Genomic DNA, 72,089 nt, shown 5'->3' on the forward strand with positions numbered 1-72,089 from the left:
ACGGTTAAAGTTCTTACACTGTATCTATAGCATCTTGATGCCATCTCTGTATATCTGTCTGTATAATATGTCTATATACTATGTTTGTATACTCTGAATGTTATGGTAATAGGAAATATGACATACTGTAAATGCTGTATATACTGTTCTGAATAAAGTTGTAATATACTGATCTGAGTAAAACTGTAATGTACTATTCTGGATGAATATTTGTAATATACTGATCTATATAAAACTATAACATACTGATCTGTATAAAACTGTAATATACTGTTCTGAATAAATATCTATGATATATTATCTATATATGTGTATTCTGTATAGTATGATATACTATAGAAACCGTATAAGTTCTTCATCAAATAAATATCTACTCAGGCCACACAAGCATTTAAAACTCATTCTATAAAAATTGAGTAATAAGCTGGTATATACATACATGTAAATTCTCTGATAACATTATAAAACTCATAGCATAGCATATTTCCCTTACCTTAAATCTGAAAAAACTCTGACTAAACTCTAGCCCTACACCAACAGGGTTCTCCACTTAACACCCTGAAAACAACATCCCCCAGAACAACACATCAGTATTTTCTTGCCTACAACATTTCTTATAACTACAACGAAGATATAATTTGAATAGAATACCTTACCCTGAATTTGGGATGAATTTCAAACTAACTTCTCCCATGATTAGCTCCGGTAGACTTGCAGAGAACTTCGCCAGGAGCGTCGTAGTGGCATGAGATCTTCAATCCGGTAAGAAACAGAGCAAAAATCGAAAAGAGAAGTGGAGAGGAGTGTAGAGAGACAAAAAGAAAGGATTTTGCATTAAATAATGCTGAAAAATATGAGTTTTCACTATTTATAGGGTTGGATTCGTTGACGAGGCATGTCACCTCGTTGATGAGTCCTATAGAAATTTCATCAATGAACCTGCACCCTCATTGACGAGTTTCAATCAACCTTAACCCTCTCTCGATATCTTCTTGTCGATGAGATGTGGCTTCGTCAACGAGGCCTCTTTATGCCCTTATCAACGAACTCCCTGTGTTTGTTGACGAGGCCCTGTGTAAAATTTTTCGAGTTATTACAATTGTGATTTAAAACTTTCTTTGAACTCTTTTATTAATTTTTTCTCAACTCTTCACATATGTATGGTTTGAATTTCTTGGATTTAATGACTCAATAAAATGTGCAAAGAATCATGAGCTTTTCTCAGCAAAATCATAGCAAGTTGATCAGCAAGAGTATTAACACAATAGCTTTGAGAAGTAGAGAGTATATAACTTGATTACTGCTTGTTGGTGAGTTAATTCTTGGGTTAATCATGTATCTATAGAATTAAAAAGTAATTTTTCGTGTTTCCCAACTTGTTTGGATTCTTTCTCAAGTTTTTACAAAGATTGGGTTCCAAAAATCTAATCTGGAAACTTTTCTTCGCTGTTTAAAAATAGTCATTGTGAAGTTCAGTCGACTGGACTTATCGGGGTCAGTCGCATGGACTTAAATTTCAACGAAATATCAAAGATAGAATGAGGTCAGTCTCCTGAACTCATAGGGGGTCAGTCGATTGGGCCTATTCTGTCTGCATGTCAGTCAACTGATCAGATGTGGTTAGTCGCATGGACTTGCTGTCAATATTGACCACCTTTCAGAACTTTGGGTATTACTTTTTCTATACAACTCCAAATTGGACGTTCTTGGTATCTATAGAAAATTAAGAGAAAATTCCACAACTTTCATGTTGAACACTCTTTAAGATAAGGAACCATTGATAGAGAAAAGTACACATAAATGCAAATTTAGAAAAAAGAAGTGAATTTGGAGTATCCTGTTTTGGTGCTTTTCATTCCAAAAATAATTTGAACCATTTTGAAATAACTTTTGACCTTATGAAAATATTTTTCAAGTATTTTAAAAGGTATCTAGGTCTAAGTATTTAACTCAAGAGTTTCATACCTTCATATTGAAATCGTTTGAAGTACTTACATGAGACTTCTTAAAATACTATATGTAACGAACCTAAATTTCTTAATGTAAAATGTAGCATAATAAATAGAGAAAGTCTACCCGAACCCATGGGTAACGGGGACACCTGTCAATCACAACGGAAACTTAAGCAGCAGGAAACATAAAATCTCGAACATCCAACCATAAAACATAATACCAGAGTTTACTATATCATCAAAATACTGTTGCTATATACAACCTCCAAAAAGTCAAAATAATGCTAGGGTCATATAACAAAAATCTTCTGATCCTAGTTCAACGCTTATCCTTCTAGTAGGGCAGCTCCAATCACTCAACGACGGCCCTGATCCGCCGGTCTCTCTGAGTTTCCTGAAAATCATTTAATGTTCGGGGGTGAGACACTTCTCCGTAAGGGAAAATAAACTAAATACAACTGTATGGCAATATGAATATTTAATGTAATTATACATATATAGTACATTTCATATATCTGAAAACATTCATCATATCATACTGAATAATCATACATTTTCATATTTGCTAATAACTCGTATCATACATAAAACATCTATTATAACTGTAATACTGAAAACATGCCCAGGATGAATAACTAACTAATGTCATGTATTACCCCCCATGAAGGGTTGTGCAGCCCGATGGCGAGACCCGACAATGGCTGGTCGACCATTGCCGAGTCAAAGATGTCTATAAGTACGATGGGCCCGCCACACCCTGGTCCGGACCACCAGGTGGACGTCCACACTCTATCGAAAGCCACATCGACTATCCATCTCTCACCCCCTCGAGGGGTGGTCAGCACTAATCTAATCATAAACATCTGATCTATAAGCTATGGTACCGAGCCCCTGAATTGAACTAAACTAACATCCAGATTCTGATAACATATAATACATGATCATATATAACATCATTACGGCCTTGTGCCGAACATATCGTAAATACGGCCTCGTGTCGAACATAACATAATTACGGCCTCGTGCCGAACATATCATAATTACGGCCTCGTGCCGAACATATCGTAATTACGGCCTCGTGCCGAACATAATATAACTACGGCCTCGTGCCGAAATCATTTCAGGTATATACATTCTGAAAATAAATCAATTATCATGTATTCGTCAAAATCATCATAGCATAACATATCTTTTCATAATACCTGAAAACATACTTTGCTTATAAAATTTTTCATATCATAATACGTTTCACGTAAAATAATATTCATGCCACACATGCACTGTATAAAATCATACTTCTTATTCTAAAATCGTAATTTTTTGGCATCTCATACATACATATACATTTCAACATAATAGCAATATTTCCCAAACGTACATTTCAACCATAATATAAAAATATAACATATGCTTTTCTGAAACTAAATTTACTCATAATTAATAATAATTTGCATGGAAAATAACTATTTTAATTTATTCCCTTACCTAACTATTGAGAAAACCCCTAAAATTTCCTGGTCTAATCCCCGTAGGATTTCCTGATTGATACCTTGAAACTGAAAAATCCCAGTATTAAACTTCAGTATTTTCGTGTGTATATCATTTCCTATAACTATCACAAGACCAAATTTGGCTTAAAAAGTCTTACCTCAACTCAGGGATGATTTCCAACTTACTTTCACCAATGATCCACTTCAGCAGATTTGGAGAGAACTTCTGCAGGAGCGTCGTGGTGACTTCAGAACGTCGAACCAGTGTAAATTCGGCCCAAAATTGAAGAGAGAGAGAGAGAGAGAACCAAAGGGAGGAGAGAGAGGATGACGTTAGCTTAATAAGGAAGTTAAAACTCGGATTTTGATATTTATAAAACATGGGAATTCGTCGACGAGCCATGTCATTTTTCGACGAATCCTTTAATATTTTCGTCGACGAAATTCAGTCCTCGTCGACAAAATTCAGTCGGCTCATACCTCTCTCGGTATTTCTTCGTTGACGAAATTCAGTCTTCGTCAACGAATTCTTTTCTACCCTCGTCGACGAATCCCTTGTGTTCGTCGACAAGTCCTCTGGGTATTTCCTTTCCTCTTTATTATTTAAATTTCATATTTATTCGGGTTGTCACACTATAACTTTCTAAGTGTTAAGTCTTCATGTATTTGCTTTGCTCTTAGTATCTTCATGTATTTGCTTTACTTTCAATATCTTCATGTATTTTCTTTGACTTCCTTCATAGCTTATTGACTTAAGTACATACTTCATTAAGTTCTTTTAACTTTAAGTACAAGCTTTCAATAGACTTTTCAAGCACTTGGCCTTGGTCTTTTATCAACACTCTTGAGTTTTGAAATTTCACTTAACCAAATATGTTAAGTTCATTTGGTTTGTTATCATCAAAATAAGATTTTAAGTATTGTAAGACCAACAGCTCAAAAGCATCTTAAGTAGCTAAAAAGATAAAGAAATTTCAGTAACAACAACAACAAAATCAAGTCTTAAGTCCCAACAGGTGGGTCAGTAATATAAATCTTTTTCTGCCAATTTATGTGATCATGAACTTAAAAAAAAAAAAATAGTACTATTAAATTCTTATTATCTCATTTTAAGTTATTTTAGATTTATCCCTACCCCTTCTACTGTCTTTCACAGTAATTAACTCACTTTTTCTTATTAGTGCATTATATGTTCTACGTTGCAAGTATTCAAACCATTTGAATCGTGTCTTCCTTAGTTTATCTTTTATAGGAGTTGTACCTAACTTATTACGAATATATTTATTTTTTTATTTATCTTTTAGTATTATACTGATCATCCGTCTAAACATTCACATATTGACAAAAAATAAAGAAATTTCAAGATCCATAAAAATTTAATTTAAGAATATCATCAAAATTTAGAAAAAATTTAAAAGTTAGAAACTTCAAATATTCCATAAAATGTTAGAAAATTGAAATTCAACTCTAAAATTTTCAAAGAGACTAAACCAATTTCATTGATATCATAAAAATCTCATTAGAGTTTAGAAAATTTCAAAATTCATAAAATTTGAAAAGTATTGTAAAACTCATAAACCTCTAAAGAAGTATAATAAGAACTCAAAAAATCTAAAAAATCCCAAAGATTCATGAATTTCTATAAAAATTAATTATCGTACAATATGATGTATAGATTGAGGATATTTTAAGCATATTATGAGCCTAGAATATTAATAAAAGGATCCAAGCAAATATGCATTAACACTAAATATTTTAATATGATTTATCAAATATAAGACATTTTTGAAAATATCTCTATTAATTAAACTTTCCTGCTTTATCTAAATAAAGTCCATCTCTAATTGAAATTATAAATTATTTATTATTTAAGAGAAATTAAAGAGAGAGAATAATCACTTTTGAAAGTAAAAGAGAAATAAAATAATTACAAATGAACATCCGTGTCATTGGTAAATAAGCTCGCGTATTAAATATAAATTTGTTTAATTTTGGTTCTTTCTTTGACCCTAGAAGATTTAGTTCTTATACCAATTTTTTTTTTTTTTTTTGGCTTTAGAAGAGATTTTAAAATAATAATAATAATAATTTCATATATGGAGAGTTATTTGTTAAAAAAATTAGTCATATCTAGCTTGACTATTTTTAGTTAGTTTCTGCCAATTATGAAAAAATTTATTTATTTATGTTAAAATCACAAAAAGATATGTTGGCATAAATTATAATATTTATAGTGGTCTGACCTTTCTTTGAACCCTGCATAAGCAAGAGCTTTGTGTGTCAAGCTAATTTTTTTTTTTTTTAAGACGGATGCGTACTCTGGGCTAATAAATAAAATAAAATAGAGGTGGCTGTAATTAAGAATTGTGTAAGATGATTCCTCCAATATGATTTTTAAATAGTAAATCCTATCAAATTATAGGTAAGCCCTGTAATACTCAATATTAGCTATATTTTGATTACTGAAAAAAACTTAACGGAGAGGCCACGTTGTTCTTCCAGAATGATCTAATTTTTTTCTTCCCAAATTGGTGCTGCGGCCGACACAAAAGGAGAAGAAGAAGCGTGATTCTGCTTGCCAGCCTAGAAATTATCTGTCATGATGAGGCTTGCCATGCTGCCTGTCTGTCTATCTATGGCCATGAAAATCGTCATAATGCAAATTCTCCATTGCTTCACGCCCGCCTTGATTCATGGTGAAAAATTTAAACAAGCATTCGGTACATTTGGGATTTTGGGTTTTGTCTTGTGCCAAATGGCAAATGGGAATTAGTGCACGCCAGAATCACACCTATATATGACTATGCCAGAATACATATTTGACCTCACACACCTTCAACTTCACTTTTTAAAATTTATTTGATAGATGCAACAAATATTACTTAACTATTATAATATTTATGTGGAACGATGAAGGAGGAATATATAAAAATATCTTCTCATAATTAATCAAGTCACATGTTATTCAGCTTATATGTTGCTAAAATTTAAAAATATAATTGAAGGAGAATTGATTTATTATAATTAATTAAATCTCATGTTATTAATAGACTTAATGTACAGCTTATGTGTTTGGGTTCACTAAAATTTAACAAAATTAATGAATGATGGCGAATCAATTTTAAAACTCAATAGATAAACTAAAATAATAATTTTACCCTTGCAATACTCTTGTAAAGGTAAGATTACGTATTATAGACTTTTTATGATTCGTCCCTTCTCTTTATATATATATATATATATATATATATATATATATATATTTTTTAAAAGTTTTGAAGATTATGACTTTTTCATTAAAAATTAATGTTATAACCGAGAATAAAGCAAGGTGTAATCATTATCTTAACAGATTATTCTAGTGTCTAAAGGTATTCATCACCATGATATAAATAAAAAAATCTTGTAATAATAAATAAAATGCTCAATGTTAATCGAAGAAAGTTGCTTTTGCACCGGAGGAGACAAGTTTATAAAATGTCCAAATTAATGTTGACAATATATATATATATTTTTTTAAATCTTTACCTTTCATTCAAAATTGTGTTGAGTGCATTACTACTCTGAATACTATGACCCACAGAAACTGGCAAGAGTCTTGGTTTCTCATTTCTCATATGCTTGAAGTGCATAACAAAACTTAAAGTTGTAGTTCAAAGGCAATCATGTTGTATTTTGGCCTGTCCCTTCATTGGAGTGGAATGAATTTGATGTAGGTGACCACACCGAAATTGACTCTCTTATTTTTATTGTGTTTGTATTGTAATCACTACGGATTTGAAAGTCTTAGACTATGTTTGTTTGATTTGAATAACGTCTGAACAAAGGTTCTATTTGAATTGATTTATTGAATAAGTGAATCGATTAGACATTAAATCGTTTGGCGATAATTATTAATTTTCTTAAAATTCATATAATAGAATCATACATGTAGACATGCTCAAATCAAATTCAAATGTTTCTTCTCTAATTGTATCCCTTATAAAAATAAAAATAAAAACACAAACTCAGTACCCAGGTGATTAAAATTAACGTAATAAATTTTATTTTTGAACCATAATAATTTATATTATTTATATTTACAATTATAAATTAAATATATGACAATAAAATATTATTTATGTTAACTTAAAAACTTTAACTTACATAATTACTCATTAATTTTATCAAATGCTTATGTTCTTTTGCTTTGAGAAGGTTAAAATTTAAAAAACAACATATATTTAGATTTTAGAAACCGAACAGTTAAAATAATTTAAACTTTAAATTCAATGGGCATATCAAGTTCAATTTTGAGCTGATTCACAAAAATCAAATTTGAATTAAGTATGACTTAACGACCCATCAGTGCCAACTAACTCCATTTTATTTCTACGTAGGTTTCTCCACCCACATAGGGCTCGCTGCTTAGCATCTCCATCAGGAAGCTTTCAGCCTTTCACACATTACTATTTTCTACCCACCCCTCGCCACGCAACCACGCACCATTTAATACACGCACCCACCAAACATCGGACCCAAAAAAAAAAAGAAAAAAAAAATGTAATGATTCGAAATTGCTAGACCATAAGTTCCATCTCTCATGAACACCATTAAAATACTTCTACAAGATATTCAGAGTAGGTGCTTGCTTACATCATGCGAGTCCATATTATATAACTCCCCCCACACATGAATGGGAATATTGCAATAATAATCTACTGCTATTATATTTTTATAACACAATCATGGAAAAATTTCTTACAGGGATCATGGAAGTCGACAACAAAAAAAATGGAATGTGTGTCTAGAACTACTACACTGTCCAAATCCCTAAAACACAAAATCCAATCCAAAGCAAGAAATCGAGTAACATGGTTGATAGCAAGAAACAATCCACATAAATGTAGGAGTGATTTCTATTGCTAAGTGATGGTTGAGGTCACCTCAACTTATTAAGCTGAGCCGTAGGTTCCCATGCCCAAACCAGTGTCTCTGCCATATGGTTGGGAGCTTCCCTTGGCCTTGGAATAGCAAATGTAGTATAGTTCGGAAACTATAGCGGTGAAGAAAATGAAAGCTGCCCCTGCCCCGAAAACCCCCTTCCTCACGGTCTCGCAAGATGGGGGGTTCTCGTTGAAAATTGTTCTGTACTTGGTGTGGTATGCGTTCCTCACCGAACCCGCCAACAAGCACACCTCCGCAATGAAGAAGAATATCCTGATATGCACAATTTTGATAATAAATAAATATGCAAACAACCAAATTTGTGATGTACAGATTGAAATGAGAATTTTGTGCTTGTCAACAACCATGACTGCTAAATCGAGTGTGAACAGGCATAACATATGTACCAGCAGGTAATGAAAAGGATAACAGCCCAAGCCCTTGAACCACTTGGATTCAAAGCCTTCCCACAGCAGAAGCACCGGCTTGCCACCACGATGATAGCTTGACTGGCCATGAGGAACAAGAAGGCACCCACGCCCAAACCAGTTGAAATGTCGGAGTCATAGACACAATGGTTATATTCCTTTTCGCTGTCTTGGACAATCTGGGCCTGTAAAAAGAACAGGCATTTGGATAATTTGGCTTTTAGGGAGAAGGGACTGGCCTTGGGCCAGAGAGTAAAATGTAGAATCAGGCATAAAGAGATTGCATACTGCTGAATTCTATGCCAAGTATATACTTCAGAAACTCAGCTGTTGAAAACAATAAATTAATAGAAGAACTTAAAAAATGTTAGTCAAACAATAGTTAAATTAACACAAGAACTAAGTCTCGAGGCAATAGCCGCATTATCATATAATTGGATAATCACACTTGACTTGCTTACAAACAATACCTGATAATTATCTGGCTTATTTATATATTTATTTGGGGGAAGTTGGGAAAGTAAGAACATCCGCTCAAGTTAGATTGATAGAACAAAATCAAAACATCATAAAAAACTAAGATTCAAGTTTTAAATTCTCTCTCCATCTGTTTTCCAAAGTGTAATGAAGGGTAAAATTTACAATTGATCTTTTTTCTTTTCAAAGAACGAAGGAAAATGAAAAAGTAACACAGATTCTGCTTCATTTCCGGCAAAAACTGAAAATTTATTAGTATGAGATGCAACTAAGAGGGTAATCCCATGAAGATTTTTGAAGGAAAGTTATGGAACAATGGCTTATCAGCTGATCAGAGAAAAAAACTCTTTCTTTTTTTATTTACAATCGTTGGCATCACCAAGGAGTCTAAATTTCTGAGATCTGGGTGATTTGGGCACCAAAAACCATTAATTCAAATGTTCTTCTAATCATTTTGGTTTTCCAAATTGGAGATTAAAACTCCTATCTTGTTTTTTGTCTCTGTAATCCAAATTGTCCGCGTGCTTGTGTCTCTATGTGTTTTCAATTTAACTGGAAAAGAAACAGTAGCAGATCTGCAACTTTCACAACAAATTTGCATACCAAGAGATCCGAAAAAAGACGAGAAATACAGACACAACATGCAAAAGCCCACGACCCATTTCGCCAAATTAGTAATAGTACCAGCTCAGTTGAATAGAGAAGGTATTTGTTATTTCCTCCAATGCAATACCAAGTTAATTAGAAATGTTAGATTAAATCTTACTTTCTATCTCCTCCTTTTCTCAGCCATCAAACAGAGCATTCAGGTTTTATCAAAACAATCAAAAGCCCATCCTTAATTTTCCACTCAGACGAGAGAGAGAGAGAGAGAGAGAGAGAGAGAGAGCTCACAGTGCTACGCCTCTGCTCAGCTGTGACGGCGAGGGAGAAAGCAATGACATCAAAGACGAAAACTAAGACCAGAAGCACCGTCGAAGCCATTGTTGGAATAATTGAAGCTCCAGAACCAACCAGATCAACTCCTGTTCTTCTTCCCTTGCTCTCTCTACTCCCCCACCACCTCCTTCTCTTCACTACATATACAAAAAATCAAAGAAGTATCCATTAAGCATGAGGGGTCGAGAGAGAATGGCCCCATACCAAAGAAAAGGACTCCGCACCAGTACCTGAAGAGGGTATTCCACCTGCACCGCTTCTCGCATGAATTCCTTAAAAACAGCGTACACCTGTTTTATATATATTCCAAAAAAACAAAAGTACAGCTAGGCAAGGTACAAGGCACAATCCCTATACAGCCCGAAACTCTGGGGCTGTTTTCGGTTATTCCAGAAATCGAGAAATTTGCACCGCACCAGAAAGTAACCGCGTGGCTTGTTCTGTGAAATGTGAAGAAGACTCCTTGTCGGTGAAGAAGTTGGATGGTATGTCTTGCGTTACAGAAAAGCAAAAAGGCCCCGATGCTTCTTAAAACCTGTTAATAATTTATTAGTTGGGATCCGATGCACTGAAGGGGAAAAAGCTTAAAACAGAAGAAAGATTATGGTTTGGGTTTTGGATTCGGTGTTGCACTGCTGCTTTCTTTCTTTTTTTTTTTGGGGGCGTGGGCATCTTCTTGGGCCATGTTAGATGTGCGTGGTACAGGTTGCGCTGCTCTTTAAAATATGTCTGTTGTTCATTTTTTTTTTACCATAAAATAATGGCTGGGCAAACTAATGACGTGTATACTGAAATAGGTGGGTGTGGACCCACTTGTTTGTTATTATTAATTTAGATTGGCCATTGCCCATTGGGGCTTTATTTTCTTTTCTTTAATAGGTTAGATACACAGATTGTGAATGGGTTGGTAATTTAGTTTGGTAAGGTATATTTGAGTGTTTTAGAAATTTTAACGAGTGATTTTGGGATTATTTTTGAGGTTTTGTAAATCGTTTGTGAGTATCATTTTAATATAGGTTATATAAAGGTAATGTTCTACGATCTACTAGAGCTACAACCATCATCTTATTTAAACTTAAAGCAAGTGATAGATCACTATCTTATTTTTACTTGATTTGTTAAGTGTATAAAAGATAATGAGTGGTTTGACAGTGTTAGAACTAATCGATAATTAAGAGAATCAATAAATAATAAAAATAAATATAAAAATAGATACAAAATTTATGTGGTTGGCATAAAGCTTATATGAATTGACAAATATGTTAAGAGAAATTCAATAAGAGATTGACTGCAACAGCATATAAAATGTCACTCTCTGTCACCATCTAAAAAGACCCCAAAAAATCCACTAGTGTATTCTCTTGAATTAGCACCCTTCTCAAATTAAGGGAAGAAAATGAATGCTCTCTCAAATTTGGGTAGACAAATTAACTCTCCCTTGAAGTTAATATTCTCTTCATTATTTTTTTCTCTTCTCCTTAAATGACCTTCTATCTGTTACAAATAATTTTACTCTATGTTTGGAGAGACCTTAGATTTGAATAAGATGTAATACAAAATTGTTTTTAAATTTGTTTAAATCCACTGAAATCCAAATTCAAGGTCCAAGGTCATTACTCCCAAATGCAAAGTTATTCTTTGAACCTTGGATTTAGTTTGAAGCATGAGTGTATTGACAAGCATGGGAGAAAAAAAAAAAATTTTAAGCCTTTATTTGTGGCTTGACCATCATGCTTGAGACAAGAGAGCACATGTATTGCATTGTGATCTTATTGCTATCAACATTCATTAATCAATTGCAATCCTTCCTCAACATTAACCTACGTATTACATAGAGATTCATACTTTCTTGAATCTTTCTCTTGTCAATGCCTCCACCCTTCTCTGTACTACTCCAGTCTCCTTTGACCTATGCAGTATCATCCACTTATATGATGAAGGATTCGCAAGGCTGTCCAACCTAAGGTTCCTAGTTCTAGTTGCACTAAGATTGTAATTTATATGAGTTCAAAGTAGAGCTAATGTCACAAGGGCATGCTTTGCATTTGAATAGGATACTAGACTTAGAACTATATATGTATAATGCCAACTTCCCATTTATTTAGGAAACTTTGAGCATTGGGGTAAGCATGATTGGATTAAGAATACAATGCACACATATAAAAACTGCATCTAAGCTTGAGCTCAAATGAAAGGAAAAGAAAAAGAAAAAAAGAAAAAAGGAGTGAAGAAATGGAATCCATGAGCAATTCAAAATTCCAAGTAATTAAGACACTCAAAGGGTCGAAGATATTACTACTAAAATCATAACCAAGAAACAAATGCCAAAAAGCTAAAGCTAATGCAACACTTTTCTCCATTTTCGTGGGAATACATTCACAATCAGTAAGTTTCCTATAAAAATCATTACTCTGATTGTTATGAAATAGCCCTCAAACAATGCACAACGGTATAACAATTTGTGTAAAGGAATAACAAGTAAATAAAACAATAACAAGAACAATAACAACAGAAATTATGTGGTTTGACAAAGCCTACATTCACAGGAGCAAAAGACAAGAATTCACTATCTCTTTGTCCAAATTACATGACATGAATTCTCTCAATTCTCTCTTTAACCACACTTGACTTACTATATACAATATATTCTATGTATATACAAGCCCCCTCAAAGATTTCCTCCTAAAACCCAACCAAAATAACATCCAAATATTCAAAATTCAAAAAATTGTGCAGTCTGTTCCGAGCCAAACCGTCGACGATTTTCCTAAAACCAATGATGGTTTCCTCTACTCCGCTGCACCTTGATTTCCTTTATGTTTTCCCTTAGTATGTGAGACATAATTCACAACAAACTCCACCTTGGTGAACATATGTGTGAAGCCCCGATTTTCAAACCATTTTTTTAATATATATAATCAATAATACTCAAACATCAGCCACGTCAGAGTCTCTGATACTATATCAGCATACCTCGACCCGAAATGGGTACCGCGTAATCAGTCAAACTTACTTAAACAACCCTAACAGTGGAAGTCAATATTTACAAACCATCGAGCATACAAATACCCAGAGTAATATACATCCATATATATATATATATATATATATATATATATATATATATATATATGTATGTAGAATAACAACACCAAGATTTGTTTTGAAGAAACGATTGAAGAGATAACAAAAAATTTTATTGCAACAATTGGATTACAACAATTTGTCCAACCATGCACTCACTAAATGAGGTTCAAGGGCGAAAAGACAACAAATAGAAAAACAAAAGAGGACACAATCTTGCAGTCAGGATGTGTGTAGTGCTCCGGTTTTGGGGGGGGGGGTTTATTTATAGCCTTTGGTCCGTGGAAGGTGGTGGTAGCTCCCCTACCATGGCCGACTTTGACATTAGTGGCTGACTTTGATATTAGTGGTCGTCTTTGACATACCTTGCCCACTGTTCACACTGGATAGGCCATATCGTCTTGGAGGGTGTTGCCCCCTCATATCCCCCACCAGGGGCGCTGCCCCCAAACCTCTATATCTTGGAGGAGAATGTCTTCTCTCTTCATAGTACCATTGTGGTCTACCGCCTTGACCTCATCTGAATCATACGCTAGGTAAGTGTGTCAATTAACTCGTGGGAGGTAGGCATTACACACATATACACCAACACCCCCCTCAGTGTCCACCTACGCTCTTGAACCAACACCAAGAACATCCCGATGCTTATTATGGAAGTCAGAACTACCCAATACTTTGGTGAAGATATCTGCATTATTATCTTCTGTTGGGTTATACTCCATCTCAACAACCTCATCCTCAATGAGTTCTCGTATGTAGCGATACTGAATCTTAATGTGCTTGATTTTTGGATGGAACATCGGGTTCTTACTGATAGCTATGCAACTTTGATTGTCACAGTAAATTAGAGTTGTAACATTTATCGTTATCCCAATATCAGTAAGAAGTCTTCTTATCTAGATAACTTCAAATGATGTGAGATAAGCTGACTTGTACTCGGCTTCTGTGGATGATAGCAACACTGTTAGCTGCTTCTTACTTGTCCACGAGATAATTCTGTTAATTTAGGTGTAATCCCAAGAGGGGGTTGAATTGAGTATTTTAAAAATCTTTAATATTATTTACCACTTAATCTCTATTTCTATATTTAACAAATTAATTGCAGGGGTTTGAAACTGATTCAAATTATTATCTCAATGAATTCTATTTTACCCAATTAATTATTAAGTATGTGTGGGGTTATTCAACATACACATATGCAAGATAAGTAATGTAATGCGTTGCGAAAATTAAAGGAGTAAAGGAAGAGAGAAGAAAAACACAGTTTTTACGAGGTTCAGCCAATCCGGCCTACGTCCTTACCTTGAGCAACCCACTCAAGGATTCCACTAAATCCCTACCCCTTTAATCAGGATGGAGCTTCCTTTACATCCGTTGCTTACAAGAGGCACAGTTTCCTCCTCACCCGGTTCACAACCCGAACTGTGATTATAACATAGAATTTCAAATCTGCAATACAACTCAATACTGCTTCTAACAAAACTAGTGAGTACAATTGAAAACCTCACCCATTCCAATCGTGCGTCAAGTCAAAAGGTCTTGAACAAAACAATTTTCAGATAAGAAAATGAGACAACACTTCAAGGTGTGAGCCAATTTTCGGGCAGAGATGAGATTAAAGGAAAAATATGGAACACACAGAACATTGTGAAGAATAAGATCTTTTGTTACTCTCACTGTGCCAATATGGGTTACAAAAATAGCTTTTGCATTAGGCAAGTTTACAGAGTAAGAGACTTCAGCTGTTATGGAAGTGAAGAAGCAAGTTGCACAGACCATATGATATGTTGCACTTGTGTCAATTATCCAGGGAATAGATGAAATATCTTTGGGCTTGGTGGTGTAAGCTAAGAGCCATAGAGGTATACCAGAGAACTAAGGAATGTGTGCATCATGAGGAGTAGCAATAGCAGTTTGAACAGAGTGAACCAAGGCTTGACTGGTCTGCTGGAGCATGGCCATCAGTTGCTGGTATTGCTCTTGGGTTATAGTGCTTTGACCTTCATGAGTTCCTTATTCTGGAACAGGTAGAGGAGATGCTGAAAATTGATGAGCATACGAGCCAATAGGTGGAATCCTACCATGAAGTCTGTGCCCTGGAGGACAGCCATGAAGTTTATAACATTTCTCTGCAGTATGTCCACGAATATGGTAGTGATTGCACACTAGTTTTCTGGGGTTGGCCTTGAAACACCTCTCCAGAGAGTGACCATGAATTTTGCAATGAGAATAGTAGAATTTGTCATGTCTCTGAGAGTTGTTTTGAGGTGTGAGCTGTCTGGTGCTATCCTTGGCTAGGAGAGCAAGGGGTTCAATAGGAGAAGGGTCAGAAGATATCTCTCTACGCATCTCTTCCTGTTGGAAAATTGAGTAAACTTCATTAATTGGGAAAAGGTTTAATAAGCAATATCCGTGCCTTCAAACCTTTGTAGGAGTCATTGAGTCCCATTAGGAATTTCATTACCCAGTCCCTTTGTTGATTTTCGATCACTGCTTTCAAACCACCATAGCTACAGCTAGGGATGGATTCATAGTTCATCAATTCATCGAGAAGTGTTTTTAGCTTGGAGAAGTAACAACTCACTGAATCTTGTTGTTGCATCAAGGCAGCTATCCCTTGTTTGATTTCATAAATCCTTGGGGCATTTTGCTACGCTAGACGATGCTCAAGCTCAACCCACAACTGATGTGCCATTTCTGTATATAGGGTGCTACATTTGATGTCAACCGACATGGAGTTTTGCAGCCAAGTAATAACAATGTCATTGCATCGAAGCCAATGATCCATCAAGGGACTGTCAAGATGAGTTGGCTCACAAATGCTGCCATCGATGAAATCTAGCTTGTTCTTAATACGCATGGCACACTTCATTGACCTTGCCCAAGGATGATAATTGCTGGAATCCAACACTTACGTGACGAGTAAAGCTCCAAAGTGGTTGTTAGTGCTGATGAGGTATGGGTTACTGGGCTGTGATGGATCAAGATTGTTTGATTGATGGTTTGAGGCTGTTGAATTGGTGTTTTGGTTTTGGTTTTGATTGGTGTCTTGATCGGAATTGGTAGAGTCAATTCGAGCCATTAAGACCAACTTGGCTTTGATACCATAAAACAAATTGAAACAAAATGAAGAGAGCACTGGAAGAAGAAAGAGTAGTATAGAAGAAGAAAGAGTAGTATAGAAAATAGAGGAAGGTAATGAGGCAGTAAAAGGACTTCAAGAATTCATCCTGTTTTCTTACACCTAGAACTGTACACCATGAGCAAGATAAATAGGGAGAACGAATAACAGAATAAGAAAATCTCGAGTAAAAATAACTGACCAAGTAAAAAAAAAAAAGATAACAACAAAAAAAGAATAATATGAACAAAAAATAGATTTGTTGAAGTCATTCACTTGGGGTCCCCTTCCTTCAAATTTTTGGTGTGAGCTAGGGAGCTGAGCTGGAGTCTGAGTTGGAGCTAAAGACTGGGCATCTTCAATACGTAATAGCCGCCCACAAGATGGAGAGTAGATGTTTTCTACTCCCATCTTAGACAGGTGAGAATAAAATAGGGAAAAGGCTATAAGTTTGGTGAACATATCTGTCATTTGCGAGTTGCTACTGACATGGTGAGTAATCAGACTAATATCTTGAATTTTTTCGTGAATAAGATGACAATGTAGCTCAATGTGCTTTGTGCGTTCATGGAATAATGGGTTCGCAGTAATGTGTAAGGCAGCCTAGTCATATAAGAGAGTGGCAGGTTGAGGATGAGGCACATGGAGATCATTCAAGTAACGGATCCAAGTCAATTCGCAGCAATGCCTGTGGTGGTACCGATTGTGGTAGTACCATTTGTTGTAATGGCTCTGCCCAAATCAATCAAATTGAACTTCAAATGAGGAGCTTGGAAGTGTCATCCCCATTGAACACGCTGGATAGTAGCTTATCCAGTGATGAATTCAGGAGATCGTATTCGAAGTCAAATGGCATGGAAACCAAAGTAGAAGCAGGAAATTGCCAGAAGTGAATGTTGTGATTTTTTCAGAAGCTCGAGCAATATATGTAATTTATCAACTGGTGCACAGAAAATCGAGTTATGCACAAAAATTAGAGAGATCAGTAGGGGAGAGATTTGAGATATGAGTAAGTTATATTTAAGATTAACATTTTGGTGCAGGAAAACAAAATGGCTATATGTTCGACAATCGTAGTTAGATTTTCTTGGATTTGTAAATTTAGTTTAAAACTTATGTTTGTAAGAAAAATGAAAGATTTTTTTGTTATTAGTGACATTCTTCTTCTTTTCTCCCTGCTTTCTTCTTCTTCCTACTTCCTTTCTTCAGCAAGCATTGCATCGGTAACGCCAGAATCGCCAAACTCGGATTCAGCATAACAATGCGTCGGAGAACTATGGATTTGATTTGGGGGCTTGAGTTGCGAACAGAGGTGGCAAGCGGTGGCTTTCCACCGGAGGTACCGGTGGGTGTGGCACTACAGTGACGATGGAAGTGTCGCGGCTACGGCGGCAGCGGCAGCGGCGGCTCAAGGCTCTGACATCAATCGTTTACGTAGGAGAAACGTCCAGCGCAAAAGGGTAAAACCAAATTTCCAATCCATTAACCTTCTTGATTCGATAACGATTTGGACAAAAGCTAATGATCGCATTCCCAAACGAAAAAAGAAAAAAAAGATGTCAATTTTCAGAAATTCCCTAAAAGAACTTGGGGGTCTCCCAAAAAATCAGCTACATATATGTAGTCTGCGTGAAAGAATGGAGAAATGCACTCTGTTGCATTTTGAAACAGCCGACTTAGAGCCCAAATCTCACAAAGCGAAAACTTTACATATATATGATATCACCTTACCATGTGTTGAAGATCCATATATCTTTGCCATTGCTTCTTTATATATATATATAGCTCTTTAGATTTATGTGTTCTTGGTTTCTTCATTTCTGCATAGTCCTTTCTCTTTGAATTGTAGCTAGAATGACAGTCTCACCATCACAGAAAGGAAAAAACATTGAGAAGACACCAGGGTGTTTTTGCTTTATGTTTGGGTTTTTGTTTGGATGCAGTAGAGGCTCCAGATGGAGAGAAGCCAACAAGTGGTACTCAGCTCATCAATCCTCTCATGCGATCCTCTTTTGTTTTGTTTTGTCCCTTTTTTTTTTTTTTTTTTTTCCTTTAATTCTCACTTAAATCATTTTTATTTTGAATCCTGTGTGTATACATATACACACACACACACATATACTCATATGGGATCTTCTATATGATACACAGCCGAAGGTGGGTGTTGTACCACTCCCCTTTAGCCTCCAACAACAAAACAACCATCACCGTTCACCAAGTCTCAAATCCACGGGTGAGTTCGCGTTTGGTAAAACTTTTAACAATCAGCTTTAAACTTTTTTGGTACAGATTTGAAACTTTTAATTTAATTTTTTTCTCAATAAATTATTCAATTTCATCGTTGCTCTTACTTTTTTATTTTTTAAATATTACAAAAACTATCACCGTTATTTTAAATATTTTTAAGCACCTTTGAACTTAGTATCAAAATCACGGTATTCCTCCGCCATAAATGAGGAGTTTTCTAATAAAGAAATGAGATGTCGCCCTATTTTATGAAAAAAATAAAAAATAAAAAGCACCTTTGAACTTTTTGCCAAATACTCAAAAGCCCATTTTTTCTTTCTAGTAGTGTTTTTTTCATGAGAAGGTTAAATATTTTTAAAATAATATTGAAAAACTCATTTTCATCAACTCCATTTTAAAACTCCTTTTAAAAAACCAAGGGGGAGGGAGCAAACTAAGCATAGATAAGGTTGCATGAATCTTTTTCCACTAATTTGATGAACTATTATTAAATATTTTTATTTTTTAAAAAAATGATGGTCTTCAAGACCTTTTGAGCTCTTGACTATAGACCCGCCTCTCTATCCTTCTCCACTTAACCACTAAGATTGTTTTAAATAATTGTCTCTGAGACCCTTTGCACACTCTATAGCCCCCAAAACTTGAAACTTGACATCCCAAACAGGAGAGATGTTATCATAGTAAGTCTAATTAGCAGATTTTCAATCTAATGCCTTGAAATAGGAGGCGTGCGCGTGCGCACACACAGACATATGTCTAGGGATGGATGTTTTATCAGGTTCATACACCAATGGCACAATGGATTATTTATATATGTATGCATGGATGTTGCAGCAAGAGGCTGATAAAGCTACTACAAGGTCATCTAGCAATTCAGAAGACGAGAATAAATTCTATCATAAGGCATTCGTGTGCTGATATTGCTCAATTACTCCAAAATGGCCACCATAAACTAGCTGTACGTAGGGTACGAATGCTCAATCTCGACAACTATATACCCAGTGATATATCTATTTTTCTTGATCTGTACTAAATGCTTGTTTATGCTTATTCCGCGTATAGGTTGGGCTGCTCTACAGGGACCAGTGCAGGTTATCTGCTTATGATCAACTGGAAGAGTACTGTGAATGCATCCTCGCGAGCATTCAAAATATTAGCAAAGACAGGTTCCTGTGCATCAGCGCGTGAACTTTAATTAATTGTTCCATTCTTTTTGTGGACAATAAAAATTGTGCTGTGTTCATTTTTACGATCCTCTTAAATAAGTACCTATGTTGTAGCAAATGAACTTCAATTAAATTATATGCATGATATGTTGTATATGGATGTTCTTGAATCTTGATCATATATAAATACAAATATGCCTGCTGTAGCTTGGCTGCTGATGCTAGTGAAGCAGTATCCAGTCTGATATTTGCTGCATCAAGATGTGGGGAGCTGCCGATGCTAAATTCCATACGAAATCTGTTCAGAAAGCATTTTGGCTGCGCGTTTGTCACAGCCAACGTTGAACTACTACCTGGAAATCTCGTGAATCGTCAAATAAAGCAGAGACTCTGTGTAAAATCAGCACCAAATTCTGTGAAGCTGAAGCTTATCAGAGAAATAACCAGATACTACACTCAAGATGATCATGAGAAAGATGGGGTTGGGCAGGAAGATGAGTTCTTGAATTTGGACATTTACAGTATTTGCAACAATGACAATTTTGAAGGTATGACCAAAGCTTCGAACTTTGAAGATGTGCTTTAGAAGGTTGAGTTCCAATATAAGTCGGCAACTTCTTAGGCATCGTTATGTGAAAATGTTGGCCATATGCAATGTTGGTCTGTAGATTGGTGGTGCATATTTCATTTTAAAAAATTTATTATGATAGTTCATCTTTATTGTTTATGCACAACATTTGCCAATATTATAAATATTTCACTCCATACTTCTAATGTGGATATGATTGCCTATTGAAGAAAATGAAATGGCATCAAGTCTGATATTTGCTGCCTCAAGACGTGAAGAGTTACAGAAACTGCCTTTGCTGCAAAATCTATTTGAAGAACTTTTCGGTTTTGAATTTCTAAGGCACGACATTGAGTTACTGCCTGGAAATCATGTGGAGAGTCAGGTTATTAATTAGTCTTTTTATTTATTTATTTATTTTTTGCTCGTCAGGTTAATTTTATTTCCTTATTAATTTGTTACTCTATTGTTTGTATGAATTCGTATATGTCATGATATGCAGATAAAGAATGATTTATGCATCAATTTGGTACCTATTGAAGCGAAGCTGAAACTGGATCATGAAATGGCTGGAAATCATAAGGTACCTCAGTATGCTGTTACTAAATACCAGTAAGTCTGCACTATCCTCAAAAATATCCGTTTCGGTGTTTATGACTGATAATTTTCTACTGCCCAACTTCAGGATTTTCTTCACCGTAAAAGGGAGTTCGAGTATGAGGAGGAGAAATTTCATGACTTCAGAATTGAAGATGAATGCAAAGGCGATGCTGGAGATAATGTACAAGTTAAAGGATCCAATGAGATGCCAAGAAAACATTATTCACAGTACCGTTCTTCATCAGATTCTGAGAAATTGGTGGTACCATCTGAGTCTTATATAGCTGCAGCTGGAATGGAAAATCAGGAAGAACTTTCTGTTGGGACTAGAGCATGTTATGTCCATGAAACTAGTTTGGATTATCATTGTCTCCAAATGAATGCATCTGCAGTTGGGATGGAACATAACAGACAATCTTCTGTTGGGGGGTCTACCGCACATGATGTCCCTGAGATTCGTGAGATAGGTTGTGTTCTCCAAAATGGGCGCATAAGGTTTGCGAGTAGTGAATCAAAGAAGCATAAGGGGAAGAGAAGACTGAAAAGAGTAAAGAGTCCCACAATGCAACTTTGTGGGCAAGGCACACCTCCTTCCCAAAGCGAGATGGCCCTGGCGTATGATATGTTTAATAGCAGATCTCCTTCTCCAAGCCAGATGGCCCTGGAGTATGCAATGTATTACGGAAAGCAATCCCTATAGAAAGGAGAAAGACTTAAGCTGAAAATCAGTTTCCAGGGGCAGAACAAATGAATTCTGATATCCGGAAGAACTGCTCGAGCTCACTGACTCTTTCCGGAGACTACTGTTTAGTTCCCCCATTCCCCATATTATAGCATAATGTAGTAGTTATATTAGTTCTATTAGTTGTTTTTCATTCTGTTTTTCTGTTTCTTCTGTTTTCTTTCTTTTCCAGCTTCTTCCTCTGGTCATATATACAGAGGCTTCGGTTTGTAATATGGTAAGAGAGGAATATAACCGAAAGTTGCTTTCTCCTTGTTCGAATTCTATCTGCAACTACACACTCTATTTCATGGTATCAGAACAAGAAAGAAAAGAAAGCAGCGTAGCATCACTGTCATGTCCACTTCCTCCAGTTCTCAATGAATAATACAAGTGAAGAAAACAATCCATACCACTTACAAAGTGGTGATTCACTAGGTACAATGCTAGCTTCAAATGTTCTCACTGGGGAAAATTATCATACATGGAGTAGATCCATGATGATGGTCTTGAAGGCAAAGAACAAGATTGGTTTTGTGAATGGAACAATTGTTCATCCAGCATCAACAAATGCTTCAAATGCTTTGTGGGAAAGATGCAATAACATGGTGTCTTCTTGGATCATCAACTCAGTATCGAGAGAAATTGGAGCTAGCATCATTTGCTCCCACACTGCTACAAATATGTGGCAGGATCTCAAGAACAGGTTCACACAAGGAAATGGGCCAAGAATTTTTCAACTTCAAAAGGATTTATCAATGTTAGTTCAAGAAAGCATGTCGATAAGAGATTACTATACAAAATTTAAGTCTTTATGGGATGAATTATCTGACTATAATCAGATTCCCACTTGTTCTTGTGGTGTACTAAGAACATGTACTTGTGATGCCATTTGGGAATTCTTGAAATATCAGGATAAATAGCATGCGATTCAATTCTTGATGGGATTGAATGTACGTTTTTCTCACATTAGAGGGCAGATTCTAATGATGGAACCCCTGCCTGAAATAAATAAAGTTTTTTCTTTAATGGTCCAAGAAGAAAAACAAAGAGAAGTCTGCAAACCTGGGGTAAATGACACAGCTGCACTTATGAGTAAAATGACAGAATCGAATTTTTCAGGCCACAAATTTGCTTCTGAAAATCAGCAACCAAGGAGAGCAAAATTGTTTTGCACTCATTGTAGTTTGAATAATCACATAGTTGACAAATGTTATTAAATACATGGCTATCCTCCAGGTTTTAAATTCAGTAATTCTCGATAGAAAGGAAAGTCTTCATCAGCTAATCAAGTTACAAGCCATCCTCTTGATACAACCTTTGAATCTTATAATAACTTGCCCTTCTCTCAAGAGGACTGTCATAAATTATTAGCTCTAATCCACTCACAACTTGATAAACCCATCGACCATCAAACAACCAATGTTATTTCTACTAATCCTCCACAGAATACCCAAGGTATGATACTTTCTAGTTTTTCTTCGAATTGTTCAATATCTTCATCAACATCTCGGCATCATTGGACTGTAGACATTGGTGCTACATATCATATTATTCATTCCATTAATACTTTTACATCTATAACAAAGCTTTTGGACACTACTGTTATGCTTCCAAATGGAAACATTGTCCTAGTTACTCACTTTGGCACAGTTAGACTGTCTGAAAGCTTAACTCTCAAAGATGTATTTTGTGTACCATCTTTTTAATATAACTTGCTTTCAGTTTGTAAGCTTACTTCATCTCAGAAATGTGTTTTTATTTTCTTACCTGATGTTTGTTTCATTCAAGAATTTACCCCACAGAGGATGATTAGGATTGCTAGAAAATCTACTGGGTTATACATCTTGCAACACTCGACTGTTCATGCTGTTGAATTTTCTCCAACATCCAATATTGTGAACTCCGTTATAAACTTCAAAAGCTGGCATAACAGATTAGGACATCCTCCTATGTCACGATTGAATTTTCTTTCAAAACATGTATCAGATATTAGTTTTTCAGACAAAATTGTTGATCATTGTAGAGTTTGTCCTATGGCTAAACAAAAAAGACTTCCTTTTGATATTCATTCATATAATAAAAGTTTTTCTTTCAATCTTGTTCATGCTGATATATGGGGACCATTTTTTGTTCCAACTCGTAATGGTTCTAGATATTTTCTTACTTTAGTGGATGACCATTCTAGATTCACTTGGACCTACTTAATGAAAAGGAAATCTGAAGTTCAAAATATTTTTATTGCTTTTTATAATCTGGTTGTAACACAGTTTGAGACAAAAATAAAATGTGTAAGATCTGATAATGGTTTAGAGTTCAACATGATAAATTTTTTTCATTCAATAGGAATTTTGCATCAAGTATCATGTGTAGAAACACCTCAACAAAATTCTATAGTTGAGAGAAAGCATCAACATCTTTTAAATGTAGCAAGATCTTTAAAATTTCAATCAAACATGCCTTTGGTTTTTCTGGGGAGAATGCATACTCATTGCAACATATCTTATTAATAGACTTCCATCCTTAATTTTGAATAACAAATCTCCACATGAAGTTTTGTATAATTCTATTCCAGCATACAAACATTTAAATGTTTTTGGATGTTTATGTTATGCAACAACTCTTACCCATTCTAGATCAAAATTTCAAGAGCAAGACAATGTATCTTTATAGGGTATTCATCTCGTATAAAAGGCTATAAACTTTATGACTTAAAATAGAAAAAAAATTTTGTTTCTCGAGATGTCATATTTCATGAATCTATATTTCCTTTCTCCTTTGATTTCAATAGGACTTCTAGACATGACATTCAATTTAGTCAAATACCATTTCAGAAAGTTCCATTCCAATTCTCCCTAAACCAGTTTCAAATTTTTTTGAGCATATTTTATTTCCTGAACCATTGTCATCAGCAATCCCTCATGTTCCATCTGTTCCTCCTATTTCTTCCAATACAAATATACCCTTACATGATGCAAATCAATTTCCACCTTTGCGAAAATCCACTCGACAGCACATAATGCCTGGTTATCTGCAATCATATCATTGCAACTTAGCTGCTTCTGCTTCTCAATCATCTCCCAGGGATCTTGTTATCATTTCAGGAACTACACGTAGCATTTCTGAAGTTCTTTCTTATTCCAGATTATCTGATTCACATAGAGCATTTTCTATTGCTATTTCTTCTGATTTTGAACCTTCATTTTATCATCAAGCTGTTCAGCATGCTCATTGGAGAGATGTTATATCTGCAGAATTATTTGCATTAGAAATGAATAACACCTGGATTCTCACAACACTGCCACCTCATAAAACTCCTACAGGGTGTAAGTGGGTTTATAAAACAAAATATAATTTTAATGGTTCAATAGAGAGACACAAGGTATGACTAGTTGCTAAAGGTTGTATACTCAATTGGAAGGTTTGGATTTTTTTTGAGACTTTCTCACCTTTTGCAAAGATGGTTATTGTAAAGTGTATCTTATCACTTGCTGCGATACAAAATTGGCATATATTTCATCTTGCTGTCAATAATGCATTTCTGTATGGAGAATTTGATGAGGAAGTTTTTATGAAGCCACCTCCAAGTTATCTTAGCAAGGGGGACAAAAGAGTATGTAAATTGCAAAAATCTTTGCACGGCTTGAAGCAAGCCTCAAGGCAGTGGAATTCTAAATTTACTTCTGTGTTGTTTACATTGGGTTTTTCACAATCTAAGGTTGATTATTTTTTGTTCACTAAAAAAGATGGAAATTCTTTCATTGCCTTGTTGCTATATGTCTATGATATACTCCTAGCTAGCAGTGATCTAACTGCTCTTCAACAGGTTAAAAGCTCACTAAGTGCTAAGTTTAAGTTGAAGGATTTGGGGCATGCAAAATTCTTTTTTGGAATGGAGATAGCCCGATCAAACAAAGGCATATTTTTATCTCAAAGAAAATATTGTTTAGAGTTAATTTTAGATTCTGGATTGCTAGCTGCAAAATCTATTTCATTTCCTATGGATCCTCATACCAAATTATCTAAAGATATTGGTGACTTGATAGATGATATTTCAGCTTATCGAAGACTTATTGGAAGGTTGTTGTATTTGACTCGCACCAAACCAGATATTACCTTTGTTGTGCAACATCTTAGTCAATTTTTGGATACCCCTCGCATTCGTCATTTACAAGTTGCTATGCGAATCTTGCGATATCTCAAATCTGCTCTTGGTCAAGGAATATTTTTTCCATTTCATCAAAGGTTCATATAAAAGCTCAGATTGGGCTAGCTGTTTGGATACTCATAGATCCATCAGTGGATATTGTGTTTTCATTGGGGATTCTCTTGTCTCATGGAAGTCTAAAAAGCAACAAACCATCTCACGTTTTTCAGCTGAAGATGAATATAGATCAATGGCATTCACAGTTTATGAGATTATTTGAATCAAAAATCTACTTGCAGACTTGCATCATTCCCATCATCAACCAACTCTCTTATTTTATGATAATCAAGCAACCCTTCGCATAGCAGCTAATCCAGTTTTTCATGAACGAACTAAACATATTGAAATCGATTGTCATTTGATTCATGAGAAATTGCAAGAGGATCTTATTACTACTTTACATGTTTCTTCTACTCATCAGATTGCAGATTTAATGGCTAAACCTTTAGGTTATCAAGCTTTTGCATTACTTTTATCCAAGATTTCGTGCACAATAATTACACATCATCTTAAGAGGGACTATTACAGCACAATGTACCAGTTATATTAGTTTTGTTAATTGTTTTTCATTCTGTTGAGAGGAATACAACAGAAAGTTGGTTTCTCCTTCTTCAAATTCTATCTGCTGCTACACACTCTGTTTCATGGTGGGGTGTAATCTCTATTTTTGTTAAATTCCTAAAAAACGTTTTGGATCATAGTTGTTTAATTAATGAAACGAAAAAAAAAAAAATTTGGGTCCCATTTGATTTGCAGAATTTTTATTTCTAGGAATCAAAATGGTTATAATATAAAGATTTAATAGTTATGCAAAAAAATGTGTTGTCACCATGATACAAATGATAACCCAAAACAATTTTATAATTCATGACAAAGAATAGATTACAAATAATTATTTTTAAATTTTATAGTAGAAATGATTACATCTTCACTAGATGTAATAATACAATTGTTTTCATAAATGATATTTATTTTAAATTATTGTGTTTTAAAATAAATTTTATTATAATTTATTTTATTCACAAAAATAGTTATTTCGTGTAATAAAAATAACCTAAAAAGTGGAGAAAGACCTTGAGATACAATACATGTACAGAAGAGAGTACTTTTTATCAATGAGTTGGAATTTGAACACTGTTTTGCTTTTGGTATTACTGTCCACTAAGCAGAAATCGTGGAGGCATAAATGGGAATGGGAGCATTTCCAACCCCCACCCCCCCTCGGTTTCCCAAGCCTACCATAAAAAATAACCAAAGATGAAAATGGGGGAAAACACACTGAAACAATAAATCTCAGTACATGGTGTGTAATAAAAAATAGATACAAACACGAATTTGAATTTTGAATAAAAATTGCAAGCATCAGGCAAACGATGGTATAGTATACTGCACAAAGATTACCTCTTTACACCATCGCCCAATTATATACCAAACTCCATTAACTTACTGCAAGACTACTAACTCAAATGGCAGCAACACCAAGGCCTTATTGTGTATTGAGATCTAATAAATTCTTCCTCTGGATAAACCACACGGCATACTTCGGCAGCTTCATCAAACTATCCAATTGTTGAACATCCTGCTCTTCGACAAACCAAGACACAACATGAGGGATTAATGCAATGGTGCGCAATTGCATAAGATTCAGAGTAGCTATCGGCTTTTCCTGCCAAACAAAAGCAGCCTCCTAAACCCTTTTGCAGCTTTAGGAGAGGTTTCACCACTGTTCCATTTCTTCCTTGAGTGCATTGGTTCCGTGTTCATTCCATTGCTCGGCGGTGGGGTTGAGATTTCAATCTCAGAAATTTCAGGGGAGACTGGAGACTCAGCATTAGCTGCACCATCATCATCAATTTTCCAAGCTTCCTCAGCTGGGGTAGGCAGAGGTTCCACAGTCACTTCATGAATAATTTGACAATTATCAGATCTTGTTTTGTCTTGACAAAGAATTGTAGATGCTTTCGATGCTACCCCACAATCTCCTTCCAAGTAATCCAACTGTGCAGAACAATTTTCAGTAGGAACAGATGTGTCCCTTTTGCTCAACTTAGCAGTGCAGCTTTTATCATCAAAACTGTCCATATGAGAACTCAATTTTCCTGCATCCTTCTCAATTGAAGATGTGCTGTGGAGCTCTCTAATGTTTTCAGATGATTGAATTGGTTGTGCAGGACTCAACTCCACAGACATTGCTGCAGTGACATCCATATGATCCTTCTTTTCATCATTTTTAGACTTAGAAGTAAGCAAACTGTTTGAGTTGTTTGGGCCACTTTTCTGGTCTGAAGATTTGACCTTCTTTAAGTTTAGTTTCTTATTCTCACCTCTAGAAGCCTTCTGTGATAAGGTGGTATCAGTTACACCATTTATCCTCGAGGTTGTTCCTGTCAGTTGGCAGGATTTCAATTGACTAGTTGATGCCTCATCATTTATATGTGCAGCTGCAAGGCAATCTACAGTGGTATCAGTTACACCATTCACCTTTGAGGTTGTTCTTGTCAGTTGGCTGGATTTCAATTGAGTAGTTGACACCTCATGATTTATACGTGCGGCTGCAAGGTGATCTATAGTGGTATCAGTCACACCATTCACCTTTGAGGTCGTTCTTGTCAGTTGGCTGGATTTCAACGGAGTAGTTGACGCCTCGTGATTTATACTTGTGGCTGCAAGGCGATCTATAGTGGTATCAGTTGCACCATTTCCCTTTGAGGTTGTTCTTGTCAGTTGGCTGGATTTCAATTGAGTAGTTGATGCCTTGTGATTTATACGTGCGGCTGCAAGGCGATCTATAGTGGTATCAGTTACACCATTTACCTTTGAGGTTGTTCTTGTCAGTTGACCAGATTTCAATTGAGTAGTTGATGCCTCGTGATTTATACGTGCGGCTGCAAGGCGATCTGTAGTGGAACTCCTAATCACTTGATTGGGTAGTTTCTTCACATCTGGAGCTGGGGATTGAAGTATTGTTTTCTCGTGCTTGGAAGTAACGGCTGTTTTGTCCTCTGCTGGGGTCTTCTTAAATCCATTAGCAGAACTTCTTTCAGCAATTCTTTTTTGGCGCTGAATCAGTAACTCCTCCATTTTCTTTCTATTCTCTTCTTCCTAATTATTAAGAGAGAGGAAAAGAACGAGATGTTGGAAATGCATTGAAGCAGTTAGATAACAGTAAGAAACAAGAACCGAGGGCAATTGGATAGCAATGCAATGACACAACTGTTCCTAAACCATGAACACAACCGGATAGAAACATTACAGAACATGAAACCATCACCATGCTAAAAATGGAAACTAGCATTCATTAACTGCAGTAAAAACCATCTACAATGCAATAAATAATATAAAATCCTAAAATGAATGTTCCATATGCAAAGAAAAGGAACTGATTCGAAATCTATGGAAACCAAAACTTACTACCATGAAATCTGAAGGTGCATTTTGACTGTTTGCTCAATACCTTTTGAGATTTGCTCTTCAGAGCAGCTGTCTTGCTTCCAGGAGAAGGTTTCTTGCTCCTGGGGACGTTTTCAGACTTTCCTCTCCCTGTAGATCCACCCAAAGCTTTAGATCTTGTTTCTCTACCTGGAACTTTCCTCTTAGGAACTCCACTCTTTTTATCATTAGTGCCTGTATCATTGGAGTGTGAATTATTGTCAACATAAGCAGTTGTTTCAACATCCAAAAGCCTCTTGTTGGTTTCATTCACTGAAATTTCTTTTCCGTAGTCCATTTCAGGAGTCCAGGATGTCACACCATGGTCCACAGCAGAATTACGTTCAAGCACCATGTAAAGGTCATCTGGTTCTTGGGCACCAAAAACCTTATCCTTTGGAATTTCTGTTGTGCCATTTTCAAGTTGACCAGCTCCAACAATGTCAGTGACCATGATGTCTGTCCTTAATTGGGAATCAGCTTCCTCATTGACTGCTGATCGAGTTTGAACCATGAAAGAGTCATCAGCAAAAACATCTTTCTTCTTTTCAACAGAGTTAAAGACATCTCCTGCTAATGCTGAATCATAATTCCCATCAAACATTTTGAATTTAATGCTTTCATCCTGATTTGCAGATTTATCAGGTTGGTAGCTAACAAACCAATCTTCTTTTTCTCTGCTCTTCAGTCTGAAAGATTCAGTGGCAAAATCAGCTACAGTATCACTGGAATAAGTACCTGATCCTTCAATTCTTTGTGAAAATAACAACTCCTCATATGCACTATCCCTTTTCTTCATAACTGGATGGATATTTTCAGCAGGTTCAAAGTTTTCAGAGTGAGTTTTACCTTCATTGCCTGTATCTCTCTCTGTCACAACAAAAGAATCAATTGAAACAGCTTGTTTCTTTCTTATTTCTGCTTCCATCTGAAATGTGAAAGGAATTCCCACCTCAGAGCTTTTGGTTGGGAGATTTTCCTCATGAAACTGCACAGATTGTCTTTCTATATTTTCTGTATTTGACTCTTCATCTCTCATCAGGAGGCTCTGGAAAGCATCCCAACTTCCATTTTGACTTTCTTTTCCAGGATTATTTGCAACTGTGCTTTCAATAGATTGATCAGGAGCACCATTTGATCCATTTACAATGTTGAAATGCTTGCTTCTTTCTCGTTTCTTATGATGTGTGGTTGTTTTATGGTGTTTCTCAAATGACCCAACAGCTTCCTCTACATGCTGTTTGAGTGAATCTCCATCAATGAAATCATCCTCGTCAGATGAATCCCCTTCAGAGGTGCTGCCCTTTTCTCCATCCCTCTTAGAAGTAATGTAGTTAATATTTCGGATAACAACCTTTCTTGAGGTTTTCCCATGCCTTTTCTTATGCACCTGATCTATCGAGGAATGCTTTTTGTTATGCTTTAAATACTCATATGAATCACTTTCAGAACCAGATTCACTGGACTCCCTGTATGCATCTTCTTTCAAATTTTCTGATTCTTTTCTGTGTGAAAATCTCTCTTTATTTCTGGAAGATGCTCCATGCATCGGAAGATCAAAAAGTCGCTGATCAGGACCAAAGGGAGAATCTTCCCTATTGGGAGGCCACTGCACATTCCCTGGATAATATGGAGAGGCACCATGCATGCCAGGGTAAACATACCCGTGATATGGGGGCATCTGTTGAAACACAGGACCTTGATAATTGTGCAGGTATTGAGGAAGATGACTAGGCCATGACATAGGTACTTGACTTTTCTCATCTGTTGGAGGCATATTAGCGGCTGCTGCTGATACACAATTATCTGTATAAAACATTTGCAACATCAAAGATGAACCAGAAATACATCAGAAAGAACAATTTTTTCTAATTCTTTATAAATATGCAAATTAATATTTCTATTGCAAAGAACTCATATCCTGGCAAGCCATACCTGATACAGAAATAAAGGAACTAATTACCATTCAGCTAATAGATAATATACTGCAACAAAAGAAGTAAACAGATGGGGAAGTGCTTTGTTGATGACAAAACATCATTTTATGTGAATGGAGTTAAAATGCATGAAATACAACAATCTACAACTTTTCACTGGTAGTGATTTTTGAACTAGCACTCTATAAGTTGAGCCAGGTGTTCTGTCATCAAATAAACAACTGGAGTTCCATCCAACAATAATGATGATGACGACAATGATGAGAACAAAAGCAATTACCTGCTTTATTTTACACATAAAAGTGATGCTACATTGCCAGATGGATAAGCAAAGGGCATAACTAGAAGAGTGCTGGTGACCTGGATCGACCACCCATATTTTAATTCTTGAATAAACCATGAAATTAATGGCAACAGAGGCAAGGTCCCCCATTTTTAGTTGATTCATACAATCTTTAGTATGTCTTATTTGACTAACTTTTTGAGCCTGCAAATAAAAGATTTTCACCAGGCCAAAATAGCATCTCACCCAATTGGACGAGGGTAACCCTTAACCTTTTCTTGTCAGATCGAGTATCACTAACATGCACTCCTTCATGGGAGTGCGCTCTTTGTGCTTTTTCATTCTTTTGCCATGAGGCAGCATTTACAACATTAACCAACTGTGCATTCCATCCTCATTGGTTCTCATGCTTAATGGTGTCACCCCATCAGGCAATCTCACCCAACCATAAATACCCCCTCTTCCTTTTCTATTACTTAGTTCATATTTTTGTTTCGTGTCTTCCCATAAGAAATTGATCTCTTCAATCTTGGGATACCACCTAAATAACTGCACCCAGAGCGTCAAATAGGTAAAGTATAAAGAGGCTGAGGTCGGGTTGGACGACATACTTCTTGGTTGGTACCACCACCACCACTAGAGATTGGGCATACATATAATCTTTCTTATAAAGGAAAAAAAATATTTTTATTCTATTTTTATTTATACCATAAATAGCTGCAAGACCAAAATAGGGTTAAAAAAAAAAAAAGCCGAAAGCCCTTTTTTAAAGTTCCTCTCAGATTCATGGCTTACATACCCAGCTCAAAATTCTTGGAAAACAAATCAAATCAAGGGTCTGAAGGAGAAATGACCATTCAATCTTAAGAACTCATCGAAACTGAAATTGAAGAAAGGGATATGGAGAGGAATAATCAATCGATGAAGGAACATGAAACCATTCTAACCCAATAGAGATGCAAGAAAAGGTTGGGGTAATGAAATGAAATCGTTGGATGCTGTAAGCTGTTAATAGCAACCTTCTAACTCATTCGCACCTAAAAAGCTTGTGTCTCTAGATTCTTCCTCTCAATAGCCTGACATCATCCTACAATTAGTCACATTAACCTTATACTCTACACCCCTATGTCACGCTGGTTAGCACCTGGAGTTTCCTCACCCTGACATATCTAGGTGGCACCTTGCCAAAAAATTAAGCCATCGGGTCCTAGGCCCATCCATGCATATTAGTCACTTATCCTTCACTCGAATTTCCATTGTAGGACAAACTCAAAAGTAGAATTTTCAACAATTGTCCCCTCATCTGTGAGTTTCAACCACTTCCCTTGAGCGGAAGGGAATGATCACTAAAGTGTCATGCAACCAACCAAGAGTGTGTAAACCATGGGAAAGACAGGAAACCATGAGAATCTTTTCATCCATGGGATTAGCATCCATTTCCACCACTCCTCTTTGACACAGTCCACATTTATGGATCACACTCGAGCTCAACTCAAACCGTCAACTTTGATACCATTCTATTAGCACCGGAGGAGTCCTTGCAAGTGGACTTGATATACATGGATGAGCATCAATTTGACTCAAAAGTCCAACTCAACTTGGGCATCCATGTGTATATGTCACTCATCCTCCACTCAGTTTTCCAATATGGGGCAAACTCAGGACTAGAATTCTTAGCAACACTACTCCCCTTTACTTGACACGTGGAAAGATTGCCCAACCTTCCTCAACTCTCTCTATATGCCTAGAAAACTACATTAGAGATTACACTTCGAATGGGACACAATTGACTTAGTAGTCCGCAACAATATTGTAGAGGGTAGGCTATCCATTTCATATCTACTATTAAATGAACAAACCTTGATAGCTTCCATCATCATTTTTTTGCTCACCATATTCCAAAAAGCACAAAAGACATTGACCTCCCTTGAGATTTGGCAAAAAGATAGGGACCTTCCTTGAGGTTTCAAAATCCCAAGAACCTCCCCTTAGGTTTCAAGAATTCCAGGAACCTCTCTTGAGATTTATCATAAAGACATAAACTTTCCCTTGTATTTTGAAAAAGGGCAATAGACACCCTAAGATTTCAAAAATTTCGGGGACCTCCCCAGAGGTTTCCAAAATTCCAAGGACTTCCCCTGAGATTTTTCAAAAAGACATAAACATCCATTTATATTTTGCAAAAAGACAAGTTTTTTTTATGGGAGGTCTATGTCTTTTTGGCAAACCTCAAGGAAACTCTGTGGTATTTTTAAAATCTCAGGGGAGATTTGTGGCATTTTTAAAAGTATCCATCTTTTTATCAAACTTTAGGGGAAGCGCGTGTCTAAACCCTTTGAAAAAAAGACAAGCCTTTTGAAGGGAGGTTTTTGTCTTTCGGGAAAATCTCGGAGTAGGTCTGTGACTTTTCGAAACCTTAGGGGAGGTCAATGGAATTTTTGAAACCTCAGGGAAGGTCCTTGTCATTTTTTCAAATCTCAAGGGAGGTCAGTGTCTTTTCCCCTTGTACCATTTAATAACAACATTGTCAAAACCTAGATATATAAGTATTTGAGAAACTAACAATGGTTTCACAGCACACAAATCACCTTATTTCGTTTTCCTGATTAAGTCTGCATCTATTATTACTAGAAAGTGGTTTTCTGAATTCCTAAAACATCTCCATGACTGCTCATCTTTTCAACTTTGATAAAAGGATATAATAGAAAAAACATCAGCATAGTTCTTTTTGAAATTAAGAAAAAAAAAATTTTTGAGGGCAGTGGATTGGAGTACGCATGTACTATTTGCCAATGGCTAGTTATAAATAAAAAGGAGAATAGGCAGTTTTCAATTTGCATTTTTTCGCTTCATTGATTCAAAATAAATTTCTTATTCGAAGCTAAAATAAAATTTTCAACTAGTGGCCTAGTGTGTAATGAGTAAATTGATGTTCCTTATTTTCCTTACCTTTGTACACACAGATTCTGAAGAAGTATTTCTAACTTTTCAAAAATTGTTTCCAATTACCCATCATCACTTCTGAAAAATTGCTTACAACTATTGAGAACTTCAAAGCATATGTGCATCATGCATGCCGATAATTAGTAGGAATATAATAACTCATAATTGCATCCTCATGGGCAGAAGTTTCAAATTCTGACAGACACAAAGCATCAGCAACAACAACTAAGCCTTAAGTAGGTGGGGTTGGCTATATGAATCTTTTTTTTGTCATTTCGCATGATTTAGGGCCATATAAAAAAAAATTTAAGTGTTAGCAAATTGTTATTTGCTACCCCAGTCCATGTTATTATAGGTCTACATTTCCTCCATTTGTAACCTCTAAACAAGAAAATCATGAAAATTTGATAATTTGGGATTAATGGGCAGAGTTTGCAGTGCACACGTTTCATCCCACAAGCACTTTTTTATTTTTATTTTTTTTTCTTTCTTAACAGATATAGAGAATCGTTTTTTTTTTTTTCTGCCCTTGGGGAGGTTGTGGGGGAGGTTTGGCATAAAAAAAAAAAAAGGTGAGTTTGGGAGACATGTTACAGGCACAGTGTTCCAAGTGTGTACGATGCACTAATTAAGTTGTTGGGAGATTTATGTGCAGGACATATTGTGCAATCATGGCTCTAAAAATAGACTGGAAGTTAAAAATAAACAATTCAACCATACCCTGGTTAATTTCTAAACTTCCATGACTAGTAGTTGAATCAGACACTGATGCATCTATTGTACCATTCTGCTTCTCACCAGAGAGACCACCATTGTGAACATTTATTGTGATGTTTTGACCAAGGTCATTGTCCTCTTCAGCAAGTATGATTCCAGATGCTCCCATAAAAGACAATTCGGAGCGAGAGCATGCCCGCATTGCTGCTAATTCATCCATCCAAAGGCCATCATCATTCTTTCTCTTGCATAACTCAGCGAAACTTATGCATGCTTCCCTAAACAAAAGCAGACTTGGATCTTAAATATTATGCAAATTTCAAAAATAGGGGCATTATATCTGAACTTAATTATCCCAAGAAATATGAAAATGATAACTGAAGGATAAACGGATCAAGGATCATGGAGCTTGATAAGAGAGACGCTTGAGCTGAATAAACTATTTATACTTGAAACCAGATACCGGAGCCATGCAAGTCAGTTTCGAAGACATAATTAAGACCCTGTGTTCAGAAATCCCTCAAACAAGGAATAAGTGGTGTATATAAAGTAGCAGACAGAAGCAAGTATAATAGAATATAAAGAAATTTGATGCAATATTACAAAAATAACAGAAATTTATAAAAAAACATAAGGTATGCGATTTCCCATTTGACGAAGGTAAAATAATCTTATGTTTCGTACAATCAAAATGAATGTCCTTTAATACCTTAATCGAGAAGCTCCAAAAGCATCAGCAAAATAGATAAGATCATCTATGTAGTCCATTTCAAATCCTGCAACTAAAGCACGTGCATAAGCCATTGCCTGCTCTTTTCGGAGTACTGCCTTTCGAGTTTCAAGAACACGTTGAAGACGAACCCTGTTTAGCATCCAAAGAAGACCAGGAGATGCAAAAGATTATAGATTGACCATAACTAAGAATATACAGTCATAAATGTAGCCAATTGCAAGAAAGGGTATTTACTTGGAATTTTCTTCTGATGCAGCATCACCGGCACCATTGGATTCACCTTTTGACTGAAATGCAGCATAACAATGGAATGGTTAAAGATAATCGCATGAACTAATAAGGAAACATCAGTATAAAGCGTATTCACATCAATTTGCAAAATGATAAAATACCTTGGAGAAAGCAGTTACTTTCTTGGGATTTCCATCAGCAGCTGATAAATTACCTATTAATTTGAAGCAGATGAAATCACTCAAAATAGTGCATCAATCTACAGTTCAAAACATAATTTGGACACAGTTCATATTTTGCCAATCTAGAATGCATTTCCTATTAATCTGTTGCTAGTTTGTTAAGGAATATAATGTGAATTTATATAACCGCATCCTTGCACTGTTTAAAGAAAATTTCATATTTTGTCGTAAAAAGCTGGATGCAGAACCATGAGTCCATGAATAATGCCTGTCTATGAATAATGTCTGAACCAGAAGCAGATTTTTGTTAAGTCCATTCCAGGGTCCAGTAAATTGTTATAACAGGCCAAAAGCTGAAGAACAATTTAGCTTTTTTGGGTCTTAGATAGTGAAAATCTAAAGTCTTAATTCCATTCTCTTTCAAATTTTCTCAGCAATCAAACAAAGAACAAGCATACTGTGCAAACTTTAACAGATACGATTGAATAATGATCTAAATTACACAGGACATCCAGAGGTTGCATTAGGGATCAAATTAAGGCTTGAGAGTGGAAATGCTGGTGCAATTCCAATCCACACTCTGCTTGATTTAGTCCCAAAGAATATCAAAGTGAATTTAAATTCAACAAACACAAACTCACAGAAAACAATTCAACAGCAGAAGCAAGGTCTTTGAACCAAGAACATTGTTCAAAATTTGAACTGTTCCACTATATCCGTCCAGATAAAAATCTCGAAAAGAAATCTGCCTATGCAAAACCCAACACATCCTGAAATCAACAAGTACTTTTCACTCCAACGCAAAAGTCAAATGTTGTTCTGGATGTTCCAGAAAAAATCTCACTCACAGAGTCACAGTGCTTTCTCCTCTCCTGTTCATATAGTCCTTAACCAGTAGCGTATCCTTTCTCACCGCATTTTATGTCTACTTGAATTATTGATGCGAAGCAATTTCCAAATCCGAAACTTCTTACCATGTATATGATTCCTAAACATATTAAAATCTTAAAAATCCGGAACTTCTTACCATGTATATGATCTCTAAACATATTAAAATCTTAAAAGTCCCTAAAGGGTAAAAGATGATACGAAAGGAGGCTTAATAATAATAATAGACTAAATTCAATGTTTACCTTCTGTATCGGCCGGCACGACAGTGTTAGACAGTTCATTTGATTGAACTGAGTTCTCGATCTGCTCAATCTCTCTCTCTATGGTCACAAACCTCTCAAGAACCTCCGGTGTGCTCACAAACCTCACAAATCTTACAGAAGAAACAAGATAATTAAGCAAATTAACAATAAAAAAAGATGCGAAATCTGGATGACAGTCATCAATGATACAATTGCGCATTGTGGTACCTCTGCAGAGTGGCTTTGGTGAACCAGGAAGCGCCGGCAGCCGTAGACGGGGGGCGAAGCGTGACAGAATACCCACCTTTCGAAATTTGATCCTTCGCGGCTTTTAGATGCGAGAGGAAAGGTTCAAGAAGGCCCGAAGCTAGCTTTTCGCTGGCGCCGGCGGCGTAGATGACCAGATCACACCTTGAATTGGACGAACCCACAAATAAAAATATTAAAAAAAAAATGCACGCAATTATTCGAACATATAGAGATGAGTCTGTGAGGATATGTAGAGTACCTAGTTCTGGTTGGAGTGAGCTGAAACAGAACATAGTCGAGACGCGTCACTGAATTCATGCTCCCAGAGCAAGAAAGAGTCGAACAGAGAGAGTAGAGAGGATTATTGTATAAGCTCACTCATTCTTGGATTCTCCAATGTGGGTGTCCTTGAGAGAACTCTCCCAATTCACCCCTCCATTGGAAATGCCAGAGAGAGAGATGGAGGTGACGAAGCTGAGCACATGCGGGTAAAGGATCGGAGGGGATTAGATGATACTCGAATGCGGGTCCTACCCACTAGTGCCGACACCTCTCATCTCGCCTGCTCTCCTCTGTACAGAGAAATCGAGAGAGAGAGAGAGAGAGAGAGAGAGAGAGGCGTGTTTCTGTTCACTTCAGTTCCAAGTTTAGAAAAGAAAGGACATCCCAACCAACATTGGGGCAATTCATATGTCCAAGTTAAGCGCAAAACCCGTTTTGCCCCCAGGGTTTGGAAGGCACTGATGAGTCCGTCTGTGGGATACTTCTGTCTTTCCACAAAACCCAGAGGGTAGTTTAGTAATCAAAACTTGTCAATTAGACTACTCCCCTTTCTCCCCCACACCATAGCTTTGCTGTCAACAGTTTGTGGATCGAGTGAGGCAGTGGACAAAGAATAATTACAGTGCCAACAGCAAAAGGTACCTTTCAACTTTCACCATTGAAGAAGAAAAACCAAAGGAAAAAAAATATCTAGCCTTCCCTAGGTCCAAAAGCCTGAAATTTTCCTTCCTGCCAAACACGCCCTAAACCAAGCTGGCACGCAGCGTAGGCATAACTTTCCCAGTGTGGAAAATTAATTATTGGGCATTACCCCACACTCGTAGGACTACTTTGGCTCTCAATTCTCAAATGATTGTGCTTAATTTAGGTACTTACCCTTCAATCTCCTTTGTACTTATCCTCTCACTCAAAAGTACTAATTTTTTTTTTTCTGACATTATGATTCCATGCAGCAATAATTGAAGTCTAATCGTAAAAGGGTCTTCTGCTAAAGGCGTTTTGTGTATCCTTTCAACAACAAAAAAAAAAAAAAAAACCTGTGTAATTAAGATAGATTTATTAGTTGTCAAATGTGCTGTTTGCGTTGCCCAGTTTGATTTAATTTCTGCTGTTAAGCATTATGACCGTCAAAGGTTAATGAAAATGTGACAGTGAATTTGTTTTAGCTGTTAAAATATAATTTTCAAAGTTAAGTTTTTCAAAATTTCTTTTGTCTTAATGTATACTTTTTTTTTTTTTCCCAGTTGTAATCTTATTAAGAAAGAACTCTTGCAAGTTGCACACAGGTGACATTTTGCACGGAATAACCATCTCAAAAGGTAAAACTTAACTTCAAGAATAACTATCTCAAAAGGTATAGTATAGCATGTGGCCTAATTCTTACACATGTCATACTATACGTAGGGTTGTTGAAAAATATTTCAAAACTAATTCAAATCCAATCAAACTTTGTTAATCGGCTCATTTGGTTTGAATTTGATTTTTTTTTTTAATTTTTAGTTATTTGTTCGATTTTGATTTTTATGTTTATAAACCAAAGATTAGTTAAATATACAATATATTATTTATATTCTATATTACTATATAAATATATGATATATCTTAAAGTTACAAAATGGTATAAACAAATTTATATAAATAAAGTGTAAATGTCAATGTAACGTGTCTTGAAACGTTTTTTGTTTTACAGCATTTTATACATTTGTTTTTCTACAATAATGACTAGAAAATTGATTTGAACTGGATAAGTGAACCGAACTATTGGTTAACTGAATGGTTCAAATCAATTTTGGTTCACAAAAATACCAAATCGGATTGAAGGGTTCGGTTCAATTTCTAGAGGTTTGGTTCAGGAAACTGAACGATAAACACCCCTAACTATACCTCTCACCCCTCCTAAGATTTAAATTTGAGATCTAAAGTATGAAAATTTTAAATTTTAATCTTTAACCATTGAAATGTTTGTTAGGAAACAACTAGAAAGGAATGTAACATGAGAGATGAGTTACCTTCTATTATGTTACTCAATCTTAATGCACTAAATAAATAAATAAATAAAATTTGTAAAAGAAGTGTATAATGGTCTCTTTAAAAATATATAAATATTGGCAATTTGTCAAATAATTTTACAATCACAATAATTTTAATATTACATGCATTTTTTTACCATCGAATGCTCGCGAAGTTTGCAATACACAATGGGAAGTATTATATCTTAGATTTTATATCGGTTTTTAATATTCAAACTCAACACTTTCAATATAAAAGTATCAAATTCTGACTATTTTAAATTCACTTATTCATGTTTTAAATTTTTTTCATTTTGTTTTTCAGCGGCATTTTCTTTCGTTTTCCTAATATAGGTATCCCCAGTACCATCCATTTGTAAATAAAATGGAATGGATAATTACAATTTAAATTCTATATCCTAATTTTTAATTTTTTGTTATAGTAAAAAATTCATTTCTATTTCTGTCAATGTAACAAGTATAGTTTCCTTCCAACCATAAAACCCTAAGGAACCTCAATAACAATGCCCATCTACTGTGGCGCCCTACCTTTTTTCTGTGTGTTAATTAATTTTCTCGTCTTATTAATTAATGAGTATTATTGAAATGCAATAGCAACCACCGCCACCTTTCACTACTATCCAAAGATGCACCATCGCCTTCATTGGCCCCCACAATCCCCCTCCCTTCAAAGCCCACGTTAAAATTTAAAAAAAAAAACTTATTTTGAATTGAAAGTATGCACTGAGGATGTTAAATTTGAGATTCGAATATATTTAGATAAGTTTCAGTATAATTTATGTTAGATCTTATTTTAGTTTAATCTAAGTTTAAAAATAAAGTCTGTCCGATCATTTAATTATGAAAAATATTTTTATTTTTTTGATTGTCTAAAAAAATTATAGAAATTTTAGTTTATTTTAAAATTTTTCAACTTTGTATTAAAATGATTGAAAATAAAGATTTTATTTAAATGGGTAAAATAAATTTTTTTTCTAAATTTAAAAAATATGAGAAAATATACCATTTATTTTCTAGTTTTATATGAATTTTAGGGTTTGTATTTGAATTTGCACAGATTTAAAAGAAGTTATGTATATAATTCACTCAAATTTAAGTTTAGAATCCAAATTTAATGTTCTCATAGAAAAGTAAGAATTAGAAATTTTTTTTTTTTTTAATTTTGAAAAGATATTTTCCAACTCTCCTATATATATTCAGTAAATTAGAAATAAGGATGCATTTTTATGATTATTTAATATTAGAAATAAAAAATAATACTAGTTTCACAAACAAATAGTGCTGAAATTGTTTATTGTGTTCATTTATTTCAAACACGTGTTGTAAAAAAAAAAAATTAACTAATTTTTTAATGTTTTTTTTGAAAAATAAAAATAAAAAATAAATATAGTTTTTTTAAAACTAAATAGACCCTTATATGTCATGGAAATATTGTGTTCTCTTTATTAAAATTTTACCACATACAAAATGTGGACTATCAATAAAATTGAGATTTTTTTGTGTGTGTGCGTATATATATAATACAATTTAGTAGAAGGGACACAACCCACAAATCACATAAATTATCTCATGTTGTGCCTCCCCCAATAACATGAAGCCACATTAGTAATATAATTTTTTAGGTAAAGGTTACACATCACAATTTTTTTGAAGGGGCACATTATTTTGGAATATTTAGGATTGACTTACATCAAGACTTTATTTGAGAAACAATTGAAAAGAAAAATAAGAGAGAAATCTATTTTTTATTATATTTTCTCTATATATGAAAGGGTAAAAGACATTAACCTATCCTAAGGTGTAACGTCCCTCAATTTCTTAACATAAAATATCACATATTAAATAAAAATGGTCAACCCGAACCCGTGGGTAGCGGGGACACCTGTCAAACACAGCGGAAAACCTAGCAGCAGTAAATATAAAATCTCAAACATCCAATCATAAAACATAATACTAGAGCTTTCTATAACATTATGATACTGTACTACTATATATCCTCATATACATCAAAATATCTCTAGGGTCAAACACAAAATAATTCTAACCCTAGTACAAAATCTTACCCTCCTCACGGGATAATCTCACTAATCTCAACGGCGGCCTTGACCCGCCGGTCTCTCAGGGACTCCTGAAAAATGTAATAATATTGGGGTGAGACACTTCTCAGTAAGGGAAAATAAACTAAATACAGCTGTGTGGCAACATGAATATTTAATGCATTTATACGTATATAGTACATTTCATAATTCCATAAACATCATCATATCGTACTGGGTAAACATATATTTTCACATCTGTTAATAATTCATATCATACATAAAATCATTTGTTATAACTGTAGTACTGAAAATAAACACAGGATGAATAGCTAGCTAGTGTCATGTATTACCCCCCATGACGGGTTGTGCAGCCCGAAGGCGGGACCCGACAATGGCTGGCCGACCACTGCCGAATCAAATATGTCTGTAAGTACGATGAGCCCGCCACACCCTGGTCCGGACTGCCAGGTGGACGTCCACACTCTACTGAAAGCCACATCGACTATCCATCTCCCATCCCCTCGTGGGACGGTAGCACTAATAAGGCCTCGTGCCAAAATGAACCCATAGCTACGGTACCGAGCTCCTGGTCTGAACTAAACTAACATCCTGGTTATGAAAACATATAATACATGATCATACATAACATCATTACGGCCTCGTGCTGAAAACATAGATACGGCCTCGCGCCGAAATCATACATATGGCCTCGCGCCAAAATCATAGTAAATATGGCCTCGTGCCAATAATATAAATACGGCCTCGTGCCGATAGCATAGATTCGGCCTCGTGCCGATAACATAAATACATGGCCTCGCGCCAATAACATAAATACGGCCTCGTGCCGATAACATAAATATATGGCCTCGCGCCAAAATTGTTTCAGGTATATATATACTGAAAATACATCATTTATCACAACATAACTCATATTTCCATAACTGCTTGGTTCGTAAAATCTTTCACATCATAATACATTTCACATAAAATAATATTCATGCCACACATATGCTATTAAAAGTCATTCTTCATATTCTAAAATCGTGAATTCCTTACATCTCATACATACATATACATTTTAATCATCACAGCAGTATTTTCCCAATCGTACATTTCATTCGAAATACACAATATAACATATGTTTTTCTGAAAATAAATTTACTCATAATCAATAATAATTTGTATAGAAAATTACTACTTTAGTTTATTCCCTTACCTGACTATTGAGAAATTCCTTAGAACCCAAAATTTCACGCCCTTGGCGCCCGAAATCTAATTCCTGCAATTTACATTTTTCCCCAAATTTATTAATCTATTTCTCCAAAATAATACTCATCTAGCCTTCCTTAGGCTCCATATACCTCAAATTAATATTTAAACTATTATTTAATATCCCTACTTAATTTTTCAAATTTTGCCTGCGGGTCCCAAAATTACACCCGCGGCGCTCACCCGAGCCCTAAATTTCAGAAATCCTATTTCAGTCTCAGATGCTTAATATTTTAGCATTTCTAAATTAATGCTAATTAATTAAAAATAAGCCCCTTAATAATCGCCGCACCCCAAATTTGGAGTTTTGGCCCGACACCCCCACGAGAATTCCGTCCCACTAGACTTGTAGAGAATCATCCCTAGATTCTCGTGGTGGTGTCCGTTCATCAATTGGGCTTATATTTTGCAAGAAATTAAAGAAAAAGGGGGAAATGGCTTACCCCAGGGAATATGCCTACGCCGCTCCTACCATCGATCCGCTCCAGTAGAAATGACGGCAGCAGCGAATGGAGTCCAGTGGTATCTTCGAATTTTCGATCGGGCGAAAATCCGTCGCGAAATCGAGGAGAGAGGGAGAGAGAACGTGAGGAGAGAGAGAGAGAGAGTTGTGAGAGTTGCAGAAGAAAAGAATAAAAATGAAGAAGAAGAAGAATCTGGGGGGGGTGAATTTTAAGAATCCACCTGAAGCTTCAGGTGGTTAACATAATAATAATAATAATAATAATAATAATAAATATATATTTAATTAATATTAATAATAATATATTTTATTAAAAAAAATAAAAATAAAAATAAATTTTAATTAATTTTTTTTCTTTTTCTTTTTCTTTTAAATCCGATTAATTAATTAGTTAATTAATTAAAAATTTAATTAATTAATTAATTAATTAATTAATTTTTTTTTTTTTGAAATCAATTCACTAATTTTTTTTATATCTCTATTTTTGGGGTTTTTACATAAGGTTTCAAAAATTATAAAAAGACACATTGTGATCACTGGCAACTCTTGGGATTTCTAAAAGTTTTCAAGCAAGCAGAGCTTGATGAATATATGGGAGAATTCAAGTCCACCCTCCAATGAGCTTAAAGAAACATATAGCAATTATAAACTTTATGGCTTTATTTGGATTGGAATTTGGAAATTTTAGGGGAAAAAAAATTAAAGAAAATTACATTTCTTTTTCTATGTTGGATTATAAAAAATATCAAATTAATGAACAAAAATTTGATATTTTAAACATCAATAATATTTAATTTCTTAATTTTTAACCATATTAGAATAATTTATAAAAAATAGGATTTGATATAAGGAGAAGTATTGTGGAAAATAAGTTTTTTTTTTTTTTTTTTCCTGAAACAAAATTTTTAATCCAACTAAACTCATAATTAAGTAATCCAAGCAAACAAAACTAGCTAAAGAAATCCAAATATAAAGTTGTTTCATGTAAGGACAATGCATGGATTATCTTAGAGTGCATTTAACATGCATTTTAGCCTAATTAAGGTGGCACTGCCTGATGGTGAAATATTTGCAAAGTCTTTTTATGAGGCAAAGACATACATATGGGAATTGGGTCTTGATTACACTTCAATACATGCATGTAGGTATGATTTCACACTTTTTTTTATGGTGAATTCGAAAATGCAAACAAGTGTTCAGAATGTGGTGAACCGAGATATAAAACTAATCAGAGGAATGATAAAAAGATCTCCTAAAAAGTTTTGCAATATTGTTCATTAATGTCGAGATTTCAAAGGTTATACATGTGCAGAAAGATTGCTGCAGATATAAGATGACACAAAGAGAAACGTTTTCAAGAGGAAAACACCTTTAGCCATCTAGCAGACTCAGAAGCTTGGACCGAGTTCGATAAAAGGCATTTGTGGTTTGCTAGTGATCTTCGCAACATCAGATTTGGTCTTGCTTCAGATGGTTTCAATCCTTTCAATAACATGAGTAGCCTATATAACATGTAGCCAAATATGATGATGTCATACAATATGTCATCATGATAATGTATGAAAGAACCCTTCATTTACATGTCTCTACTTATTCCCAGACCGAGAACACTTGGTAACGATATTGATGTTTACCTAAGGTCGTTAATTAATGAGTTGAAAGAACTATGAGAAAATTGAGTTGAGACATTGAACATGGAAATTGGGACAATATTTTGGATGCATGCTGCACTATTGTGGACAATTAATGATTTCCCTGCATATGACAATCTATCGGGATGGAGTATAAAAGGTTACTTAACATACCCAGTGTATAATAGGGATGTTTCGTCCTTATCCTTGAAGCATGGACGCAATTTTATGCTTTATGTGTCATCGTCATTTTCTAAGACCTAGACATCCTTGAAGGACTCATGTTGCCAGAAGATTTAATGGAAAACATGAACGAAGGTTGTAGCCAAACGACTTAGTGGGGAAGAGATATAAACCAGCTTGAGTTGATAAGAAATGCGAAATTTGGGAAAGCATCGAGCAGTAGAAAAAGGAAATGTGCAATATGATGACCCAAAAATATATATATATATATATATATATATATATATATATGATTAAAACACAATAATAATAAAATAATAAAAATGGTCATTAAGTTAATATCAATACAAAAGTGTTTTTTTGTAGGATCCTTGATTCCATGTCTGAAGCCTAAGAAAGACCTTGTCTTAGCGAGTGCTCAGAGACCATTGCGGCTCAGTCGCTCCTTGGAGGTCGGCTTGGTCAAAATGGAATTTCATAGGATAAATAGGATAGACACTGTTTGTACACGTAACTAAGTACATAAAATAATATTTTGACTGACATAATTTACAGAAATATATGATAGAATAATAATAATAATATAGGTATCCTATGTGGGGCCCACAAGACTGTGTGGGGCTCACATGAGTCCCGAAGCCGTGTAGAGGTTTACACGAGTCTCGAAACTGTGTACGGCTCATAAAATCGTATAAGAATTATTGGAGTTACGTAAGATCCATTTGAGTCTCGAAGTTGTATGGGGCCCACAAGACCATGTGGGGCCCACATGAGTTTTCAAAATTTAAATTTAATTCTTATTCAAAAATAAATAATAAAATAAATGAATACTAAAAATAGTTTAAAAGTAATAATAATAAGAATAATAATGATAATAATGATTAAGAAAAATAATAAAATGATAAAATAATTAGTTAACTAATTGATTAATTAATTAGGTAAGTAATTAATTAAAAATTTATTTATTGGGAATGGTGGCAAGTACTCCCACATGGCCTCCATCCCCATCTCATATTCAACTCATACCTTACCCATCCCTTGCCCATTCTTTTATTTTAAAAAAATTATAATTTCACTCATCTCCCCACACTTTTACAAATTCCATTTCTTCCCCAAAATTTTCCTATAAATAGGGAGTTCTCAACCTTCATTTGTCACAACAATTTTTCAAGGAAGAGAAGGATTAGTGAGTGAAAGAAATTGTGGTGGAGAGAGAATTTTTGAGTAAATTCTCAATCACCCACTCTTTCCGATCTCATTTCTTAGAGATAGTTACAGTATTCGTAAGGAAGAAGGTAAGTAAATTTTGATTATGTTAGTTTTTTTTTTATTTAAAATTTATACCCAAGTTTATTTTATAATTAAATTTCAATTATGTTAATTAGTTCCATAAAATTTTCATGAGTTTTATTTTACGCATATTTAATTATACAAGTTCTATCTTTAATATACTTGCATCTATTTTTGGTTTAAGAAATGTTCTAATCCTCTCAGGTAGATTTTCAGCATTTTTTTCTATTCAAAAATAAAATTATATATATTTTTAACACAAAAATGGTGTGGCATGAGTTTATTTTTACGTTGTATTTTTTATAAAAATATGAGTAAAGATGAGACTTTTATGATATTATTTTAAATTGCATAAAATATAATAAGATGATTTTAAAACCCATTATGGTAATGAAAGTTCAAAGTTACAGATGTTCGGTACCGCAGCTTAAAGTTTATACGGATCATAGTGCACCCACACTGTTTATAGAGTGGTTATTTATGTTAGTGGATTTCTTCTGAATGCACACCTAGTTCTGGACCAGGACTTAATAAGGAAAATCTCACCTAAAGTTTACGTAAGTTGATTTAGTTTGGTCGGCCAGCTAGCTAAGTCCAGTTTTCGGACCGCACAACCCAATCATGGAGGTAAACATGACTTACGGCAAACAAGCCTAAGGGTGGTTTTTTACAATATATGTTTATACATAGTTAATTACGTATACAAAATCACTGATGATTTGAAGGAAAAGTGTAAGTTTACATGAAAAAGATCATTCTAGTGCTTAAATGACGATCTAAAGAAAACGTATAAGAAAAAGTATATGTATATTTATCATTAAATATTTATATAGTTTTAAAGTTAAAAGTTTAATTTAACAGTTATAGTATATGATTATAAAATTTTGCTGTTATAGTTGATGGTAAAAGTTTTATGCAGAAATTTTTAAATTTATATTTATTCTAGAGACAGTTTTGAAGTTATAATATTAAATATTGTTTTACAAATTTTTAAAAAACTCATTTTGGCCACACACTAATAACAATCTTATTTACTTACTGAGCGTCGTCTCACTCCAATCATATTTTTATTTCAGATAACTCTGAAGAGCATGTTAGAAATCAGGCTTAGCAAGCATGCGGGTGGGGATAGAAAAATAAAGATTGTTTAGAAATATTAGTATGATGCCAAATATTTATGTTTGTGAAATTTTTCTTTTGTAAAATAAATGATTGTAATATGAATACTTAGCGCTTTGGTTTAATAATAATTGAGTTTATTTTGCTTCCGCTGCAAATCAATGGTAAAAAGTTAATATCCCAGACCCCTCGGGATCGGGGTGTTACATGCAAAGAATGAGTTAAATTGGACAAAGAGAGGCATCTTCTTCGAGCTGCCATACTGGAAAGATATTCTTCTATGCCATAACTTGGATGTTATGCACATTGAGAAGAACATTTGTGAGAATGTCATATATTGTTCAATATAAATAGGAAGCCAAAGGACAATGCAAATGCTCGTCGGGATATGGAAGATATAAGAATACGACCTGAATTGCATCAAATTCGTGATGGGGACAAGCTTCTTATGCCATAAGCATGTTACACATTTTCGAATGATGAAAAAAAGAATTTCTTCAAATGGTTGAACTCAGCGAAGTTCCCTAATGGATATGCATCCAACATATCTCGATGCATAAACACAAATGAAAGGAAGATGTTAGGAATGAAAAGTCATGACTGTCATGTCTTTCTGCAATGGGTGCTACCCGTTTTCCTTCATGGACACTTGACTGAAGATGTTCGCTCGGTTCTGATTGAGTTGGAGATATTTTTTCAATAGTTGTGCTCCAAGGAATTGATCATAAACATACTTGAATGGTTAGGGGAGGACATTGTAATCATATAATGCAAGCCAGAGAAAATATTTATACTGGCATTCTTCGATGTGATGGTCCACCTAACCATTCATTTATCAAGGGAGACCATAATTGCAGGACTGGTACAATACCGTTGGATGTTTCCTATTGAGAAGTAAATTATAAAGAACTAACAATGTTCATATGATTTCCTCGCTTTATTTGTAGAAGTCACTAATGTTATATAAAATGAACATGTTCTTGTCAACTTTGAATGGTTATGTGCGCAATTAGGCACGATCGAAAGATTCAATCATTAAGGCATACATTGATAGTGAATGTCTTATATTTTATTCAATGTATCTACATGACATTGATAGAAGGTTCACTCATGAGGAGCAAACTGCAGACGTTCATGGTAATACTAAAGATGAAGAACCCAAAAGCTAAATTGTAATTATTTGAAAAATTAGAAATGAAGATTAAAACTATTTTCACAAGTAAATAGTGCCAAATTGTTCATTATTATTTATTCATTTTGTATAAATGTTATAAAGACAAAAAAAAAATAGCTAATTTTTTTAATAACTAAAATGAAAAAGAAAATTATTTTTCACAACTAAATAGGCTCTAAATTTCTTCATATTTTCTCCCTTTTCATAGTATTTTTGAAATTATAAACTAAGTCTTAGGGTTTGTTTGGAATGCACCTAGAAAACAATATGGAAAGCAAAGGAAAGTTTAAAAGAAATCTTGTTTGGTTACTAAGTAAAGCAATAAAGAAAATATATGAGAAAAAAAATTGATTTTATATATTACTAACATTTAATTTTTCATAATTTTTGATTATATCCAAATAAAGTTTTATTTTAATAATATTAGATATAGATAAAAAAATATAACAATTTTTTTCTTTAATTTTTTTTTTTCAAATAAAATTCTTGATCTAAATAACCCATGGTCCTTTACAAAAAAAAAAAAAAGCATAAACTGATAGAAATTGATATTTTAGTCCGGCTAAAACCTGCCTGGACCGGTCAATCGACAGGTCCGACCCCACCACACCATGCCATGCGCCAATCAGCCCTCTAGAAGTACACAAATGTGTCATGGAATGGTAGAATGTTGGGTCAAAAGCAAAACCATATGTGTATAAGATTAGTAGTTCAAAATAATGACAAGAAAGACTAATTTTCTAAACTTTTATATAACTGTAATATTTGAAATCATAGATTTTGAGGTTTGAATTTAGATTTGTGTGAATTTAAAATAAATTTTATACACAATTCACAAAAATTAATGTCTAATGTCTGAATTCCATACTCCTATATACAAGGTAACACTTTATAAATCTAGAAAAATATTGAAAAAATGTTTTCTAATTTTTTTATATAAATTTTAAAAATTGGAAAGTAAGATGAAATTTTTTGTAATTATTTAAAAAATTAATAATGAAGACAAACTATTTTCACAAGTAAATAGTGTCAAAATTGTTCATTATTATTTATTTATTTCATATAAATGCTGCAACGATGAAAAGTTAACTAATTTTTTTTATAATTTTTTGAATAACTAAAATAAAAAATAAAATTATTTTTCACAACTAAAAAGGCTCTAAATTTCTTCATATTTTCTCCCTTTTCATAATATTTTTGAAATTCTAAACTAAGTCTTAGTGTTCGTTTGGAATGCACCTAGAAAACATTAGGGAAAGGAAAAAAAAATTTGAAAGAATTCTTGTTTGGTTACTAAGTAAAGTAATGAAGAAAATATTTATATATCAAACGAATGAGAAAAAAATTGATTTTATATATTAGTAATATTTAATTTTTCATAATTTTTAATTATATCAAAATAAAATTTCATTTTAATAATATTTGATATAGATAAAAAAATAATAAAAATATAGTTTATTTTGTTTTTCTTTCTTTCTTTTTTTTTTTCAAATAAAATTCTTGATTGAAATACCCCCATAAAAAAAAAAAATGCATAGACCGATAGAAACTGATATTTTAGTCCGGCTCAAACAGGCATGGACCGGTCAATCAACAGGTCCGACCCCACCACACAATGCCATGCACCAATCAGCCCTCCAGACAAGTAGACAAATGTGTGGTGGAATGGTTGAATGTTGGGTCAAAAGCAAAACCACATGTGTTGGTTTCAGATAAGATTAGGACTAATAGGAATTTTATTCACACATTGTGATCACTGGCGACTCTTGGGATTTCTAAAAGTTTTCAAGCAAGCAGAGGTTGATGCATATATGGGAGAATTCAAGTCCACCCTCCAATAAGCTTAGAAAAACATATAGCAATTATAAACTTTATGGCTTTATTTGGATTGGAATTTGGAAATTTTAGGAAAAAAAAAATTAAAGAAATTTACATTTCTTTTTCTATGTTTGATTATAAAAAATATCAAATTAATGAACAAAATTTTTGATATTTTAAACATCAATAATATTTAATTTCTTAATTTTTAATCATATTAGAATAATTTATAAAAATTAGGATTTGATATAAGGAGAAGTATTGTGGAAAATAAGTTTTTTTTTCTTTTTTTTTCCTGAAACAAAATTTTTAATCCAACTGAACTCATAATTAAGTAATCCAAGCAAACAAAACCAGCTAAAGAAAACCAAATATATTGTATGTACATTACATGTTGGAGGTGGATCTTAACTTTTAATCCTAAAATCACGGGTGTGAATTAGGATGCGATAAAATCAGCAGCCACATGATAATGCCGAACACCCTGAAATTAATGTTTTTAGCATGAAAATTTTCAAATTTCAAAGGGTTTCTTAAAAGGTTGAAAGCAGCTATTCCGGCAATCATCCGTTGGGAAATATTAAAGGAAAGGAATGAAAGAATTTTCAAGGAAAAATACACCACAACCACGAAAGAATGTCTATCAAATTTGTGTCTTTGGATTAGGTCATATTCCCGTTTGTCCCATCTGGATTGGGAAGAGTTTTTCTATATTTATTATGATTTAGGAGGGTGATTTTACTCACCTCTCCACTTTATTTTTTTCTTTGTCATTCAAGAGGATCTAAGCTTCACTCCTTTAATAAATTTACCTTTTTTTTTAATACACACACACACACACACACACACACATATAAAACTAGGGGCTTTTAAAAAAAATAAAAAAAAATTATGATTTTATTGATTGGTAGAAATGTAGGATTAAATAGGGGCTTCATTGTGTTTCCCATTCTTGCATTTGGCAACATAGAATTTAGATTTTCAATTTAGATTTTTTTAGATCTGAATAAAATATATTACAAAATTGTATTAAATTTCTTTCAGAAATCCACAAAATTTCAAATCCATACCTCCAAATTCATACTCCCAAACACTACTTTAAGATAATCTGTAAATTGTATGTTGTATTCTTAAAAAGCTAAGATATCTTGTTTGAAAATGGATTATTAAATTCAAAAAATTAAATTCTAATATATAATCTTAATTAATGTGGTGCCTTGAAATTTTTTTTTTAAAAAATAGGCATATATCTCTGACACCCTATTAATAATAAACCCGACAACCCGGGCCCAAGGTGGGGTACCGGGGATCTACCTGTCCATATTCACATTCTAACAGTACAATGGAAAACATAATACACCTATACTTTATATACAATACCAAAGTACTAAGAACTCCAAAAATATACATACAAACCCCTAAAACTAATCCATCAAATATCCCAAGGATTATACAAACATACTCCCAGTCCCAAAATAAAAACATACCACGACTATAATAATCTACTCTTCCTCTATCTCGGAACTCGCTTTGCCTGGTGACTTGGATGTCCTGCAATCAACTTCCATTATTACCAACACGCTTCCCGAACTGTGTGGTTGCACTAACTCAATCACTAGCAACAGTACCGTGCTCTTATATCATTAACCAACTAGGTTCTCATTTCCACTACTAAATATACATAATAATATATTTCCAAAAACTTTCATTTCTCATAAATATGCTCAAACTCATGAGTATCCATGTGTAAATAACACATTTCGTCTGTAACTCATGGCTGTTCATCATTTTTCATCATGTCTGTGTATGTCTCGTTTCAACATTTCAATGAAATTCACGTCTGTATATTTCACATATCATCATATCTGATAAAACTTGTCTATATATATATATATATACACATCATATCAACGTATCTGTATTAAACATATATGTATATAACTCATAACATCATATTAGTGTAAAACGTATCTGCACATATCTCATATCAACATATCTGTTTTTATCTCAGCAAAAATCACGTCTCATCATTTAATATATTCCCATATTCATTTTACAATAATCAAAATCCTTTTTCATGCCACACAGATTTTTAGTAAAATTTAACAGAATAATAATTATCCAATAAAACATAAGATAATCCCAAAACTATTATTTCTTATATGCTTGATAAATTAGAATATCATATATAATATTTTCACATCATACTTTAATTTAATCAATTAATTTTCAAAAATTCCTGATATAATTTAATTCCCCTTACCTATTTACTGAGAACGTGCCTGCAACGATCCTAAACCGATGCCCGCGGCATTCGCACAAATCCCTGTATTCACATGCCTAGGTATAATTAACTCTACCCCGAAATTAGCATTATTTTAACATTTCCTAGGTTCATGTACTCCAATTAAACAGTTAGATTCTAACAAAAAAAAAAATGTGGGTATGATCCACTTTCCATATTTAAATTTTATTTCTAGCATATTTAAAAACATCAATATGATCAAATCCCCGTAGTTTAATCTAATTCCAAAATATTCTCAAAAATCTAATTTAATTCAATCCCAGTAATTTAACTTAATTCCAACATATTCCCTAAAAATTCTATTCAATCAAATCCCTGTAATTTAACTTAGTTCCAAAATATTCCCCAAAAATCTAATATAATCAAATCTTATAGTTTAATTAAATTTCAGGAATATTTTTTAAAAAATCTAACATAATCAAATATTACAATTTAATCGGTTAATTTTTAAAACAACAAACATAATTTATACTCCTCACCTTAGCCTTAGAGTGATACTTAAGATTTCCAAATAAAAAATTTGCTCCGATTAACTTGCTCAGAATTGAAGCCGGGACCCCGCGGTGGTGTTTGGTTGTCGATTTGACTGAATATTTGAGAGAAATTAAGGAGAGAGAGTTTATTTTATCCCAGGAGTGGTGCCTACGACGCTCTAATCACGAATCCACTCCGATTAAAATGTTGGTGGTCGAGAATGGAACCCAGTGGTATTTTCCATTCTTCAATCAGCTGAGAATTTGTCGAGAAAATTAGGAGAGAGAAGGCGTGAGGAGAGAGAGAGAGGATTCAAATTCAATCTTGAAGGTTCAAGAAGTTTCAGCTTATAATATATATATATATATATATTATAATATTATAATGTTATATTAATATATTATTATATTATATTATATTATATAATTAATAATTAATTAATTAGTTAATTTAATTTAATTTAATTTTTTTTTAGAATCACTACATTTAAATATTTTTGGGGTTGTTATAATTAATCACAGACATGTGCCAAGTGCTGCTAAGTGTGTGTGTGTGTGTATGTTTGTATTTAGATTTATTTTCCCTCCAAATTCAAATTTTAACTATCGTGATGAAAAATGATATATAAACTTATCCCAATTCTCTCAAACTGGTGATGCTGAGCGAGTGTTTGTAAAAGCCTTTCCACTTCTCTTATTTTACAATCGACAAACTCCAATACATAGAACGAGAGATGCAGCTCATCTTTCATGATCTCCTGTACTCTTTCCTATCCCCCCTCAAGATTTGAATGCTATTAAAACTCCTAACGTCACGTTCAATTTGGAAATTAAATGAAATGAAAATTTGAATGGAGAGTATTACGCAATTAACATCATGTTTGATTGGAGGAGTGAAATGGGGCAGGAGAAAAATGGAATGAAAATTTGAAAAGTGCATTAAGTGATAAATTTTATTTTATTTTATTTGTCCCAATTGTATTGTGTACCGAACCGAAGGTTCAATTCTATTATGTCTGGTTTCATCCCATTGCTATATATGAAACATGTAGTAACGTTCTTTCAGGGATATTGGCACTCAATTCTTTTCCTTGAATTCGACTCTCTTCTTCCTGGAAATTGATTGAACTAGCTAGGCATGCTTGTGTGAAGTTCAAATCAAATCTTTTATTTCCACCAACATGCATAATATTCTCACCCCAATTCATTGGCCTTCTGCTGGGAAATGATGGAATGTTTGTCGGGGAAAACAAATTAAGTTTCATAACTCCACGTGATTTTTCTGTGCACTGCTGAGAGAGAGAGAGAGAGAGAGAGAGAGAGAGAGAGAGAGATTCAACAACGTGTTAAGAGGTCAGGAAGGTGCCTTGGCTGCCAAGAGGAGTTGACGCTGGAACTGGAAATGGTCAAAATTTTTAAAATTTGTTGATTAATTTCCTGTCAAAATCAAACATACAAGTACACGGTTATTTGATTTGGTTCAAATCTTCACTCTTCTTGATTCAAATCAACGTTAAGAGCAAAATTTTCCTCCAACACCTACGAGAATTCCGTACTATTCACTCCAATATTAGTAAACAAACACTTAAAAAATAATGGAGAAAAGAATGAAATCCCTGCCCACCTTTCTCCTGTACACACATTCATACATATTTATATACACACACACAACCCTTTGCTCCCTCAACCCACGTATCATTCTCTGCGCACCAATCGAAAACGAAAAAGTTTCAAAACACAACCTAGCTTATTAAACATAGGAGCTTAATTGCTAGCTAGCCATGCATCGTTCATCACTCATGATCTCATTACAGCGCCAAATCTTCGCCAACCGAACCCTAACCCCGGCTGTGACGAGCCGGGTCACTCGACCGCCCTGCGATGTCTTCATCAACCACCGGGGGCCCGACACGAAGCGGACGGTGGTGACGCTGCTGTACGATTATCTGTCCCAGCTGAACCTGCGTCCCTTCCTGGACAAAAAGAACATGAAACCCGGGGACAAGCTGTTCGAGAAGATCGACGCGGCGGTGCTGGGGTGCAAGGTTGGCGTGGCGGTGTTCTCGCCGCGCTACTGCCAGTCCTATTTCTGCCTGCACGAGCTGGCTCTAATGGTGGAGTCCCAGAAGAAGGTTATACCTATCTTCTGCGACGTCAAACCCTCGGAGCTTCGGGCGGTAGACGTCAATGGGAGCTGCAATGCTGCAGATCTGAGGAGGTTTGACTCAGCTCTTGAAGAGGCTAAGCATACTGTTGGTCTTGCTTTCGACTCTGCTAGAGGGTAAGAAGATTGAACAATTTAATTATTTAATCATTTAATCATTAACTTCTTTGTTTTGCATGGTGCGTAGAGGACATGATTTGTACTAAATAGAACCATGCATTCATGATCACGCAACGGTTGCATTTGTTTGCTTAATTGTGTTTTCCAGGAAATAATCGATTATGTTACTAACAACTTAAAATGTGTTATTAAATTTTACATTATTGATGGCTTGAAGACATTAATATAACCTATGATCGATGGGTTTCAAACGAATTAAAAATTATTTTTTGTGAGTACTCATATGATAAAAAGGAAACAATGGTGGTAAAAATTCATTTTGTTATGTAAATTTGAGAAATAGTAAGTATCATTCATTGTCATTATTTATTACCAAACACTCTAGAATCTTGTCTGTTTAAGAAAAAATAGATTGTGTGTTAAGATTTTGGATAGTGTGATAGTATGCATTGGATGGCAAATCAACAATAAAAACAAGGCGGCATAAAAACATTTTTATTTTAGATATAATGGTACTAAAACTCTCTTCTTCTGAAGTTATACTTGATCGAGTTTGTTTAATTTTTCCATTATTAAGAAATAGAGATACCACATTAGATCCTGTTTAGGCTGTATAATCTCAATTCAAACATATAGAATTAATCAGGTAAAATATTATTTAAACAAATTATGGGAACTAGTTACATCGAATGAATGTATAATTGTTTTATAATTAAACTAAGATAACTTTTAATCTAATGATTTATTTACTTCTTTTACAGGAATTGGTCAGATGTGGTAACAAGTGCTGCCGATATTGTCATCAAAAGCTTAATAGAGGTTGAAGATGAACAACAACAAAGGATGCAGCAAAATACTCGAGAAAACATTTTGAGACTTCCTTTTCATCATCGATAAAGAAGAGTGCATCGTACAAAACACGAAAACAGAATTAATTTTCTGTGGGAGCATAATTGACATTTTTTGTCATTTCTTTAATAATTTCAAATTTTTTTGTGAATAAAATATTCACATCATTTTTTAATATTTTTACTTCAATATTTTTAATAAATAATTGAGAAAGGGAAAAATAGGTGCACATCCTACGGACTGTACCTAAATTCCATTTTTTTTTTCTTTTTTCTTTTGTGATGTTATATGATGATAAATGTGGATACTCGAATAAGAGCATACAAACATTTTATTTTACCCCTGGATCCTTGGTTTCAATTGTGTATGAAAGAAATAGCCTAATCATCATTTCATCAAAGACTCATCTAATTGTATTACTCACGATTGAATGAAAGCTAGGTAACCATCTCGTTCTACATCAAGCAATAATAAATGCAAAACAAAATAATAATTTCGCTATATAAACATACCACATGCCCAAGTTTTATTATCATCAAAATTATTTTGTTTGAATGAAGAGTCAGGGCAATTGCAGTGGTTCAATTCTACGCATTTCATTTCCATAGAAAAATTGGTAGCATTCCAGATGACCAGGGGACATGCAGTAAAGAGCATGCCCGACACAAAGTACACCAGAATCTGGAAAGAAAGGTAAAAGTTGATCAAGTTATGAGGCGAGACTCGAGAGTTTGGAAGGTGGGAAGAAAATTTTAGGGAAAAAATTAATTAGGAAGGAGAAGAGAAGGAAAAAGTGCGAGAATGTGTGTGTGTGTGTGTTTTTTTTTTCTAATTCCCATTTCACATATTGCCTTTTCACTTTTATGTTCCCTTTGAAAGTTGGAAAGTATTAGCTAGGGAGAGAAAATAAAAATATTAAGAAATTCATATTTTTATATTAAAATTGTATAGAAAAGTGAAAAATAAAATAAAAAAATATACGAAATCTATACACAAAATTTGGTTTTACACATCATTAATGTTTAATTTTTCCTAATTTTTAGTCTCATATATATTTTTAATTTTTAATAGTATTTAATAAAGAAAGAAAGTATAAGGAAAAATTAGTTTTCTCCTTATTTTCCTTTCCTTTTCTTTGCCCAAATAAAATTTTTGATCCAAACAGACCTTTAACAAAAATAGAAATTGAGATTTTATAGTATGAAAGTTTCAAACTATATATAATCATTGAAATATTTGCTTGGAAACAAATAAAGGAAATTATTATAATTCGGGTTGAGTTGTTATTAAGCTTTTATTATCCTCCTTTTACTCATGTTTATGGATGAATCAATTCAAAATAAATGGAGAAGAATAATAAAATTTCTCCTATTTTCTTTGTTTTTTAAACTTAATTGCCTCCAATCACCATATGTAACAGAATTATGAAAGCACTCCAATTTTATTCATATTCAAAGAGTAGCTTACAACAAGGTATATATACAACAATTCAATAACTAAATTAACAACTGAACTAACCACTTGATAATTAAATTAAAAAATCCATAACTAAGCTACAACTGTGAGCTAACTGCTGCTGCTGCTGCTAATAACTAACTGTAATGCTGCTGTTGTGCCAATTGGAATGCTGCTGGCGCTAACAGCTAATGCAACTGACTGCTGTTGCTACTAATACACTCCCTCAAGATGGTGGTGGTGAATAAATATTCAATACACCCAGCTTGTGCAAAAGATAATGAAAAGCATCAGACCCCAATGCCTTTGTAAAAATATCTGGCAATTGGTGATGAGTGGAAACATGAAGAAGATGGAGAAACCCAGCCTGGACTTTGTCGCGAACCAAGTGGTAGTCGATGTCAATATGTTTTGTCCTATAATGAAAAACAAGGTTAGATGCAATGTGCATCGTGACTTGATTATCACAAAATAATGAAATTGGCAAAGACACTGAAACACCAAGATATTTAAGCAAGGTGACAAGTCAAGTTAATTCGCAAGCAGTAGTTGCCATAGCACGGTATTTGGCCTTAGCAAAAGACAGAGAGATAGTAGTTTGTTTCTTAGATCGCCGTGAGACAAGTGAGTTACCAATGAAGATACAAAAGTTAGTAACTGAATGGCGAGAATCAAGACAACTAGCCTAGTTCGAATCAGTAAAACCAGTGAGGTTGAGGGATGAATGAGTAGGAAAGAAAAGACCCTATCCAGGAGATGATTTAAGATATCGAAGCACACAGTGAGCAACATGAAGATGACATAACCGTGGGGTATCCATGAACTGAGCAAGTGTTTGAACAGAGAAAGCAATGTTAGGTCTAGTAATCGTGAGATACAACAATGTACCAATAAGATGTCGATATTGCAAAGGATCCGAAAGCAGATCACCCTTAAACCGAGAAAGCTTAAGATATCGAGTCATTGGAAAAGAAACTGGTTTAGAACCAAGAAAACCAGCATCTTGCAGAACATCCAATGTATATTTTCACTGGCAAAGAAAAAATCCCTTGGAGGAATGAGCAACTTCAAGCCCCAAAAAATATCTTAAGCAACCAAGATCCTTGATCTTAAAAGATGAGTGAAGAAATTGTTTGATGGCAGTGATAGAATCAATACTAGAATTGGCAATTATAATATCAACGATGTATACTAGAAGAGAAGTAAAAATCGGAGCAGAAGTCGGAATCAAAAGACATGAATCAAACTTAGATTGGTGAAAACCATAAGCAAGTAAAGTAGCAGTAAGCTTAGAAAACCACTTTCTTGAGCTTTGTTTCAAACCATAAAGAATTTTATGAAGTCTACAATCCAAATTAGTCGCTCCCTTAGTCCCATAACCAGGAGGAAGTTTCATATAGACTTCTTTTGATAAATCGCCATGTAAGAAGACATTGTTTATGTAACGACCTGAAAAATTATGATATTTAAATAATAAAGAGAAAGGAAAATAGAAACAGTAACAGAAGGAGGCAGCCGACTTCGTCGACGAACGTGAAGGAGGTGATAATTTCAAGAAAATTTCCTAAGCCTTGTCGACGAACATAGGGGTTTCGTTGGCGAAGGTTCTTCAGGACCTCGTCGACAAGAACCGAGAGAGGATTTTTGGGAAGTTTGAAATTTGTCGATGAGGGTGCAGATTCATTGACGAACTTTCTATAGGACTCGTCGATGAGGTAACGTGGCTCGTCAATGAATCCTGCTGTATAAATAGTGCAAAACTTCAGATTAACTCATAAATCTAGCGCCGCTCTCTCTCCTCTCTCTCTCCTACGACCCCTCTTCTATCTCTCTTCGATTCGGTCCCATCAGTCGCCGGATCGACGATCTGAGGCCACCACGATGCTCCTGGAGGAGTTCTCTTTAAGTCTTTTGGGGAGGATCGTTGGTGGGATCGAGTCGAATTTCTTCCCAGAATCAGGGTAAGACCTTTTAGTCAATTTTTGGCATTTTGGCAGTTGTAGGAAATGATGTAGATAAAGAAATATTGATATTCTATTTTGGAAAATGTTATTTTTAGGGTGTTAAGTGGAGAGCCCCGTGGGTGTAGGACCCGCTACAATAGGGGTTTTTAGCAAAAAAAAAAAAATAGGTAAGGGAAATATGCTATACTAGGTAGTTCTAAAATGATTTCCAGTATGAAATGTATATTTTTACTAAGATATTATTCATAGCAGGACTCTATACAGTTTATTAATTATGAATATTATGATTAAATTAATGTGTCGCTTGAGAATATAAATATAGTACATAAACATGTTTTACAGTATTTTTAGGGTATGTTTTACAGAATATACATCCAGTGAATATGTTTTATAGTAATTACAGAATACCATGATTATGTAGTTTTTAGTACAATGATTATACAGTTTCCAGTACCATGACTTACAGATTACAGTCTAGTTCAGAAATACCGTTGATACAGTTACAGTTTATTTCAGTGTCATGGTTAATACAGTTATTTCAGAATCATGGTAAATCAGATAGTTGTATATAGAGATGTATTATATAGTATCAGACCCTATTGGACCATACAGTTATAGAGCACGGTACCGTAGCTACAGATATTTCAGTTCAGAGTGCAACCACCTATTTAGATAATACGTGGTAGTAGGTCGATCGTGCCTAGACATGGATAGGCTCCCCATCAGATATGGGTTGAGGAGTGGTTGATCTGATTGAGGGAGTATAGTGGTTTACCCTGGTCGGCCAGCCAGGGTAGATCCCGCCTACGGGCCGCACAACCCTGTCATGAGGGGTTAAATTATAACACACAGTTATCTATAGGGAAGTTTTTAATTATTATTATGTATATACAAATTTACAGAGACAGAGAATATACTTATGTACATTAGAAGTATTTTTGAATAGAAACCTAAAGTATAGATATGTTAAGCAACCTGGAAAGGAGGGTGGTTTATATTACTTGTATTGTAGTTACAGTTTCAATTATACAATGATTATATAGTAACAAATTTTCATAATATTGTAACTCATTTACCACACACTAGCAATAGCATACTTTGTCTTACTAAGCGTTGGCTCATCCCGTTACTTTACATTTTTCAGGTGATCCAGGTAGGCAAGCAAACCAGGCTCGCAGATAGAGGGGTTACAGTACTGCTCTATCAGTAGAGAGTGAGTATATTTTTGGGAGTACTTTTGTATAGCCCCAGCTAGTTGAAGATATTTTTGGGAAACATTTATATATGTATATTTTGGAAAACAATTTAGCACTCTGGTATTGTATATAATTACATATGGTTATGTTTACTTAATTTCTGCTTCTCGCTACTTAGGTTGATGATTGGGTTTAATCCAGTATGGTATCAGAGCATTGTAAATTTTACAGTAAAAAAAAAAAAAAAAACCCCAGTTAAATAGCAGGTCGTTACAGTTTACATCTAGCTGATGAACAAACCAATTTTTGGTTGCAGCAACATCTAAGAGACAATGTACTGAAACTAGTTTAGCAACCAAAGAGAACGTTTCAAAATAATCAATTCCTTCTTGGTGAGTGTAGCTTTTTGCTACTAACTGAGCCTTAAATCATTCAATAGAACCGTTTGATTTGTACTTAATACGATATACCCACTTGCAGCCAATGGGTTTGTGACCAACGGTAATGAAGTGAGTGACTAGGTCTAGTTTTCCTCAAGTGCATGTATCTTCGTAACCATGGCATCACTCCATTTAGCAGTTTGAACAACTTGATGACAATATTGTGGTTCAATGTGAACAGAATCATTCAATACAAAAGAACGATAGGCTGAAGAAAGATTACAATATGATAAAATAGAAGATAAAGAATACGGGTTACTTGAGGATGGTAGCTTTGAGCTATGAAGATGAGAAAGGACTGAGTTAAAAATGTTGGCTAGAGAACAGTGGTAGTCACGAAGATAAGAAGGTGGCTGTCTGAGGTGTGTTGAACATCGAAGAGGAAGATAATTATAGTCAGAAGGAAGATCAGATGAGGTAGGGGAAGATGAGGGCAAACTGTTTGGTGAAGGTGGAGTGTTTGATGAAAAAATAGGAAGATCAAAAGAAGTAGGCAAAACAACATCAGGAAGTGATGGTTTTGTAAGAAAATCATAAGGTAAAGAAGCAAAAAGAAACTCATGCTGATCGGTGCAAACTGCAAGTGCACAGTATCGTAGTTTTATAATATAATGATGTGCAGAGTATCGTCCTCAGGGATTGATGTCTTAATTTTACCAAGTACCGAATTTATAATAACCTTGATTTTATTTACAAAAATTAATAATTTTAGACTGCAAAATTTAAATAAAGCTACTATTCAATAGAAATTAAAAGTGGATGCCGCTTATCAAATTACTGATGGTGAAAACTTTTAGGAAATCGATTTGACCTAGTTTCTCATTATGCTTTACTCATCTAGCCAATTCGAATTTGTATTCTCTATTTATTAGAAAATTTCCAATTTTTCTAAAAGTCTCTTTCGATAGCCAATCAGAACCTATTCTTATTTATTATTTAACATAAGATTATGCAAATTAATAACGCAAGAACACAATAAGACCCTCGATTTTTAATGCTGCGTAGGTTCATACAAGTTTTTCAATCTCTATATTTACCTACACTGAATTATCCAAGATCTATCCTATAATCCTCCATTTCAGTGGCAAATCACAAGACTAAAATCATTTAATTAATGACCAGTTAATTAAAAGCATTAGGCACAGAATAACTCAAACAAACATTAATGAAAACTACTTCAGATTAGCATCAAAGAGCAAGCATAGTTTGAAACTAGCTACATCGTTTTCCTAGAATACAAAAATTTAGTTCATTCCGAAAATTAAATCCAACAATAAAGATTTAACCATGTTTTCTTTTATTTGGAGAGTAGAGAAAAAATCAACACTCGCAGCACCGTCGTTGCTCGCCGCGAACACCTCGAACACCGTCGTTGTTCGCCACTTTTCGATTTCGAAAAGATATTAATTTTCTGTACACCGTCAATCACCTTTCTTGCTGCTGTGTTTGTTGAACTTCAATCGCACAGTCGCCAAAAGAAAACCACAAGAAAGCTTTCAAAAATAATAATAATAATAATAATAATAATAATAATAATAATAATAATAATAATAATAATAATTAAAAAAAAAAAAAAACTCTGCAGCCTCCTGTATGTCAAAAAAATGGTTTCTTTTTTTCCTCCTATGTGTGTGTGGCCTCCTCTCTTCAGCCCCAGCGTAGGCCTCTCCTCATCCAAACCTTTTGCCCCACTCTCCCAATAAGAAAACCTAAAAAAAAATTCTCACCTTCCTTTTTCCTTTGACTTTTCTTACCTTCCAAAATCCTTTCCTTTTCTTCTCTTTTAATTTCTTTTCTTTCCATTTTTTGTGTAATCCAGCGCCTCGTCCATCTAAGATGACCTGGCTGCATGGCCGAGTCATACAATTCTTTCGATCTCTATATTTACCTACACTGAATTGTCCAAGATCTATCCTATAATCCTCCCTTTCAGTGGAAAATCACAAGACTAAAATCATTTAATTAATGACCAGTTAATTAAAAGCATTAGGCACAGAATAACTTAAACAAACATTAATGAAAACTATTTTAGATTAGCATCAAAGAGCAAACATAGTTTGAAACTGGCTACATCGTTTTCCTAGAATACAAAAATTTAGTTCATTCCAAAAATTAAATCCAACAATAAAGATTTCACCATGTTTTCTTTTATTTGGAGAGTAGAGGAAAAATCAACACTCGCAGCACCGTCGTCGCTCGCCGCGAACACCCCGAACACCGCCGTTGTTCCCCACTTTCCGATTCTGAAAAGATATTAATTTTATATACGCCGCCAATCACCTTTCTTGCTGTTGTGTTTGTTGAACTTCAATTGCACAGTCACCAAAAGAAAACCACAAGAAAGCTTTCAAAAAAAAAAATAATAATAATAATAATTAAAAAAAAAAAACTCTGTGGCGTCTTGTATGTCAAAAGAATGGTTTCTTTTTTTCTTCCTATGCATGTGTGGCCTCCTCTCTTCAGCCCTAGTGCAGGCCTCTCCTCTTCCAAACCTTCTACCGCACTCCCCAAATAAGAAAACCTAAAAAAAAAAATCTCACCTTCCTTTTCCTTTGACTTTTCTTACCTTCCAAAATCCTTTCCTTTTCTTCTCTTTTAATTTCTTTTCTTTCCATTTTTTTTGTGTAATCCAGCGCCTTGTTCAGCTACGATGACCTAAGATGACCCAGCTGCATGGTCAGATCACATCACATTATTTATTTATTTATTTATTTTTTCTTTTCTTTTTCCAAAGGTGCACAATCTGCCCTCCACCTTCAAGCCCAATTCTGACCCTCCTACGGCCTGTAACTCTCAAATCTTAAAACACAAAAGTTGTAGAACTCTTTCTCAGATTTCTCCATAATTTTGAATCGTCTCGATTAGAGTTTGGACAAGAAAGTCACGCCCAGATTATAGAGAATTATCGAATTAGTCCATAAAACAACGTATGATAATTTCACGTCTGATTTTGACCTTGATGCAGCCAGTATTTTGTAAAATGCAAAACATGAAAATTGTAGAGCATTTTCTTATCTTTCTATGACATCCTGAATCATCTGAATCGGAGGTCGTATGAGAGAGTTATACATAGATTACAAAGTATCATCGGTTTTTAGCTTTCAATAGTTGCCCTACAATAAAAAATTACCAAAATTTCATAAATTACTCAATAAAACCCATATATTATAAATAGAACACAATTTTAGAATATTTAGAGTAATTAGACATTTAAATAAAAAAATATAATTTGTAATGTATGAATTAAAGCACCTAATTACGCAATTTAAGCGCGTAATCACACCCCCCGACTAACGTTTTGCTAGTCCCTAGAAAATAACGTGAATGTAATTCAAGGTGGTACCCACAAATTTCAATGAATGAACGCACATGCAACACAACTATACCATTTCACATACATGAATATTACCAAATTACACACAAGCTCATTCATACACAATGCACACAACTTCGAAGTAAGTCATTCATGCAAGTCTCATCATTATATAGCCATTAAGAACAGTAAACTCACATAAAATTAACCAGCGAGTACAATTCAAAGTTAATATAGTCATATAAATTCAAGTATAAATAGGCGAAATCTCGAAGCATGTGTAATGTGTGTGACTCGTTACACCCAAGATATCTGTGGACACCTAAAGAACTATCGCTTTGACTTGACCTAACTAGTATACTCTCAAAAACACTCAAAAAGGATGAGTTCACTCATATATGTAAGGAGGAGTGTCATGATCAAATATCCCACATACTGTAAGGAATAAACGCTAAATGTACAAAGTGGACTAGTCTAAAAAGGATCCAACCTATTTACGAAGTGTCGGGTCCTTCACCATAGCATCATCTCACCTACTTGCCATATCCAACCAAGGCCACCCTAGATCAACTTATTCACAAACCAGGCGTGAATGCATCTGAGGCATTAGACGGGTGAAGAGTCTTCATATGTGGAGAACATGTGTCGTGTCCCTGACTTTTGTTATAATTGTGTGGAGCAGGTATTAATCTTTCACATCTTCTGGGGTATTTTTTTTTTTCTCTTTTTCTTTCTTCTGCTTATTTTTCGATTTCTTTCTTTTCATGGCCAGTTAGGACAATCATAACAATTCTTTTATTATTTTCATACCACCCATGTGCATTAAGCTCGAACAAGAGTCCATGAAATAAGTCTATTTCTATTGGTGGCTCAGCCTTCACATCTTGAGTAGGCTACAAGACCTAGGTTTCTATCTCACCACTATATGTCACCTCTAGGTTAGCAATTCAAAAACCAAAACTAGTGTACAACGAATACCCAGGAAAAAAAAGGGGGAAATTAGAGTTTTATGAACTCTGAGTTGACGTAAAAAACTCAAAAGAACGATAAATGACTCAATAGTACCTCACAAGGTGTCACAGTCGCCATAGGCGCTCTCTTAGTGTTCACAAGGAACCCTAAGTGCTACAAGTCACGTGAATGTGTATTTTTTTTAAGATTCAAGAGATACCATGTAGATACAAGAGTTTATATAGCTAGATTAACACAATTGAACTACCAATTAACTTTCCATGAGTTACGATTCCTAGTTTAGCCATATAAATAGAAACAACATATGAATGACCCAAGTGTGTACTCCTAGGTTATATGCAAGTATATGAAGGGCATAAGTAGTGTCACGCATGGCCTAATCATCCATATTCACACTTTTTTTTTCAATGTTATTCAAAAATGAGAAGGATTGAAGAAAAGAAAGAAACTTCCCTGACTTATTTGTGAATCCGTTGAGGAATTAAATTTTCAGCTCTGTACTTGTGCCAAATAAACTTGAATCAAAAATCTAAATTATTCAAAAGTGCATAGATAAATAAACAAATAAACTAATAAAGATAAAAGAAATAAACAAAAGAGGAATAAATGCACAGTTCCTCTCCATTTTTTGTCCATAATAGTATTTCAATCTCTGACCATACGCTCTGAATATGTTCCCTATCTTGTCCTTCAAGTCTATTGCTCCAAAAGGGAAAACTTTGTCAATTGTATAACGACCTGTCCATCTTGACCCTAACTTACCTGGGAAGAGTTTTAATCATGAGTTGAAAAGTAGAACCTGTTGTCCTAGAGCAAATTCATGCCTAAGAATCTATTTGTCATGCCACTTCTTCGTCTCCTCTTTGTAGACTTTTGCATTTTCATACGCATCACCTGAGAACGCATAGCGAAGATGCTTAGGGAATTGTTTCAACTCTAGAGATATAGGTTGCTGCATCTTTTCTTTAGAGGTCACAGAATCCGTCCTTGCTACCATAGGTTCTAGCCTCCCCATACGCTGCTGTGTTGTAATGTTCTGCAAGGATCGTTCTAGGTGATCAGCTGGTACATCTTTTTGAAAGGCTTTTTCTACATCTTGCTGAATGACATCTACCTGAAAGCAAGTGTTTGGATCTTCTGGGAATCTCATGTCTTGGTAGATGTTGAACATAACCTCTTCCTTATCCACTCAATGTTAACACACCCTTTTAAACATCAATTAAAGCCCTTACAGTGGCCAAGAATGGTTGGCCAAGAATTAGTGGAACTTCTTGGTCTTCCTCCATATCTAACACCACAAAATCAGTAGGAAAAATAAATTTATCCACCTTTACCAATGCATCTTCTATGATTCCACGTGGATACTTAATGGATCGGTCTGCTAGTTGCAAAGAAATGGTTGTTTGTTTCATCTCTCCAAGTCCCAATTTACTGCAAACGGAAGTAGTATAAGATTAATGCTAGCACCAAGATCGCATAAAATTTTATCAAAAATTGAATTTCCAATTGTACAAGGCAAAGTAAAACTCCTTGAATCTTTTTAATTTTTAAGGCAATTTCTTTTGGAGAATAGCACTACACTCCTTGGTAAGCTTCACTGTTTCGAACTCCTCCAACCTTCTTTTCTTGGAAATGATCTCCTTTAGGAATTTGACATAGTTTGACATTTGTTCCAAGGCATTTGCAAAAGGAATATTTATGTGTTTTTTCTTAAAAATATTTAAAAACTTAGAAAATTGCTTATCTAATTTTTGCTTTTGAAAATGTTGAGGATAAGGAAGTGGAGTAGACAGAATATGAGGATTGTCAGGAAATGAAATTACTAGTGACGTGTTAGTCTCTCTTGGTGTGTCATCCACCATCTCCTCTTCTTCCACTTTATTCTTGCCTTGACCATTATTTTTAGTTGTAGGGGTGGACATGGTTTCCTTTGCTGGTGACTTCTCAATTTCTCTTCCACTCCTAAGTATGATGGCCTTGCAGTGTTCCTTAGGATTCACTTCTACGTTGCTAGGAAAAGTTCCTCTCTGTTGGGTATTGATGGTTGTGGCCAGTTGCCCAATTTGCATTTCAAGATTCTTTATGGCGCCTCCCATGTTATTACAATGAGTCTCAATGTTATCTAGCCGTGCATCTGTCTTTTTAAACCTTGCTTTTGTCTCCTCAACAAAAGATATCATGGCATCCTCGAGTGACATCTTCTTCTCACTTTGTTGACTATCAAATCTTGCAGGAGGTTGCAGCACATTCCTTGTATTTTCATAAGACAAATTCTCATGATTTTGAAGCCCTGGATGATAATATTGTGGCAAAGAATCACCACGATAATTGTAGTTCCGATTATTGATGTATTGAACATGTTCTTGACTCGCTCCATTGCTCAGATCTGTCCTACCTGTAGCTGCCACATATTCTATACTTTGTGGTATCCTATGAGTGGTCAAAACTGAAATTTGATGAGACAGAGTAGCAGCTTGAGCTGAAAGTGCAGCAAGCGGCTTCAATTCATGAATTCCAGCAACTTTCTTAGCCATAGTTCTTTCAGTTGGCCATTGATGGTCATTTGAGACCATTTCTTCCAAAAGAGCAGTTGCACCCTCAGGTGTCTTTGACATCAAAGTTCCCCCAGATGTAGCATCAACTAAAGTCCGCATTTTCTCATTCAACCCATTATTGAACATCTGAATCTGCAACCAATCTGGAAATCCATGTTGTGGGTAGCGTCGAATCAAATCCTTATACTTTTCCCATGCTTCATAAAGTGATTCAAAATCACGTTGCTTGAATTGATCAATATCACTTATGAGTTGAGCTATTTTTGCAGGTGGAAAGAATTTAGCAAGAAATTTTTCTGTCATATCCTGCCAACTAGTGATACTCCCTAGTTGTAGAGACTGTAGCCAACCTCTTGCTTTATCCCTCAAGGAAAAAGGGAATAATCTCAGTCTAATGGTTTCTTCAGTAACACCGTTGATCTTCACAGTATTACAAATCTCTAGAAACATCGCCTGATGGATATTGGGATCATCAAGTGGTGATCCACTGAATTGGGCCTGCTGCACCATGTTGTTTAATGCGGGTTTGAGCTCAAAATTGCTGACATTAATGGGTTGGCGTCTGATACCTGAATAGTTGTCATTCACAACTGGCGATACATAATCCTTCAAAGCGCGTGGCTATGCATTATCTTGTCAATTCTCCACGGCTAGTACCCTCTTTTTCCTTAGTACTTTAAGTGTTCTTTCAATTTCCTGATCAAAATGAATAATGGCACGTGTTCTAGCACTGCGCATCCAACATAAAAAACACACCAAAAATATAAAAAAATAATAATATAATAAAATAAAATAAAATAAAATAAAGAAAAGAAATAAATAAAAATGTAAAAAGAAAATTCTAAGTTAAAACCAAGATTACTTCGTATTGATATTGGCAAAAATAAGAAAATCTCAATCCCCGGCAATAGCGCCAAAAACTTGATCGGTTCAAACTGCAAGTGCACAGTATCGTAGTTTTATAATATAATGATGTGTAGAGTATCATCCTTAGGGATTGATGTCTTAATTTTACAAAGTACCAAATTTATAATAACCTTGATTTTATTTAGAAAAATTAATAATTTTAGACTGCAAAAGTTAAATAAAGTTACTTTAAATAAACTATTAAGGAGAAATTAAAAGTGGATGCTGCTTATCAAATTACTAATGGTGAAAACTTCTAGAAAACCGATTTCACCTAATTTCTCACTATGCTTTACTCATCTAACCAATTCGAATTTGTATTCTCTGTTTGTTAGCAAGTCTCAAATTTTTCTAAAAGCCTTTTTCGATAGCCAATCAGAACCTATTCATGTTTATTATTTAACATAAGATTATGCAAATTAATAACGCAAGAAAGCAATAAGACCCTCGATTTTTAATGTTGTGTAGGTTCATACAAGTCTTTCGATTTCTATATTTACCTACGCTGAATTATCCAAGATCTATCCTATAATCCTCAATTTCGGTGGCAAATCACAAGACTAAAATCATTTAATTAATGGTCAGTTAATTAAAAGCATTAGACACAGAATAACTCAAACAAACATTAATGAAAATTACTTCAGATTAGCATCAAAGAGCAAGCATAGTTTGAAACTGGTTACATCGTTTTCCTAGAATACAAAAATTTAGTTCATTCCAAAAATTAAATCCAACAATAAAGATTTCACCATGTTTTCTTTTATTTGGAGAGTAGAGGAAAAATCAACACTCGCAGCACTGCCGTCGCTCGCCACGAACACCCCAAACACCGCCATTGTTCGTTGCTTTCCGATTCCGAAAAGATATTAATTTTCTATACGCCACCAATCACCTTCCTTGCTACTGTGTTTGTTGAACTTCAATCACGTAGTCACCAAAAGAAAACCACAAGAAAGCTTTCAAAAAAAAAATAATAATAATAATAATTAAAAAAAAAACTTTACGGCCTCCTGTATGTCAAAAAAATGGTTTCTTTTTTTCCTCCTATGCGTGTGCGGCCTCCTCTCTTCAGCCCTGGCGCATGTTTCTCCTCTTCCAAACCTTCTGCCCCGCTCCCCCAATAAGAAAACCTAAAAAAAAATCTCACCTTCCTTTTTCCTTCGACTTTTCTTACCTTCCAAAATCCTTTCCTTTTCTTCTCTTTTAATTTCTTTTCTTTCCATTTTTTGTGTAATCCAGTGCCTCGCCCAGCTAAGATGACCTAAGATGACTTGGCTGCATGGTTGAGTCACATAACATTTTTTTTTTCTTTTCTTTTTCCAAAGGTGCACAATCTGCTCTCCACTTTCAAGGCCAATTCCGACTCTCCTATAGCCTGTAACTCTCAAAGCTTAAAACACAAAATTTGTAGACCTCTTTCGTAACTTTCCCCAAAATTTTGAATCGTCTCGATCGGAGTTCGTACAAGAAAGTTAGGCCTAGATTACGGAAAATTATCAAAATAGTCCCTAAAATAGCGTATGGTAATTTCACATTTGATTTCAATCTTGATGCAGCCAGTATTTTGCAAAATGCAAAACATGAAAACTGTAGAGCGTTTTCTTATATTTCTACGACATCCTGAATCATCTGAATCGAAGGTCGGATGAGAGAGTTACACATAGATTACAAAGTACCGTCGGTTTTTAACTTCCAATAGTTTCCCTGCAATAAAAAATTACCAAAATTTCATAAATTACTCAATAAAACCCAAATATTATAAATAGAACACAATGTTAGAATATTGAGAGTAATTAAACATTTAAATAAAAAATAATAATTCGTAATGCATAAATTAAAACACCTAATTACGCAATTTAAGCGCGTAATCGCATGCTCATGGAAAATAACGTTGCGAGAAACAAAGATTTGATGGGTTTGTAAATCAAACAATTTGTAACCTTTGATGCCGAATGGATAGCCAAGAAATATACAATGATGAGAATGAGCATAAAATTTATGACGATTGAAAGAAAGAGTGGAAGTAAAACAAAGTGCACCAATAACCTTCATGTGAGAATAAGAAGGAGGTTTACAAAATAAAAGTTCATAAGGAGTTTTAGTTGATAAGAGAGGGCTAGGTGTGCGATTTATAATATAGGAAGCTACTAAAATGCAGTCAGACCAAAAGGGTAATGGCATATGAGCTTGAAAGTGAATTGCTCATGCAATATTAAGCAAATGTTGGTGTTTTCTCTCCACAACAAAGTTTTCTTAAGGAGTAGCAACACATGATTTTTGATGGATAATACCATTTGAGTGATAGAAATAAAATA

General features: G+C 34.5%; 4 protein-coding genes and 1 non-coding gene across 6 annotated transcripts; 3 read left to right on the forward strand and 2 right to left on the reverse strand.

The window, feature by feature from the left end:
- Positions 1-8,126: 8,126 nt before the first annotated feature.
- LOC131154223 (uncharacterized) lies at positions 8,127-10,942 on the reverse strand. The gene is made up of 4 exons (XM_058110477.1): positions 10,443-10,942; positions 10,168-10,349; positions 8,776-8,981; positions 8,127-8,641 (listed from the first exon to the last, which is right to left on the reverse strand). Exons 2-4 carry the CDS (start codon positions 10,255-10,257, stop codon positions 8,377-8,379), a joined length of 561 nt encoding a protein of 186 aa, XP_057966460.1. The 5' UTR covers positions 10,258-10,349; positions 10,443-10,942; the 3' UTR covers positions 8,127-8,376.
- Positions 10,943-17,258: 6,316 nt separating this feature from the next.
- On the forward strand, positions 17,259-22,001 carry LOC131160423 (uncharacterized). The gene is made up of 8 exons (XM_058116095.1): positions 17,259-17,426; positions 17,627-17,877; positions 19,499-19,631; positions 19,727-19,830; positions 20,038-20,378; positions 20,629-20,783; positions 20,901-20,981; positions 21,084-22,001. Exons 2-8 carry the CDS (start codon positions 17,786-17,788, stop codon positions 21,696-21,698), a joined length of 1,521 nt encoding a protein of 506 aa, XP_057972078.1. The 5' UTR covers positions 17,259-17,426; positions 17,627-17,785; the 3' UTR covers positions 21,699-22,001.
- Positions 22,002-27,184: 5,183 nt separating this feature from the next.
- Positions 27,185-47,464, reverse strand: LOC131153904 (COP1-interacting protein 7). Of its 2 annotated transcripts, none has more exons than XM_058106358.1 (9): positions 47,461-47,464; positions 37,743-37,925; positions 37,515-37,645; positions 36,361-36,413; positions 36,203-36,255; positions 35,945-36,097; positions 35,239-35,513; positions 29,381-31,161; positions 27,185-29,028 (listed from the first exon to the last, which is right to left on the reverse strand). In XM_058106358.1, the coding sequence occupies exons 6-9, from the start codon at positions 36,037-36,039 to the stop codon at positions 27,580-27,582; spliced, it is 3,600 nt and encodes a 1,199-aa protein (XP_057962341.1). In that variant the 5' UTR covers positions 36,040-36,097; positions 36,203-36,255; positions 36,361-36,413; positions 37,515-37,645; positions 37,743-37,925; positions 47,461-47,464; the 3' UTR covers positions 27,185-27,579. The 2 variants fall into 2 exon arrangements, with proteins under 2 accessions (XP_057962341.1, XP_057962338.1); XM_058106355.1 differs by lacking the exon at positions 47,461-47,464 and adding an exon at positions 38,023-38,423.
- An 8,157-nt stretch (positions 47,465-55,621) lies between these two features.
- On the forward strand, positions 55,622-57,021 carry LOC131149220 (probable 2' cyclic ADP-D-ribose synthase BdTIR). The gene is made up of 2 exons (XM_058099476.1): positions 55,622-56,121; positions 56,886-57,021. Exons 1-2 carry the CDS (start codon positions 55,622-55,624, stop codon positions 57,019-57,021), a joined length of 636 nt encoding a protein of 211 aa, XP_057955459.1.
- Positions 57,022-69,016: 11,995 nt separating this feature from the next.
- Positions 69,017-69,123, forward strand: LOC131147381 (small nucleolar RNA R71). The gene has a single exon (XR_009134766.1). It is a non-coding gene; the product is annotated as a small nucleolar RNA R71 (small nucleolar RNA).
- The last annotated feature ends 2,966 nt before the right edge of the window (positions 69,124-72,089 follow it).

Source organism: Malania oleifera, chromosome 1 (genome assembly GCF_029873635.1).
Source record: "Malania oleifera isolate guangnan ecotype guangnan chromosome 1, ASM2987363v1, whole genome shotgun sequence".
Taxonomy (NCBI): domain Eukaryota; kingdom Viridiplantae; phylum Streptophyta; class Magnoliopsida; order Santalales; family Ximeniaceae; genus Malania; species Malania oleifera.

Excerpts from the sequence above, each read along its gene's own strand:
- LOC131154223 (XM_058110477.1), bottom strand. The coding sequence starts at position 10,257 with ATGGCTTCGACGGTGCTTCTGGTCTTAGTTTTCGTCTTTGATGTCATT. Across the intron at positions 8,982-10,167 it reads CTGAGCAGAGGCGTAGCACT|GCCCAGATTGTCCAAGACAG; the intron begins GTGAGCTCTCTC and ends TTCTTTTTACAG. Across the intron at positions 8,642-8,775 it reads ATCCTTTTCATTACCTGCTG|GATATTCTTCTTCATTGCGG; the intron begins GTACATATGTTA and ends TGTGCATATCAG.
- LOC131160423 (XM_058116095.1), top strand. The coding sequence starts at position 17,786 with ATGGAAGTGTCGCGGCTACGGCGGCAGCGGCAGCGGCGGCTCAAGGCT. Across the intron at positions 17,878-19,498 it reads GAAACGTCCAGCGCAAAAGG|CAAGAGGCTGATAAAGCTAC; the intron begins GTAAAACCAAAT and ends TGGATGTTGCAG. Across the intron at positions 19,831-20,037 it reads CAAAATATTAGCAAAGACAG|CTTGGCTGCTGATGCTAGTG; the intron begins GTTCCTGTGCAT and ends TGCCTGCTGTAG.
- LOC131153904 (XM_058106355.1), bottom strand. The coding sequence starts at position 38,081 with ATGAATTCAGTGACGCGTCTCGACTATGTTCTGTTTCAGCTCACTCCA. Across the intron at positions 37,926-38,022 it reads CTCACTCCAACCAGAACTAG|GTGTGATCTGGTCATCTACG; the intron begins GTACTCTACATA and ends GTCCAATTCAAG. Across the intron at positions 36,256-36,360 it reads AAGTAACTGCTTTCTCCAAG|TCAAAAGGTGAATCCAATGG; the intron begins GTATTTTATCAT and ends GCTGCATTTCAG.
- LOC131149220 (XM_058099476.1), top strand. The coding sequence starts at position 55,622 with ATGCATCGTTCATCACTCATGATCTCATTACAGCGCCAAATCTTCGCC. Across the intron at positions 56,122-56,885 it reads GCTTTCGACTCTGCTAGAGG|GAATTGGTCAGATGTGGTAA; the intron begins GTAAGAAGATTG and ends CTTCTTTTACAG.